General features: G+C 48.4%; 3 protein-coding genes across 10 annotated transcripts in view; all 3 read left to right on the forward strand.

The window, feature by feature from the left end:
- Nucleotides 1-2,463: 2,463 nt before the first annotated feature.
- Nucleotides 2,464-33,054, forward strand: ENTPD1 (ectonucleoside triphosphate diphosphohydrolase 1). Of its 6 annotated transcripts, XM_085229308.1 has the most exons (11): nucleotides 3,249-3,626; nucleotides 5,070-5,220; nucleotides 23,672-23,805; nucleotides 24,175-24,292; nucleotides 24,950-25,100; nucleotides 25,921-26,080; nucleotides 26,989-27,225; nucleotides 27,751-28,011; nucleotides 28,446-28,562; nucleotides 28,759-28,896; nucleotides 28,999-33,054. In XM_085229308.1, the coding sequence occupies exons 2-11, from the start codon at nucleotides 5,109-5,111 to the stop codon at nucleotides 29,203-29,205; spliced, it is 1,635 nt and encodes a 544-aa protein (XP_085085434.1). In that variant the 5' UTR covers nucleotides 3,249-3,626; nucleotides 5,070-5,108; the 3' UTR covers nucleotides 29,206-33,054. The 6 variants fall into 6 exon arrangements, with proteins under 6 accessions (XP_019473257.1, XP_003208112.1, XP_085085434.1 ...); XM_019617712.3 differs by lacking the exons at nucleotides 3,249-3,626; nucleotides 5,070-5,220 and adding an exon at nucleotides 2,464-2,906; XM_003208064.5 differs by lacking the exons at nucleotides 3,249-3,626; nucleotides 5,070-5,220 and adding an exon at nucleotides 2,921-3,194.
- Nucleotides 33,055-35,140: 2,086 nt separating this feature from the next.
- Nucleotides 35,141-41,861, forward strand: CPN1 (carboxypeptidase N subunit 1). The gene is made up of 9 exons (XM_085229751.1): nucleotides 35,141-35,767; nucleotides 37,508-37,704; nucleotides 37,843-37,998; nucleotides 38,086-38,268; nucleotides 38,811-38,922; nucleotides 39,071-39,210; nucleotides 39,432-39,531; nucleotides 40,322-40,440; nucleotides 41,594-41,861. The coding sequence occupies exons 1-9, from the start codon at nucleotides 35,545-35,547 to the stop codon at nucleotides 41,723-41,725; spliced, it is 1,362 nt and encodes a 453-aa protein (XP_085085877.1). The 5' UTR covers nucleotides 35,141-35,544; the 3' UTR covers nucleotides 41,726-41,861.
- Nucleotides 41,862-45,165: 3,304 nt separating this feature from the next.
- Nucleotides 45,166-69,166, forward strand: part of DNMBP (dynamin binding protein) — a 29,455-nt gene continuing 5,454 nt past the window's right edge. Inside the window, exons 1-8 of one of the 3 annotated variants that reach the window (XM_085229748.1) lie at nucleotides 45,166-45,308; nucleotides 52,479-52,657; nucleotides 54,972-55,094; nucleotides 55,653-57,551; nucleotides 66,698-66,885; nucleotides 67,493-67,592; nucleotides 68,294-68,441; nucleotides 68,905-68,922. In XM_085229748.1, the coding sequence (XP_085085874.1) occupies nucleotides 52,513-52,657; nucleotides 54,972-55,094; nucleotides 55,653-57,551; nucleotides 66,698-66,885; nucleotides 67,493-67,592; nucleotides 68,294-68,441; nucleotides 68,905-68,922 (2,621 nt within the window). In that variant the 5' untranslated portion in view covers nucleotides 45,166-45,308; nucleotides 52,479-52,512. Of the gene's footprint in view, nucleotides 45,309-52,478; nucleotides 52,658-54,971; nucleotides 55,095-55,652; nucleotides 57,552-59,099; nucleotides 60,673-66,697; nucleotides 66,886-67,492; nucleotides 67,593-68,293; nucleotides 68,442-68,904; nucleotides 68,923-69,166 lie in introns of those variants that run through there. The other 2 variants (XM_085229747.1, XM_085229749.1) reach the window with 2 other exon arrangements.

The following is a 69,166-nucleotide window of genomic DNA, read 5'->3' on the forward strand; positions in this document are numbered from 1 at the left end:
TCAGTATTATGAACATCACACACAAACAGTAGGCAGTTAAGTAACAGGTCTAAGCACTATGATCGCTGTACCACAAAAAGTTGAAATGGGCAAAAGCTACAGAATGTGAACAGGACTGGAGAAGGATGCAGTCAGAAAACGTGATGACAGGGCAGTGTTTGAGTAATAAGTTGGGTATTTTTATCTGTTGCACTTAAAAGAAAAATAGCTTCAGGATCACTGAGGAAATTACATTAAAATGGAAGAGGAACCAGCAATAGAGATATGGCCGGGAGAAAGAAGCAGCAAAGAAATGAAAGAGACTTGTAGAGTTGGATGATAGAGGAAGCAGTAATACTGATGCTTTTTTAAAAAATGGGAGAAAAAAATACAGTAGAAAAGGTGTTATCCTAAAGGTGATACACAGGTCCTGGGTGATGAGATCTATGAGTATAGGTGACAGCACAGTGATATCCTCTGAGAAGATGATAACAGATATTTAAACCAAGACAAGGAATTGTAGTAAAAGAAAAACATGTCATCCTTATAGATTATGTGTTTCATAAACTTAATGCTGAGGAGCTTGTAGGTGAAGGTCATGTTATCTTCTTACTTAAATTACAAAAATATTTTTTCCTTCTCCAATAACTCCATTTTTTTTTTAATAAATTTGAGTGCAGATAGTGACAGATATCACAGAGTTTGTTGCTTGCATGTCTGTCTCTTCAGAAGTCATCCAAGAGATTTGCTCTTCACAAAGGAGATGTTTGGGGTATCCAAATTAAGCATTCAGAGATCGCCTATTGCCAAGAAACCTGGAGATGTGAGGAGGACTTGATCTATGTGTGAAAACTGCGATGTCTGGGGTGATTGCAACATAGGATGTGCAGGCCAAGAAGTCTCAAGGCAGAGGGGAACAAGGAAGGACATACCTTTTGGCACATACAGTGTTCTTGGCTGTTTGCCTTTCTGTCCCTCTTCTCTGCCTTTCTTTCCAAATCGAAGCCACCTGAATCACTCAAAATGGCCTCTCTTTGTAAGGAATTCTGCTCCCTCTGGTCCCACCAGTTTAAAGCATTCCTGTATTTCTGGAGACCTTTACTACTTATCTGTCTGACTCACAGATACTGGGAGTGGAGGGCTGTGTATCTGCTGTGCTCCTTCCCAGGGCTGCTGCTTTAGCTGCTGGTGCTGAGTTGAAACAGCACACCAACACTAGAAGCCTGGGAAAGCAGAGGGATGTTCAGCCAAACTCTGTTAAGGCCAATGTTTACACAGTTTTTCTTGAAGCTGCCATTCCTCTCTTTCTAAAACATTCGGACACTGTCATCTAAATATATACCCCAGGGCTAAGCAAAAAAGCACAAGGACTTCAGTGCTGTTCTTGAGTGGTGATGGGATGGCCTGAAGTATTTTAGACGTTTTCATAACAGTTCTTTCTGCAGAAACAAGTTACTTGTCTTTCTAATGCTGGTACATCTGTTCTCAGGCCTCTGATTTTTCTTTCCTATGGTTGTGTTGTTCTCCCATCCCAAAATGGGATTCTAGTGTTACTGATGGTTCCTTCTGTTTCCTGCTGGAAACTGAGCCAAAATGTCCCAGAGCTCACTTTTACTCCTTTTGAGTCCCAAAGGCAGCATAGCTCATCTTTAATACCTCAAACTTGAGACATCTATAAAGATATTCAATGTTTTTAGATACATACACTTGTGTAAATGTAGAGATAACTGAGACTAAGATCTTACTGTGGTTGGGAAGAAGATGGATATTTAAGATGTGTTTTGTTCCTCCAGAATTGCACAGGATACTTGTGTTATGACAGAGGAACAGAAGAGTAGCACTCGTCTCTTGCTTTGCTATACTTAACCCCTGCTCAAGATGTGTGGAAATTACATCCTGATCTCTCGGTTTCCTCTTTTTTATTTCTGTTTTCAAGCTTCCTCCTCACACTGTCTGCAAACTTATCTGAGCACAAATGCCTGCCTCTAAGACTGCTTTCTTGTGTTGTTTTCTTAATGAAAATGATTGGCACAGAGCCTGCTGTTCCTTATTGCTAACTTGGGGCCTGCAGTCAGAAGGCTGCCCAAAGGCAGGAGGATTAGAGGGGCTGTGAAGGTCTGTGCCCAGCCGCAGCTCTCCAAGCCCCAGCAGCAGCCTGCAGGGCCCAGCACCTCCTGCCTCTCCTCTCAGAAGAAGCTCTCTAGAAGCTGGTGGTAGGCAGCTGGGCAGGGCAGCATGTCCACGTGTCACAGGAGCAGGAAGGAGAGTCAGTCAAAGTGACGCCCCTGAGGAGCAGGAGCCAGTACAGGCACAGTGGTAGTGGTGGACCATGCCCTGGTACCTTTACCCTCTGAGTGGTCAGCAGGGAAAAACACAAGGACAGGAAGAGCCCTGGGGAGTTGCCATTCCTTGAGGAGGAAGTGAAAAAGCGGGGGCAGATGGCAACTCCCTTTGGCATGAGAGGCTGTTAGGGCTAAGGTGGGGGTTGGGGACCCAAGGTGGGTTCTCAGGAAAGGGCCTGAACGTGAGGAGCTGAGACCCATCTGGTGCCAGCCCATGTTTTCCATTTGGGCAAGAGGTGGGCAGCACGTCGGTGGGGTCCCTCGAAGCTTCCCAGCAGGTGACTGATAACTGGCTCCTTACTGAAGCTCCCCAGGGTGTGTGCAGAGGTGCGAGTTCTTTCTAAGGTGCAGGCACAGCAGGTGACTAGGAACTATTGCAAGTCTCCTTTTGCTGCGAGCTCACACACGAAGATGGGTCTCAGCCCAGGACGCTTCTCTCCGTGCACCTCACCACTACGAAGCAAAATCTGCTCAGTGCTCCATGACCTGGAAGACTGACAAAAGGCTTTCTTTCGGCAGCCAAAATGACCTCATCCCCTCTCGGAGCCAGCGATGCGATCCTGCTTCAGAGCGCAGCCCCCGCAGGTAGGCACCACCGGGACCCTCTGACCGGCGGAGGACCCCGCGGCAGCGATAGCGGGTGGCTCCGAGGAAACCCCCGCTGAGAGGAGAGCGGGAGATCAGCCTCCGAGTCAGAGAGATTGAGCCGTGTAAACTAACCCCTCCCACTGCTATGGACCACTGTAGCGCCCATTTTCACATGAGCACCTCTCGCTAAGGCGGCTCAGAGCCGGTAGAGGCTGAGAAAGGAAGAGGGAGAGAGAGACACGGAGAGGAGGGAGCGAGCACCGGCACTGATGGACGAGCCAAAGGGTAAGGACGGAGCGTCCCGTGGGCGCTGGAAGCGGCGCTGCGGGAGGCAGGCGGCTCCGTGCCGGCATCGCGCTGGAGGAGGCTGTGCACGACGGGCTCGTGCACGTTTACCAGCCGAGAGCGGGCTGCGGCGTCCCCGCCTGCCCGCCTTCCCTCCCTCCTGCCCCGGAGGCTGCGCGGGGTCCTCCGGGCTGGCCGTGGGCGGGCGGGGGACCCCCGGAGGCGCAGCCGAGCGGCGCGTGCCTGCGCTTTGCAGAAGTTTGGCTCCGTCAGTGCGGAGGATTCCCTTCCTGGCGCTGCGGGGGAAGAGGCGGCGGGGCCGGTGGGGGCTCCCTGGTGCAGCCTGGCGCTGCTCGCAGCGAGCTCGCGGCGCGGGGAAGGGCGCTGGAAGCCAGAAAGAGCCTAAAGGTGGTGGAAGGCGCTAGCTCTGAGGTGGGGAGAATCGCTGTGCTGTGCTGGGGGCTCTCTGGGCTCGGGCTCAGAGCGAGAACCGGCTCGGGAGAGGGAGGAAGAGGAGGATTCCCCTCCGAGAAGCCTTCTCGCCTTACTGCAGCCCCGGGCAGCAGTTAGCTGAAGATGCTTATTGCATAGTTATTGATTTGAACTCTTGTCCCAGGGCTTGCCTTTTGTAATCAGCCGCTTTGTTGCGCGTAACATGAAGCATAGCAGCGCTAGTGGCACTTAACGTTTGGCAGAAACATTTTCTAGCTTAAAATCTGCTTTTGTCTATCTGGATGGCTTACACTATTTACAGCAACTTCTGCAGCACGGGCTGTCTTTCTGTACTGCTGACAGCACGGGGCTCTTTGTGTGGGGCTTTTAAAACAAAGCCGGAGCACAGACACGCAGGCAAGTAGCAAACGGGTAAGGGTCTGGGCAGAAACTTAGCCGCTGAGCTAGATGCTTAGGGGCAACAGTTTGCACTAGTTTGATAGCTTCTTGTCCAGAAGCTCTCATCAGTGTTACAGCAGGGAATCAAAAGATGATTCAGTTTTTCTGTATATAAACAAAAAGGCCAACTAGTCCTCTCCGTGTTTTGAATGTCACAGAATGCAATTAATGGTTTTTTGAGTGGAAGAAGTATTTTCTCAGTCTAATGGACTTCAAATTGTAAAACATAGGCTGGTGGAAGTGGGAGGATAGCTCATTAATTTGTGCAGTCAGGAGTGAAGGTAGACCTGTTTTCTGCCTGTTTTGTGTATAGGGGCTGTAACAGGCTTGAAACGCTACTCCTCATCTGAAGGAAACCCGTACGTTTAATACAGATACAATCAGCTCTGCATTGAAATGTGGGTCAGTATGCTAGCATGGCCAAGGAAGAAATTCTCCTCGGGGTGCTACAGAGCAACAGATTGTATCAGTGGTCAGCATGAATAACTTCTTGTGCACAAAGTGTGACAGTCAATAAATAAATAAACAAATGTTACTGTGGGGACCTTCAGTCTGGGGAAAATATGGTACTGATATCATGCAGGCAGCAGTGAAGTTCAGTCGATCTTCTAAGATTAGTAGAATCTGGCATAGAAGGTACTGAACTGAGCAAGACGTAGTAACTGTTTTAGAATTTTACGGTAATTGTTCCAAAAATAATGCCTCCTATTTATTTCCATGGAAACGACAACAAAGAGCACAATTACACTATTTGATAAAGCTGATGTTCGGCTAAAAAGCACTAATTTGCAACATAGTCACCACCATTAGCAATGCATTTTTGCCAGCTATGACCAATAGTCTGCATGCCAGGCTAGTAAACATCTGCATAGCCATCTGGAACATGGTTTGTCTTTCACCTTGCTGTCTGTTGCCACTGCTGAAACACACTTCCCACCACCTCACTGTGCTCACCTCCACTGTTTGATCTCCATAAACGTTCAGCAATGGTCAACGAATATCAATGGATGCCATTTTTTCTGCATGGAGGAATTCAGTTCTACACCTTCACTTCGGATGCATCTCCATGTCAGACAGCATTGTGTCAGACTCCCCTTCTGCTGCCATCTGTCACAGCAACAAAATGTAACAGAATGTAGGTGAGAAGTTTCAACCTCTACTGCCACGTCACCAACATCTGCCTCTTATGTGCTGGGCCAACATAACGAAATAGGAGGCATTACTTTCAGAACAGCCCTTTTATATAGATGTCTTAATTGCTGCTGTCAGGTGACTGCTCTCTATGGACCAATGATTGTTCCACCATGCAGCAGTGTGAAGTAAGAGCTGAGGGAAAGAATGTAAAGGAATGTCAATAATGGCTGCAAGTTCAAAGAATATGAACTGAATAGCACTCCAGAAACAAAAATGAGGATGACTTTGGCTAGCTCTTTGGGGGCGGTGAAAGAAGCAAACAAAAGTTGAAACAAGTGAAGAGAGGAAATGGCGGACACGTGATACTACATACTGCCTGTGAATTGTGGGAGATTAGATTTTTCCCTGACATCTTGGCACTTTCTCTAAATTAAGTTAGTAGGAACCAGCACAATTCAAAGGAGTGTTGTAGAAACAAAATAATGTGTATCTAGCAACCCCATAATCATTTTGGAAGTAGAAAGGGTAAGACTGTAAAGATGATGAAGGAAAAAAAAGCACAATGTTTATCAAAAAAACTGTTTTTAAAAAAACAGTTAAATGTTTTCCCACATTTTGAAGGGGGATGAATTTTGGTATAAAGGAACATTTCATGTAGTATTATAACTAAGTAGCTTGTTCTGTTAGATTAAGGTTTGTGGGGGAAATAAAGTTTTATAACAATTTGAGATTAAATGCACCAATTGGTTATAGAATATCTATGTTCAGTGATGCTAATTTTCAACAAACACTAGTGAAATCGCCAACAATGGGAAAGATAGAATATCCTAGGGAACTGTTATCAATTTATTTTAACATCAGTGGTAAGTTGTTGGAGAATCTCCTGTCTGATCAAGTCTTAATGGTTGGTTATGGAGTATGAAGCTTCCCAGAATAGCTTTCAGAATAATGTTATTGTAGAAATGGATAGTGCTGCCAAAAATAACAGGAACTAAAGCACCAGATAGGAAATTGCTCATCCCAGATGGAAGCAAACTTGTAGGTTCATGTGGTTCCTTCAAGCAAGGATATTAATCTGTGTCCTAGAATGGAGATAGTCCTACTTACAAGAGGGTACAGCAGGATTGTGTTCCCTTTGGTTTGAAACTCAAAGGCTGGTTAATTTGTTTACAAAGAGGAAAGCACTCCCAAGTACTCTTGCAAGTACCAAAGTACTCCAAGACCCTTGCTTTCCTGAAATCTTTTTTTCTGTACAAAGCCGAATTAGGGAATAGATATCAAGAAAGTCTGGCACGATTCTCATCTGGAAAAAACAGGCTCCGTTTTGTCTTATATATATTATTGCTATTAGCATCCTCTTCAGAATTTCTTCAATTGAGGTTGGAGGCTTTCAGAACTTTTAGGAAAAAAATATTCTTAAAAATCAAGTGAATATTAGTAAATCTAGGCTGTAAGCTAAGGGAATCCCTAAGGCCTGACTTCCCAGATGGTTGGGAACCAAGTCACGGAAGGGGAAATGGAAGAAATCTTCCTGTCCAGCATTTGATAGCCACAGGGTGGATGAGTGTAGAGCTAAGAAGGCAAGCAGTTCTTTATCTGATCTGTTTTCCAATAAATTATTTGCAATTGTTTTATTTTTCTGAGACAGCAAATGTAATTGCAAATAGTAAATAGAAATCTGCCTCCACAGCAATAGATGCGTTTCTGATTTTTTTTTTTTTTTTTTTTTTCTTTCTGATTACAAAAGTGTCCTTGTGATTCTCCAGGAAAAAATGAACTAATGGATTAAAACCTGATTAACAACAGACCTCAAAAATAGTTATCAAAGGAAATCATGATTCAACAGCTGTGCTTCCAGCGGTATTCTGCAACAGGTCTGATGGCAATAGATATTTTCAATAATGATCTAAAAAACATTTAAAAAATCATTCTGATTTACAGATGGAGCTTGTCAATGCTAGGAGGAGCAGTACAAATACCAATTAAGTCAGAGGAAAAAGTCTGAGAAAGCCAAGAGTGGTTGGAAACATAAAGAGCAAATAATAGGCTTCAAGCCAGCTTGTAAAAGCACAGCTAATGTAACTTTGGGAAGAAAGCTGGACATTCAAATACTGAATAGACTAGAAAGATTTCCAGGCAATTTTGCCTTGGAAAAAAAAAATGCAAAGGCATGTAGGTATACATACATATTTGTATGTGATAGCTCTAACTCATTAAAGTTTATTTGCTTTATCGTATGCACGGCTGCATTGCATGGTAGACAGGAAAAAGTTATTCTCTAGGCAACCTTCCTGTAGCCAAGCAAACCTATGTTTACCTCTTAAGTAGTGTTTACCAGAAACATGTAGAAAATGTTCAAGGAATTTTTGAAGAATAAATTTAAGAGGCTGGACAACTGAAAAGGGAAGGTTATAGAAGCTGTAAGTGACAGTCTTTGGTCTTTCCTTGGTTGTTTAACTGGCTTAGTATGGTGCAAAAATACCACATTTGGTCACATTCCTTCTTTTCCCAGGACATCTTTGTACCTTTAGCACCTTCTGGTTTGAGAGCAACAAGTGAACCTGACTTCACAGTTAACATTCCCTTTTTACTAACATCTTGTGCTCACTGGCTATGTACTGCTGAGCTTTCTCTGACTTGAAGTGGTTTGAGATAGGAGCCAGATTCTTTCAGCAGTATCTGCTCAAAGGGGCTGGGATGTGGCTAAGGCAGAAGGGGTTAGACTGAATTTGGGGGCGAACTAAATGATGCTGAGATGACATTGGTCAGCAAGACAATCTACAAAGGATTATCATTGCTTGAAAGCAATCAAACTACAGTTGAAAAATTCTGGATTATCTTCACAAGAGAAGCACCACAGTTGATTTTGCAAAAGATGAGTTAGATGGGACCATTTCTTCAATTATGTTTACATATCTTTTTGTGAGGTGAGTGTGAGAATTGCCTTTCTCTCTCAGCTTGGCAGAAACTTCCCTGAGTATAGCTGAAATGTTATGGCAAGCACTTCCAATATGCTTGTGTGGGGAGCATCAGAGCCCAAAGCTGTGCTTCTGCTGTCACGTTAGTTGGATGTAAGTCTATGCTTCAGTGATGAAAGAGGGGCTTGTCCTTGGCTCTTGCCTTGGTTTATTGTTTGTTGTTGTTGCTGTCATTGTTGTTTTTTGTTGTTTTTTTCCTCCTGAAATAATTTTCAGCTTATCTGGCTTGAATGCCAACACCAGCCCAAGTGAGAGAACAGGAGGAGGGGAGGAGGTAAGGGTGAAAGTCACTTGGATCAAAGCAATTGTGAGTTTCATTGTAAGGCGAGGCATGACACAAAACCAGTCTTGTGCTCTGAAACAGTACTGCATTAGCAGTACAAATTAAGAAGTGAATTAAGGAAAAAAGTGTGAGAGACCAGATGGAAAGAAACAAAGTCGGCTAAGTGCACGCTGTGCAAATTCATCCACTCACGTCCTCTTGTGCACTTACCACCCTGCTCCAAATTTGGCTGGAAAAATAATCTTCCTAGCCTCCTCTGTGGGCCCCGTCTCCTCTCCTGCTTGATGTCCCTCTGGCCCTTGCTGTGCCGGCTGTAAGCTGCTGCTCTCCCTGCCCGAGGACAATGTAGGCAAGTTACTGGTCACTGTGTGCAGTGCTCTGCCAGCCCCAGCAGTGCTGCAGATTGCATCTGCCACCTGCTCTAACTCTTGCATGAATCCTTTAGGGCTCTTGCTAGTCCCCTCCAGCTTGGGAAGAGCTTTCCGGGAGCACCTGCATCTCTGTTTCACCGTCTACCTTCAGATTCCTTTTGTAATATAAATGTATTGTGTAGGCAGTGATTAAGTCTCTGGTAGGAGATGTATGCCCATCAGCCTGCCCTGCACTGTCCTGTGCTCCATGTTGCTTTTGTTTAGCTGTATGCTACCTGGCTACTGCCCATTGAAATAATCCTCATAGTGGCTGAACGGTGTACTGGCTGACACCTGAACCTTTCCTAAAGCGTTTTTAATTTGCACAAATAACAAGCAAAGAGACGTTAACTTCTATGTGTTCTCCCTCTGCTTCTGATCCTCCTCAGAACTTTCCCCCTAACCTTGCAGGGTGGGGAGTGCTGGATTGTTCTTGAGGAAAAGAAAGGAGGAAAAATTGACCTCTTTTTACAAAGCAATGAAAGTCATCTTTTTTTCTCACTATCTGCCTGCAATCTGTCAGCCAGAGCTCAAATAAGAATTGGCCTCTGAGCTTTACTTGCTGCCTGGAAAAGGTGACTCAGCAGCTGAGGATGTATGAACCACTTCTGTTCCTCAGTTCACAGTGTTTTCACAGTCTGCTCAGAGAACTGTTGTGGTTTCTATATATTAACTAGATGACTGCAGCTGAGGGCAGGGGTGTCTGTAGCCTCTGCCTGCTCCTCTCTGGGCTGTGGTAAGAAGGGGGAAGACTTCTCCAAAACTGAGGGACAGAGAGAATTTGGAGTCTCTTCAACTTGGCTGATGAGATGGAGATGTCCATGATGCTTGGCAAAGCCCAGGGAACAGTCACAAGGTGGGAGGGAGGAAGGAGCTCCTGAGTGGAGCGCAGTTTGGAAGTTGGGAGCAGGTTAACAGTGAGATTTGTTTCCCAGCTGAAAACTGTCCCTCCCTCCTACCTGCTTTTTGCCCAAGTATCAGCTCTTCAGGGAGGATATTTGCTCTTGGTCAAGTTCAACCTTTAGCTGCTGGTTCCAGCAGCTGTGTGAGGAGTGCTTTTTGGAGAATTTGCCTTGGGTTAAATATGCCAATAGTAGATCTGCAGCTTCTATTTAGCGTTGCCTTCCTGAAACAGTGTAGGAAACTTACAGTTTGTTAGCTTTGTCTGAGATCAGAAAACACAAAGCCAGCTGAAGCTGAAAGGAACTTTAAAGCAAATGATTATGTTTTGTTTATAAGACTTGGAAATACTGTTGTGACAGAAAGGCATAGAAATCACAAGGCAAAAACAAAAAAAAAAAAGTTCCAGCAGTGTTGTTTAGGAGTTCTTCTTGCATTAGCCAGGGAGAAGTCAGGTCTTATTTTGAAAAGGATCAGGAGTTTGAAGAGGAGTAAATCACACAGTTTAACACATGGAATTGAGTTAAGCTATTTACCCAGCCACTGAGCAGGGCAGTCAGAACACTGCTCCTTTCCCACGCTGCTCTTGCCACTTGGTTAGTACACATGTGGCTACAACAGCCTGACCTGAGAACAGGGCCTATCTGAAGAGCAGCTTGGTGGAATATTTTAAAAAGTCTGCACTTGTACAAGTGCAGGATGTAACACCGACAGAAGACAGACTGAGGCAGAATAGTCTCCTTTTTTTTGTGGCAGAGCTTGCAGATGAGTTAAGCCAACTGTGAAACGAAGCCTTTGTACTTTATCTTAAAAATAGTCAGTTTGCAACAGAACCTGGCCCCATGCTGTGAACTTCTTGTTAAGCACAGTAATTTTACTGTTGCTTTTTAGGTTACAAAGTGTGTCTCAGCTTTAGAAGCCAGTAATTTCTCCACCAATTAGAGGGCTTTTTTGTGTTGCTGTAAGATTACAAACTGGATCCCGTCAGCCTTGCTAGGAATAGATTCCTTCTGTAAATAGGGACCTTGGAGAGGCTTTTCTACTCATTTACTTCTCAAGAGACTGCAACCATAAATGTACATTGTCATACGTTGCAAACCACATCTCTGGAACCTTTGTTGTGGTGCAACAGTAAGTCTTAGCTTTGCTAGCATTTCACAGAGATTACATAAAATGCAGCAGCACTGCTGTAAGGTTGTCCATAACGCCAGTGTAAAGTAGTAAATGACTCTTTTACTCTGGCTTCTGCCTCCATCCCTGAATCTGGACTGTGGGGAACAAATCCAGGAGTAATTCTTTCCTGCAGTGGGGATCTGCTGCCTCTCTTTTTCTTCATGTTTCTTCTAGCCTCAATGACATTTCTTGTTTTTCTCACACTTTTAAAGTAACAGCAGAACTACACAGATCTTATAGTATGAGTCATGTGTGTGTACTTTACTAGGCCAATAATGCCATAGTTGCTGTTAGTCTGACAGAAAACAAGAGAGAACACACCAAAGCAATGGAAGATGAATTTTAGAGTAGGTGTAGCTGAAGTGTGTGCTGCTGCCTTATACCCTGGGATCTCTGCCTCAGTGGGAGCAAGCGTGCTGGAGCCTTGGTTTGTTGTTAGGGGAAGGCTGAGCCTCAGCAGACAGAGAAATGATGGTTGGCTCCAGTGTTATCTGTCGATCTGCTGAGAGAAGGCTGTGACATGAGCATGGGAAAAAGTCTTTGCACAAAGGCCTCCTTGTGAGTCCTGTGATCCAGCTACAGGATAGCTGCAACTTTCCTCTGTCGCCAGGAGCTTAATGGAGGAGGCTGATGTTCGTGCCATGTGTGCTGTGTCAGCATGGTGACAGAACACTGCCAGGCCTGAGCTACAGAAGTGACATGGTCTCACCCAGAACCATCACAGGGAGCTGCTTGCTGTGTGAAGCTCCAGCATTACCAATGAGATGTAACACCCAAGGGATAGGGTGCGTTGTTTCTGCCACGCTGGGTGCTCCAGGCAGGAGGCAAACCATGTCCGAATGCAGAGCTGTATGCTGAGCTCTGCCCTGTCTGGCTGCTTTGGATATCTACCTCTTTCTGTTGTGCTTTTATTGAGATCCCCAAGACCTAACCAAACCAAACGGACCTTTTCACAGCTGCAGGGATGGTCTGCGGTAAAGCACTGGTTCTGGCACAACATGCAGAAGGCAAGCGTGCAAATGAAGAAGCAGAAAGACAAATTGTTCCGATCAAAGCATAACGTGTGTGTATTACAGGGCTGAATGAAGCAACAGCAAGGGCTAAAAGCATGGTGTATACTGATAACCCTGACTGTGACCAAGTGCAGTAAAGCTGAGTAAATATTGGCAAAGCTGATCTCTGCGACAAGCCCCGTGGTCTGCACCCCGATAAGGCCCCACCGCAAGTTCGTCAGCTGGAGGCCTGTGTGCTGATAAGGGCCCCACACGGATGGCTCCTTGGGACAAAACCTGTCTCCAATAACAAGATGGCAGTGAGGTTGCAGCATATCCCGTATGCACCTCTTCTTTCTCTTCCATCAGGACAGCAGACTGTAGGCATTAAAGATAATCAAAATTAGCAGAGGCTGGGCAACCAGCTGTCCTAGAGCTCTTGGGGTTGAAGTTAGCAAGATCCTGAGGCAAAGAGATTTCACTGCATTGAGTGTTAGCAAAAGACCTGCCCAAAAGGATGTTGGTGCCAAAAGGAAGAATCTAAGGGATGCAGTGAGGACACGTGGCATCTATGAACCCTGGTCCACTGTTGTGTGGAATTTTGCCAGACCTTGAAGCGCAAATATGAGGGAACCAAGTGTGGAGGAGGGAATGAGCAAGAGCGAAAAGATTTTGTAGAACACGCATCCTCTTTCTGTTCTGTGAGAACTTGTGCTTTTGCAACATTAATCTCCTGTACCATTGCTCTGTTAAAAACTGCCTGCTCCATACTTAAATTAGAAAAAGATGTGAAACTTTAGTTTGTTTATAACTTGTTTATGATGTCACTTTGAGTAAAGTCAGGAGAGTTTAATAAGTTTGTCTCAACATAATCTGTGGTTCAAAAATGTGTTCACTCCCATATTGGGCTGAGAGAAACTGATGGAAATTATTTGGCAGAAATATTGGATGGAATAGGAGGACAAGGGAAGATGCTAGAGATTTTCAATAATGGAAAGAGCAAAACTGAAACATCTCAAAAGATGTTTGCCTTCACCATTCCTACATGAACCAAGTTGGTTTCTGGTGTGTTTGTATAAAGGGTGAGCAGGTGGTGGCCCACTGTTGGGAACTGTCTGAATGGGTGTTGTAGAGATGTCTTAATGCTGTTTTTTTTAGGATATTCTGTCATCTTCATATATTGCTTTCTGCTTTTGCATGGCTTTCAGTCCACATGGTAGAAATCCTATCCCAGCCAATTTTAATTAAAAAAAAAAATAATAATAATGGTACATTACGTATCTGTTCTGGGGAATTTGTACTGATAATAGCTGGAAACTTCAGCTCAGCTTTTCTCTGCTATGGGTAACTCCTAAACATAACAGTGTTTTGCTATTCTTCTTTCCACTTGAAAAATGTTATCAAAGGAGAAAGTCTGGTAAAGTGTTCAGGACAATCTGAAAGATCAACAAGTACTGATTAGTATTGTTTGAGACGGCTCTTGCATGAGTTTTCTCTCTCCATCCTACTTCTACCTTGTCCCAAAGGAAAGCAAATATCCCAGATTGCAGGATGTAGATGTGAGTCACTGCTTGGTTTTTAGTGGTGAGAAAGTTGACCGCTATCAGTTTTCCCAAATGGGAGTGGAAGCCAAGAAAAATCTTGTCACAGTATAAGTTAGAACTTACTTCTTTTGAGCTCTTCTGTCCTTATCTGGCTATTTACTGCACCAGTAGATCTGATACGCTGATTCAGCATCCTAAGGAGAAGCCAAGGCAGCTCCAAGCTACACTTAAGGAATTACAAATGGGACTGTTAGAGTCACGAGTTTGCTCCTTAGCTGATTTATAAATGGTCTTGTTTTCTTTCTTGCTCTTTTGTCCCAGAGCTGTTAATAAATAGTCTTTTATAACTCCCATGTTCCTGCAGGAGATGTGAGGAAATAAGCCACTGCCCTGGGGCAGGCTCTGCCAGCATCACCCAGCAAAGATCCTGGTTTAATGCCTCCAGTGCAGCCCCAACAGGCAGCATGCAGACAGGGGCACTTGTCCTGGGGGTGCGTTCTTACAGCATCACCCCCTCGTTATCACTGCTGTGTGTCCACACTGCCTTATCCAAAGCATTTTGTGTCTGTATTTTGAACTGCTTGAGACAATAAAAAGGAATGAAATAAGGAAGACGTGCAAATTGAAACCCGGACTATGGCTTGATTATAAATGGATTTCCTTTCCTGAGCCAGACTCTCCTCAAGATTCACTGTATATCCTGGTAATAAATAATCTGAACTTTGGAAACTTCTAATCTCCTGTCACAGACCATTTATCTGGTAAAACTCCTTTGCTGTTTTGTTCCATGAGGCTCCAAGCATTGCAAAGTGCAAGGCTTCTAACCATGAAAATTTGGGTCCATATTTAACTCTTAATGTTTCCCAAATCTGCTTTTGCAACCCTGAGGCTTATATATATATATATATATATATATATATATATATATATATATTTACATTCAGACATTTTACTAAGGTCTCTGCCCTACAACAGGCTTTGGTCCTCTGTTTTCTTCCTGTTGGTTATCCCTAAAAATACCACAGGGTAATTTGTTTCCTGCTATTTGAAATGGAAATAGTAGCAGCATAAGGAACAGAGCATGATATTCATGCCAAATATCATGAGCTGAATCCTCCCAATGGTTTGTGGGAATCTTAGTTATTAAAGCTGACCTCTGAGAAATCAGTATATTTTTCCACTAAGGCTAAGCAGTGAAGGCATTCCTCAGCAGGAAACAAAAACTATCCCCAGCTGTTCCCAGTGTTGTGCTCTGCCATGAAGAAAGGAGATAGCAGTGCTGACAGCTGGAGGTAAGTGGGAAAAGCTGAAAGCGATTAACTAGCAAGCAATCTCTTTTATGCATGCAACCTTAACCTTTGTTTATTGAAAGAATACATGAGGGCTGCTGCCCTGCCTTGGTAGCAAAGCACCTCTCACTTCATCTGCTAGAAGTAGTTGCGAAGGGAAAGTCACTACCAATTTCTCTGCTTGAGTGAGTGATAAGCATGTTAGGGTAGGAAAAGGTCACTGGGTATCTTGTAGGTCTGAGACATGCTCCTGTAGAAGAAGAAACACCTGTGTAGGAAATCATACTTGCAAGGAGTGGCGAGATCCAGGTACAGGCAAAATCCCATGTACAGGTGAGCTGCATCCATCCTTCTGCCTATGCACCATCATCATACAGTGCCTTTGCCAGCAGCTCTGCTCACACTGTATCAGTCTGGAGTCCTCTTTGTGCTTCTGCAGCCAGTCTCCAACAGCCTTTGGTCCTGAGTGGGAAGTGAAACTTTAGGAGAAAATCTGCTTGTTTTGCTGTGCAGAAATGCTCAAGAAGCTCTGCTTTTCTCTGGCAGCCACTCTGTGTGCATGTGGCACTCCTGGAGCCACGTTACTGTTTTGGAAGCTGGGGAAGTAAGCCCCTGAAAAGCGGTAGTAGTGCTTGATGTGCAAAGCAATCCCAGGAATCTGTGATTCAGAGAAAAACGTCCCTGAGATGCAGCCTCAGCCCTGTGAGGCGGGAGTGGTTGTTGGTGGAGAAGGCAAATGGGGAAACTGGTGGCTACTGGGAGGGTGTATTTTTACACTTGGTATGGTGTAGAGCACACTGTGGGTGCTGAAAGGTTTGGACATATTTTCTCTGTGGTTGTTTCTGTGCCATAATCTGGTGGGGTTTAGCAGTATTTGCAGTGCTTGAGACTTTGTTCTCTAGGAAGTTGCTGAACTTTCTCACCCAAGTGTGGGTTTTGGGGTGGGAAATGATTCTCCTTAAGGTGCTTCCTTTCTTTTGTCATGGCAACTTCTGCATCATGCTGATGCAGGGAGGCTGATGGAGCATGAGGAGGGGAGCTGTGCTGGGTGGCTTATGTGCCTCCAATCACCAATCTGCTTATTAAAGTAGTGGTCCCACTACTTCACCACCAACTGTTAAACACTTGTAAGCAGTGGTGGTGTAGGGCTGAGCTGGGAACTATCAACCAAAGAGAAAAATACGCCCTAATTCTGATAGAGGAAACATTGCTCTGATGGTTGAGTATTATTAAGCAAGTAATTCGTATTTGTTCTGTATTAACAAATAATATCTAGTATTTAAAATGGTTTCGCAAAGTCAAAATACTTGAGCTGAATCAACTGAGTATTTAAAATAATCAAAAGGAATGCAAATCAGAAACAGCCTAATAACTTATTCTATTCACCAGAAGCCTTAATCTAACAGTTGAAAGTTATGCTATTTTAAGAAAATAGCGTCAGTGAGAAAGATATGTATTTAGAGGTGAGAGGGGGAAATGAAACTGTTTGCAATTAATGCAAATTCAAACTCAGAAAGTGTAGGAGGTGGTCAAAAGCAGCATAAGAAAATACGGCCAGACACTTAAGAACAGCAGAGAATTGAAGGGCACTGAGCACAAAAGGATGCATAGCAGCAATACTGGCCCACTGCAAGTCAGTATACTGGAACTGTCAGTGGAAACAGAACTGAAGGATGTTAGTGCTTGAGCCTGCTTTGTTTCCTGTAAGAAAAATAGATGCTTTTACATAATGAGATAGCTAAGTGTATTTAAGTAATAACTTGGGTGATAAGCTTGAATTCACAAGATATTTTCTGATGCAACTTCAAACTTTGTGGGTAATGACAATAGATCTTCTCCAGTTAAATTATAGCCTTAATGGGCTGGTAACACAAATTAATGCCAGAAGTCATCTGGTAACATCTGATGTAACTGCTAACAGTTGTTTCTTCTGATTTGAAAACCTCTTTGATGTGTGAATCCTAAAGAAAAGATCATAAAGAGGGTCCAGACTTGGAAGCCTAATAAAACATCACATAAATGTGGAAATTAACTGTCTAAAGGTCATTGTGTCAGCAGTATCTTGCCACTTGTTGGTTGTATTGGAGAATATTGAGTATCTCTGTCTAGCTACTGGGATGCAAGCCAGCAGAATGCTTTCCCACAGAGAGATGACTTAATGAAAAGAGTTGTGGAAGTTTTGGTGGGGCTGGGGTATAATGGCAGGGAGCAGGGCTGGGAAGCTGCATGCAGGCTGTGCTGTGCGTGTGCTGCAGTGGGAAGGTCTCTGCCGAGGATGTGCTTTGTGTGCAGGGCAAAAGGGTGTTTGTTGGCAGGGTCTGCTGCCTTTAACTCTCTGACATAGCTTCTCTAGCACAAGCGATGTGGGACTGACCTGCACAAAGCCCCTCGGGGCCACTTCTAGCTGCGCAGGTGGCTGTGGGCAGGGAGAGAAGGACCCTGTGTGATGCCTGCTCCTTTGTTTCTGTCTCTTGCTGCCACTGCTCAGCTCTCACAGCACTCCAGGAATGTGGTATGCTTTTTTTTTTTCCCCCCCCTCATATTTTTTTCCCCTGAAACACAGCGTTCCTCCAAAGCATCCCATGCAGTTTCCCCAGGGTCATGGTCCAGCTGTGACTTGTGAAGCAGCAAAAAGATAAGGTGCCCCCATCCTAAGCAATGCTTGTACACGTGGGATCCTACTTTGTCACCTTCCCTATGGCTTACCCATTCTCACTGCCAGAACTGGCTTCCTGACATCTATCTCAAACTTTGCTGAAATTCTTTTCCTTTTACTTCTCATTTGTCTGAAGATGATGAATGTCTTCCTTGCTCATCTCTTTCTAAACTAAACAATCCAGTGCCTTCAATCTTTCCTCACGGGTCAAGTTTATAGATCTCAGATCTATCTATCTTGCTCTATTCTGGAGCTTCTCCAAGTAGTGTACATCTTTCTTGAAAGGCAGTGTCCAAACTTGGGCATAGAACTTCATATAAGGCTCTACCCATGTTAGATGGAGCGAAGGATTACTTCAAACTGTTACAGCTGCAAGAATGTTTTCTCTGTGTGTGGTGCTTAACTACTTGTTCACTATACTGACTTTGTGTGATGCCTGTTTTCTAAACAAAAGGAAATATTTGCTCTTGTCCTTATGAAGTGAACTGGTGGTTTTCCCTGGGGATTCCCTATTTTCCAGATTTATTTATATTCCAGTCCTATTTATCATCGTGCTTTTAACTCCCAACTTGGTGCTATCACAAGTAGTCACATTCTTAATTCCATCTCCCAGCTCACTAACACATCTGTAGGTTCAAGACAAGGTTAAAGTTTTCTGCCTGGTTGCATAGCCTATATCTATATGTCTGCCAGCTCTTGAGATTGGTAGGGCTGTGCAATTTCATAGCAAGTATCTCTGAAAAACAGCATCCAAGAAAAAAGGCATACTATATTGTTTGGATTATCAGTTTCACTGGAATTTCAGTGTTTATATGTCAGCATTTATGGGCACTTCATCTGGAAAACTATAATCCACTAAATGTGTATTTATAACTGTATAGAGCTATCACGCTAGTGCTTAAGACGCAAAGAATAATTAAAACTTGGAGTAGAGCTCCCTGTACAGTTCCACATAATAGCTACAAAAAGTGATGTAAATCCTAGTCTGAAGCTTGAATTCTAACTTCAAAGTGTTCAGTGTCTTGTCCTGATATTTTGAAGGAGAATCTCTCAAACCTAAGGAGTTCATATACTGTATATGGTCTTGTGTCAATAAGGCAAACCTGTGCCTCTTACCAGCCCAATAAAAGGCTTTCCTGACACATGTGGTTTACATCATTTTGCAGCAAAATATTCCTCATCAACCTCACCATGTGTGCCTTTCAGCATGACAAATTTCATGACTAGCAAAAGCTCATTTTCTCCCAGCAGGAGGATAATGTATGTACCCTGTATGTGCCTTGGCAGAACAGCAGCACTGATTGCTCCCATCCTCTCTCCCCACCATCACGAGCTCTCTGATTTGCTTGAGTTAGGGAATTCCGTAGGCTATATATGCCCTTTAGCTGGGCTGTACGACTGCACCAGCATCCCTGGAAACTGTGCTCAGGGAATCCATTGCTGAGAGGCTCCTAGCAGACTATGCAGCAACGTGGGTGATCAGTGGAAGAGCAACAGATGGGCACGGTTCAGTGTGATGCTGTCTTAGTCTGTGACATCATTCTGAGCCTCAAGGATGGCAGGTAGTGCCTTGGAACTCCCTTTCCTTAGAGCATGAAGTATGGCAAATTTAATTAAATGCAGTTAAATGTGGGTTTGTTGGGGTGGCATAGGAGTGATGTCAGGATGTCTCATCACTGGCTGTGATTGGTGTGCCTGAGGTAGCATTGGTGTGAAGTCCCCACTTTGCTTCATTTAGGCTGGGAATGCAGCGTCTCCTAGTGTAAGTGGCACATAATTGTGCAAGGCTCGTCTCTGCAGAACTGGTCAGGAGTGCTTGAGAAAAGAACAGATAGTTCTGAACTTGGAGAAGAGCTGCTGAACTGCACAGGTAGACAGAGAAGGCTAGAAAGGCAAAATCTGGAAGAGATCATTGTTTGTTATAAATGTTATAAATTGGTTTAAGTTAATAAATTCCAGGCCATTTGAAAGCTGCAGAAGTTTTGAGTCAGAGGTGGTCCAAAGACAAAGGGAATGTACTGGCAATGAATTGAGGCTGAAAATGAGAATGTTTCTGACTGTACAAATGTATACTGAGAGCAGAAAGGTGATGAGTGGGGAGCTGTCACTTGTCAGTGTGGCACTTGTGCAGTGGAAATGTTACTGCAGCACAGCCCTTCTGTAACAGGCTGAGTGTGAGCATCCAAAGCTAAGAGAAAATGTCACCTTCAGCTGTTGTGCTAACCCAGACCTTGGAACTGTATTCTAGTTAGTGGAGATGCTGGGTCACAGTGAGGTTATCTGAACTGAGTGTGACTGTGGACCATGCACAGCATCTCTCCCTAAATCAGTGTTACTTCTGTTTATTGCATCTCTTCAAGCAGCTGGCTGCCTCATTTCTTTTAACATTACTTGTGAAGTGAGAAGGAGCGGGGGGTGGCAGCCTTGGTCATGAGTGACATCTCCTGGCTCATGAGGCCACTGGGGACAGTGTGGTTTTGGCTGGAGGAAATTTCCTATTTGTCTCGACTCTGGAAGATGCTGGGGTCAATCCTGCTCGCTTGCTGTCGCACAAAGCTGCCTCCCACAGCATACAGCCTTCCTGGGTTCCTCATCAGGAGCAGCAGGATTTTGTAGCAGAGCGACTGCCAGCTGAAGTGCCTGCCAACATCACTCTCAGTTGATAGCTAACTCAGAGACAGAAATGATAGTAGATCTGTTTATGTTCTGGGCCCCGCACCAATCACTCGGAGCCAGCAGCAGCCCCTACAAAACAACAAAGAGACCAAAATTAGAAACAGACAGAGATACATGAGCAGCTGGGCTGTGCTCCAACATCTGGAGAGCACTCCATGCTTGCGCAGCTGGGCAGGGTGCAGCACCAGGCCCCCAGCTTCGGGGTGGGGAGAAAAGCAGCATAACTGCTATGCCTGCTTATGGCCTTACGTGATATTTTTTTTAACACCACTTACATAACAGGAGAAAGAGCAGAGATGTCTCTGGGCTCTGGCTGGAAACAGAGCTGAGAGGTTGTGCTCAGTATTTAGTTGTGGAAAACTGCTGGTGAAGAAGTGCTGGGGCCTGGCAATCACGGAGCTGCTGGGGGTGAAGGACTGGCTTGCATGTTGGGGGCTGAAGAGTGTCAGCACAGCATGCAGAAACATGGACATGAAGTACAGAGGAGCTGGAGGAGTCTAGGGAAAGCGTAGGTTCTGTAGGCATTACAGGAGCTGCAGTTATGTCTAGAGCTGGTGGAAATAATCAAGTGTATAGGAAAAGGAGCTTGTTCAAACACCTCAACTTCCTGAGCAAATTGCAGGTCAAATTTTAATCGCATTGAATTCTTTATCTGGATTTTGCAATGTTTAAAGGAAATTGTGTTCAATCTATACATTTCTACAGTGCCATTTAGCAGATTTTTGGTTTTGCTAGCTTACTCACTGAGTTATGCTTGTCATTTGTACTTTGTATTTGGTTTCAACAAAACAGTCTTTGGTGGCATAAGAGTTCATGCAAATAGATGCTCTGGTATGGGATACAGCAATGAAATCACTGTCTCAGAGTCCTTATCACAGTCCTGACAAGGGCCCGTGACACTGAGTTACAATTCAGGAGGTGAGGGTTGTGTTCAGGACTAAGAAAATAATATGCCTTGGAAAATAAATGACTCATCTGAGGCTGCAAGTGGGATGCAGAAAATTATTATGTCTCTGCCTACAGGCAAGGGATCTCTAGGCCCATTTCATTAGGAAAATTGTTCCTAATCTGTTGCTGCTGAAAACATGCAGTTGCCAAAGAATACCCATCATGACAGGAAATCTGAAAATCTTAGAACTGATGCAAAGGCATGCATCTTTCAGCCCTGTGTCAGTAAGCACCCAACAAGGCTGTTAGTAGCTCTTCTATACAAGAGTAAAGATGGCAACAGTTACGTGGGTTTTCTGTGCAGCTGTCAGCAGCAGTTCCAGTTTTCAACCATGCTTCATTGGAGCTGTTGGAGAGGGTCCAGAGGAGGGCCACAAAGATGATCAGAGGTCTGGAGCACCTCCCCTACTGAGACAGGCTGAGGGATCTGGGCTTGTTCAGCCTGGAGAAGAGAAGGCTGCGAGGAGACTTCATTGCATCCTTCCAGTATTTAAAAGGGGAATATAAACAGGAGGGGAATCAACTTTTTACAAGGATAGACAGCAATAGGACAAGGGGGAATGGTTTTAAGCTCAAAGAGGGAAGGTTCGGATGTCAGGGGGAAATTCTTCACAGAGAGAGTGGTGAGATGCTGGAACAGGTTGCCCGGAGAGGTTGTGGGTGCTCAATCCCTGGAAGTGTTCAAGAGCGGGTTGGATGGGGCTCTGGGCAACCTGGTCTAGAACCAGATCTGGAGGTTGGTGGCCTTGCCTGTGCAGGGGGGTTGGAATTCGATGATCATTGGGATCCCTTTGAACCCAAGCCATTCTAAGCTTCATTTGTATCTATACTGTGCAGCTAGTTATATCACCTGCTTGTATTCATTTTTCTAGTGTTAAAGTAATTTTTGTTCAATGGACATGTTCAGTACATTCGTAATCTGAGCCAACTATCTCCATCAGGAGGAAAAGTCTCCCAGCTGTCACACTCTGCTGTTTTTAATCATTTCAAGCCTTGAGTTCTGGGGCCCTTTTGAAGAAAGCAATATAAAATGCATTCTGCCCTCCTACTGTCTGGTATGTGTACTAGACTGTTTTTTCTAAGCTACATTCTTGGAGATATTGGCAAGCATGCTGTGCCTCTAACAGACAGTCACAAAATATGAGCATAACAAGCTTCCAAATTTTGCTGTTAGCCTCAGCAGATGTAAGCACAATGAGAGAGCACAAAGCTCCAGGTCAGCATTAGGCTCCTCCAGGACCTCCTTGTGGGGAGATTTTCAGAACAAGTTTTCTCAGAACTTCTAGATTCCATTCTCCTTAGATGGATGGGAAGCAACTATTTGTCTACAGATGCAGAGCTTTCAAGAACTTCCCCCCATCTTTTTCAGAAGTTAGCCCAAATGAAGTCACTCCAGGATGTTGGGTCGTTTGTAGAGCTGGACAGCACTTGGTGTAGTTCTGGCATCTGGGACAAACTTCAATGTGAAACAGAGTTGTTAGAAGATGGTTCTCTTCTGAGCATGAATGCTTCTTATATTTGCATTTGTGATGTGGGATGCCTGGATGGATTTGGAGAACTACTCCACTACTGCCTAAAGGACTGGAGAATCAATAACTTCTGGAACTGAAGTTCTGCTGTACAGATGCAGAGCAAACATGGTTACTTTATATTTTTGGACAGTGAATTGGAGAGTTGATATCTCTGCCTGCACGGAGGTATTGTCACCCTGAATGACCCATAACGGATTTCTAAACATCTCAAAGAGAATTTGTGTACCAGGAAAACAGAAATTAGCACCCATGTGAGCAGTAAGGCAAACTGTACTTTTGACTATGGAATTTCAGTGTGGGTAGAAATAGATTTCATGTAGTAGAAAGAACAGGTACTAGAGTGCCAAAGCTCTCTGTTAGTTGAAACTATTCAATTTACAGCTAGATTATATGTCTACAAAATATTTTTGCAGATACCTTGTCTAGAGCCTTGTGTTATGGATTGTATTTTATTAAACAATACTAAAGTGACTGAGCCTAAGTTGTGAACTGAAATTTCCACCATGGGAGATGGAAGGAGAAGCCAAAGCAGAAAAATACAATAGGCAACATTGTGCTGGCCATTAGTATGTTCTGAAAACTCAAAAGCTATATTGGTTCTGAATTATTTCTGCCGACCATAAGTAGCTTTTTTAGACAATTCTACTGCTGACAATGTATTTTAAACTACAAAAATATTAATTTACTTTTTTTTTTTTTTAATATAGCATTGCTAATTCAGGACAGCACTGCTTAAACAGTACAGAAATGTTAGTGTTAGACTTTGTAAATGCATTATCAGTGACAAGAATGTTGTAAATTCTTTTTAACATTGTAAAAACCTGAAGCACAAAGTATACAGTGATAGAGTGTGGCAGGGGTTAAAGCTCTTGGCTCTGCTGAGCTTTGTTGTTTTTAAATTAGCAGTCTCTTCTTTCAGCTTCTCAGTGGTTATTGAAACAAAGACAGAGCTATGGAAAAAGCTGGTGCTTGTCCCATGCAAACAGTATTTGGAACACAGGAACATGCCTGAAGACTTTTGAGGTGGGGTAAATTGGGTTACAGGATGCTAACATCCTTTTTCTGCTCTAGTCACAGGTACCAAACCAAAGATGTCCACAACAAGGAAAATTCTACTCATACTCGGATTCCTCTCCACTTTGGCTGCAATTGCTTTAATTACTGTAGCAGTGACCCAAAACCAGCCACTTCCGAAGAATGTCAAGGTATTGCAAGCTGAAGCTCTTACAGGAAAACAAGCCAAGCAGAGGTTTAGGCATGCATGGTGCTCAAGGACATGTTGCTGTCCCTGTTGGGTCTGGCTGATCTCCATTTCTGGCTCCATGCATCTTAAGCAACCTGATCAAAACAGATATGCCTTCACAGGAGACCATCTCCTAAGTAATCATTTACAATCTTGCTACTGCTCTCATTCCCTTTAATGAAAACCTAGAACAAAACATTACATGCGGAGAGTAATGACATGGCATGTCCCCACAGTTGCCAGATTTGCTGTTCATTTCTGCTCATGCTCATGCATTTGCTTTTTCAACTCAGTGGCTCAGGTGTGATGACAGGATCTATTTTGTCCACAGTATGGGATTGTGCTCGATGCGGGGTCATCCCACACAAACCTGTATGTGTATGAGTGGCCAGCAGAGAAGGAGAATGACACTGGAGTGGTGCAGCAGGTGGAGGTGTGTAAAGTTGAAGGTAAGAGGAAAGAAGGAAGCAGTGAAAGGGGATGAATTGGAAAGAGAATGTGGCGAAAGGGTGGTGGAGATGAAATTTGGGGAACTGACCAAAAGTGACAGCAGCATTAAATCTGTGAACTAACGTATATTCCACTGCTTCCTGCTAAGAACTTGTTGCTTCCCAAGACTTTCCAAGAGAAAAGTTGGGTCCATTTTTCCTTTCATTTGGGGATGCACAGAGTTAAATGCTTTTTGGAAAGAACTACACTAAGGGTTGTACTTGACAACAACAAAATGCAATTTCTGTGTGTACCTTTGCTGAAGCACTGATAAACATCAGTGAAAAAGGACACTCTGATCTCATTTTAAAGGAAAAAAGTTGGTCTTATGTGATAAGGTTACTAAACTTAAGCATGTTGTGGTTTATTTTTTTTTTTAATAATATTTAATTGCTATGTAGATATGTAATGGTTTTGGAAGGCATAAAGTATGCTGTCAGTCACAGCTTTTGTCAGAGGAATGACTGATGCTTTAGGGTTTCTAAAACCAAGAAATGGGGTGGTTGAATCAACTGTTGCTGCTTGTGCTAGTGATATTCTTTAGTGCACAAGGCTCATGACAGCCCTCGCAGGTTATGCTTGGAGATGGTGCAATGAAGTCTTCCAATTTCTTGCAGGCCCAGGGATCTCAGGTTACTCCCAGACTACAGAGAAGGCAGGTCCCTCTCTGGTGCAGTGCCTCCAACAAGCTGAAGAGGTGATACCCTTAAAGCAGCATCGAGAGACACCCGTCTACCTCGGAGCAACTGCTGGCATGCGGCTCCTCAGGTACCACAGTGCTCATGTCCTTCCCTTGCACCTTAGACCACCATAGATACCAAGTGGTGTCTCTGCAGTGAAGTCACTGGAAATGCTACAAGCTGGTGCTGTGTCCAGATTTCCATCCCTCTGGACCCCTAGTCTCCCCAGACTCTTCCCCACTTGCCTGGCAGATCTGTTTCCACCTGCTCCCCCGTTCCATCTTCTCCAGCACCCGTGTGCAACACAGACACCATGAAGGATAGCCATTCCCAAACTGCTACTTGGAGAAATTGTTCAAACATCTCTCACACTCTAGTAATAGATTTGACCCACAGTTTTTGTGTGCTGTCATGTTTTAACTTCCTACATACTTCGACTTAGCCTGAAATCACCAAAGCTAAGGTAACTTTATATAGTTCAAATTTATGATTTTTCTTGGGGTGACTCAGACCTGTTACCTGGCTGGACTGGGGAGCTAATTTCATGTGTTTTGTCTAGGGAAACTCCCTGGGGATATCAGAAGACATGGTCTCTTATGAAATGGTGAAAAGTGAGAAGGATCTCCCCAGGGTGATCCTTACCAAGGAATGTGCTCTAGGAGAGCAAGGGAGCTATGCTTCAGTTCCTGCTGTCAGCTGCAGTGCCTGTGTCCGGGCTGGTAGCAGCTGTGCTGTCAAGGTGTGACCGAGAGACACGGCCAGTTACAGCTGGATGTACCCATGTGAAGGACTGTCATGTTATAACTGACGGTTGGTGGGGGGTTGCAGCCTATCTGCTCAGAGTGAAGCCCATAAGCTGCTGAGGGCTGTCAGCTGCAGTCATTCCATCCTTTCTTCCATTCATTCAGGTTGGAAAATAAAGATGCAGCTGACAAAGTCTTGTCCTCAGTAGAGAAGACACTACGCTCAGCTCCCTTCAATTTCCAGGGTGCCAGAATCATCAGTGGTCAGGAAGAAGGAGCCTATGGATGGATCACCATTAACTACTTGCTTGGTAATTTCAAGCAGGTATTGTATCACTGACAAGTCCAGATTTGAACCACTGGCTGGCAGTGCTGTCATGCCTTTCATGAGGGTGTTTCAGGAGGCTCCCTGTGAGACATTTATCAGAGATCAGGATGCTGTGCTTCTTGCGTCAGCAGTTACTGTCGATAGTCTTAGAGCAGTGAAATAAAACAACAGTTTCAATAACTTCTCACAGGTACAGCATCCTCCTCACTTGCTGATCTAAAATACTTCTGTGCTTGGTTAAATATCTGCAAAGTATCACTAGTACTGGAAGGGAGCATATAAACAGGAAGAGGAACAGCTGTTTACAAGGACAGATAGTGATAGGACAAGGGGGAATGGTCCTAAACTGAGATAGGGGAGGTTTAGGTTAGATATTAGGAGGAAGTTTTTGACACAGAGTGGTGACACACTGGAACAGGTTGCCCAAGGAGGTTGTGGATGGCCCATCCCTGGAGGCACTGAAGGCAATGCTGGATGTGGCTCTGGGCAGCCTGGTCTGGTGGCTGGCGACCATGGCAGGGGGGTTGAAACTAGATGATTATTGTGGTCTTTTTCAACCCAGGCTAAAAGGAAAAAAAAAAAACAAAAAACTTTTCATTATTTGATGATGATTCTTTACTATCAGATTTATAAATCATCTGGGCACTGAAAAGAAAACTGATTTTCCACATAGCAGTTGTGTTCATTACATGTTCTTCAACTTCTTGCAAACACTTGGACGTGATCCATCTTATGTTCTTCTGAGCCTGTACCTTGTTCTGGTTCTCACCTCGTGCCCCCCTCGAAGCCGTACTCCCTTTCCTGCATTCTGTCCTTCTGCTACTATTCTACGAAGACTTTCTGTTTTTGTTCCCGAGTACATTTTCTCCATGCCTAATGTATCTGTACTTTTAATTTTTTTCAAGTCTGGCTGGAAAAAATTTCTACATTCACTGAAATCCACAAGTGAGACATCAGGAGCATTAGACCTTGGAGGAGCCTCAACACAGATTACATTTGTACCAGCTGAAATCTCTTCTGAGTCCCCACAGAACTTGCTGTATTTCCGCCTCTATGGCAAGGATTACCAAGTGTATACACACAGCTTCCTTTGCTATGGAAAGGACCAGGCTCTGCAACAGAAACTGGCCAGGGACCTGCAGGCAAGTATATCTAGGGTGGTAGGTAGAGGTTCACACTGGACTCTCACAGCTTTGACATACTGGTGCTGCTGTGTCCTGGCTAAAAGTCGCATCACTTAGCCTGGATTTGGAAAGTGTTGTTATCCTCCATAAAGTTTGGTTAGATGACAGATGACAGCCAACATTCTCAATTGGAGATGTCTTGACTGATTGGCATGAGATAGCAGCAATACTGTGCTTGACTGAAAAAGATAGTGGAGATGGTGCTTCACCATCTGAGAGAATCCCAAAGCAACAGCAGCTTCAGAAAATATGGCTGGAACTTGCCCAAGGTCTGATAGGGAGAATGCAAGAGAGCAAAAAGCAGTAGCCACATGTCCCAAATTATGGCTAAAGCCTTAAGTTTATCCTCACCTTTGACCCAGTGTTTGTGTGTCTTGGCACGATGTACCATGACAAGTGCCTTGTGGTCACCCTTCCTTGTGTTTTTTCCCAGTGTGTTATTCTAGAGTGAAATATAACAGCTTGTGTGAATCTTATTTTCAGAGCACAGAGAACGGCAGCCTCTTTGATCCATGCTTTCACCAAGGATATCAGAGAACTATAAGTATCAGTAATTTCTTCAAAAACCCTTGTACGTCAGTCGAGAAAAAACAATTCCCTTTCAGCCAGCTGTATATTGAAGGAGAGGGGAATTATGAAAAATGCCGAAGAAATATCCAGAATCTCTTTAACAAAAGCGACTGTCCTTACTCCAGCTGCTCCTTCAATGGGATATATCTACCTTCATTACAGGGGGACTTTGGGGTAGGTTTGCATTCTTCAACTCCCTATAATTCAGATCATCAGAAGAAGAGAAACTCAGAACAATGCTGGAGTGTATTATCCATGAGTGGGGCAGAAGTTCATTTCCAAGATAACTTTTTAGACGTGAAACTACAAAAATAGTCTTTGTTGTCTGGCTGTGAAGACAACAAATATAAGAGCTACCATAGTAGTACCGGCCTACCAGGCAGTGGTACTTCATTTACATTCATTTTTAAAGCTGTCCCTCCCAATGGCCAGCATCAGGGACAGGAGAGCTTGTCACAGGCCATGTGTCATAGAGTTGATTCATGTACAAAACTGTGTGAGCATTACTGAAGCCAGCCAGCTCACCTGACTGTTTCTTGTGTTTCTCTAAATAAAGCTGTCTTGTGGGATTACTGTTGTCCTGCTCAAGTTAAAATATTCTCTTTCAGGCCTTTTCTGCTTTCTACTTTGTGATGAACTTTTTGAACCTGACAAATGATGTCCCCTTCACCCTGGGCGAAGTGACCAGTGCTATTGAGAAATTCTGCGCCCGGCCTTGGCATGAGGTGAGCAGTGCTGCTTCTCTGCAGTGGGGCAGAGTGACCAAGTCCCAAGCGTTGCTGATGCTTCCCAATAGGGTGTGTGGCTGGGGGTAATTTCCAAGGCAGGCATCCCTCAGCACCTGCAGTGAATGTTCAAGTGCAAGCTGGAGCTGCAGGAAAATGGGTTTAGCAGCCTGGTGACTTCTCCCTCTTTTCCTAGGTGAAGCTACAGTATCATCAAATAAAAGAAAAGTACCTGAGCGAATATTGCTTCTCTGGAGCCTATATCCTCTCCCTACTGGAAAATGGCTATGGATTCACTATAGAGAACTGGCAAACGATCCACTTCCTTGGAAAGGTATGTTGATTGCCACCTCTGCTATACAGCTTTACCCATCTTCCACAGGGATGATACTGCCCTGGCACCTTCCATCTCTGATTCTGCTCTTCTCCATTTCAGATTGGCAGCAGCGATGCAGGCTGGACGCTGGGCTACATGCTGAACCTGACCAACATGATCCCTGCGGAGGAGCCTCCTGCACCTCCTCTTTCCTACAGCAGCTATGTGGGGCTGATGGTTCTGTGCTCCCTTGTGCTGGTATCAGTGATCCTGCTTGCCTGGCTTCTCTTCCACAAGCCCAAGTGCCTGCAGAAAGGGATCGTCTAGGACGAGCTATGGAGGGAGAGGGGCCCCAGCTGCTCAGGGCTAGGAGCCCACTGAAGACCAGGCTGTAGTGCAGAATCCCTCTCTCTGAAGCTACTGACTGTGTACAACAAGGGCATTTGTCTCTTTTAAGCCTCACTTGCACTGACAGATGTTGGGACACCAGTCTCGCCACCTCTATACCACGGACAGACAAGCGAGCGTTCCCTTCTTGAATGGGTCGTATTTTCATTCACTGAAACTCTGCTGCTTGTTATTTTTATTGCCTTGTGCATAGCATTATGAAGAAAAAAGCAGCACCAATCTTTGGGAGCCAGTGCTCCTGCAAGAGTAATCTCAGGGTCCCACACGCCGCTCTTGGGAGTGATCACACAGGGTGATCCAGCTTCTCCTCTGCTGAAGCTGTTCCCGAGAGCCATTCCAGCAGGGAAATTGCACCAGCACATCTCTGCTTGCCAGGCGTGGTCACGTGTAGCCAGCTAGCCCTCAAAGGCTGGTCATGCTCCCAAATGTCGCTCTGGGACAAGAAGGGATGGGAATGAAGAAACTGAGCGTGCTGGTGATTATTGGTCCTTAGCTGGGCTCTGGCAGCGGTCTGCTCCTTGCACAGGTGGCAAGAAGCCTCTTTCCCACATCTTCCTGATGTTTTTGCTGGACCAAAGCTGGCTCACTGTTACACTGAGCCATTCCCATGTCCCTAGGTTGACTGTGCATCAAAACATGAGTACCCAGCCAGACATTGCTGATTATTGTAGGAAAAGCTCATCCTAGCCAAGGATTCTTGACAAGTAGTGAGCACATATATCTACAGGAACTCTGATCTGATCAGCGTGCCTCCAAGTATACATCCATTAAAACAATCCACTGTCATTGTGCTGATCATACAGAAGTCTCTGATCTAGGGAAAATGTTTTTTGGGCCATTTCCCTTTACAAAAAGACAGCTGGTAAGAGCCAGCAGGAGCGCACACAGCCACACTTTCCATCAGCAAAAGCATGGAAAATTTGCCTTTCTTTCCCTCATGGCTTAGGCTACTCCCCAAACAGTAACACCTAGGTGCTATAAGTGCACTTACCACAGCCCATCTTCTAGTGCACAACTAGATGGTGCCACTGATCAGGTTTATGAATCGGTTTCTTCTGTTACCTATTCCATGGCCCAAAACAGGGAGGTAAGTCAGCAATCAATTTTTATGGCAATTGGAAACCACTGGTACCTATTTTCTTGGGCAGTAATCTAAGAAATCTCTTAGATTAATGAAACACATGTGCTGGAGGCCAAAAGAAAGCAGATATTGTGGAGAGAAAGGCATAGCAGGGTCACCTTTGCCTGTTTCCCTGAGCAAAGCTGCAGGAAAAGCAGGAGATGCAACCTGGATGAAGCTTTCTCCCTTGGGCAAACACAGATGTATAGCTCAGGGCTTTTGTGCTTTCCCAGCTTGTCCTTCCGCACAGTGCAGGCTGGAAAATGTCCCCTACTTGTTTCTAGTTCATGCCTGGAAGTAGGAGCCATGACATATTGAAGGTAAAGGGGAAAATATACCCTGTCCTATAGTAAGATGTTAGGGCATTTTTTCAAAAACGCTCTTTTTTTTGCTCTGAATTAGCTGGCTTTAGCTTCTGATGGATCTTGATCCGCCAGTTTCAAAAAGACTACTCTTTGCTATCAAAATCCCTTCTATTCTTGTTGGTGCTTGGAAGTCAGCATTGTATCATATTAAATATTGACCTTCATTCTGTAAAGTGCTTTGTCTTGACACACGTGTAGCTCTTGAGTCACCTTCCATGCAATTTTGTACACCTGAAGTTTGGACACCAAAGGTTTCAGCAACAAGTGGTAGTAGATGCCCTAACACCATATATAAAAGTAACAGCCCTTGTTCTCTTGATCTATACTCTTTTTCCTACTCATATATCTCAGGGTCAGATCTGTTCACTTAAGGTTTTGTAAGGAGCTGTTTTGTTCAGTTTAGCTCTTGCAAGTTGGCCTTATTTTACTGCCATGGCACTCCAGAATGGCTGCTATCTCGTGGTGTACATCAGTCTTTTGTCATGAGATGTTTTGCCTTCTGCCTGCTCTGCTGGAACACATACTGTTCTAAGAACATTTCTCTAAGTGATCGAGGTCAACCCACAAATGACATTTCCCCACGCTGTTTGTTCTTTTTCCAATTTGTTTTACACAGAGATGTGGGAATTCATCTAGACGTGGAGCCTTCTTTCTGTCATTTTCACCCAGGACATGTATATAGATGAGACTTAACAATAATCTTTGGTCAGGGTAGGAAGGTAGGAGATCTCATCACGGAGCCGGCAGCTGCCAGTGCTGCTTAGCTTTGTCTGGCAGATCCATCAGGAAGTTTCTGAAACAGATGCAGAAAATCCATGTGGAAATTGGCATGGAGAGAGCCTGTGCCAGTCTGCTGTTCTGGTCCCTGCTAAAGGTTTATGCCAGAGGAAAGGAGTTGAAGTACAGAACCTGGGAGAAAAGCTTCAGCAGTGCTTTGTAACTTTACTTGCAGGTACTACAGTATTACCATTGTAAGCCTTTGTTTCTGGAGTCAGGTGATTGTCTGGTATCATGGCTTTCTCTTGTCTTCCTTCTGTTCTGTTCACAAAACAGCAACAAATCAAAAGGTAAAAGGCCCCAGAGGAGATAAATATATTAATTATGTTATTTTTAAAACTTAATGACTTTTAGAACACATTTATGAGACAATCCTTGGAACTAGTATTTCTAAGGGGATACCAGCTGTGCCATTGAAATCACCAAGCAAGCTGAGGCTCCAGGAATAGGTTGGCTAAGGGCATCCTACTGTGGCGAGACCCGCATCACTCACTGGCTGTGCTTGAACCTTCCCAGCAAAAGGTATGGTTGTTCTTCTCAACAACCTCCTCTGCCATTGCAGGATTCGGTCTGTGGAAGCTGCCTAAAACCCTGGCTCAGATATGAGATTTAATGAATGTTAATTTTCTTGCTTCTGTGCTGTGTCTGACCCAGCAGTGTATGGCTCAAGTGTACGTTCCAGAGTCACTCAAGGACTTCACCCACCATGAATACTATGAAAGATAGTGGGGGGAATTTCCAAATATGTCCAGTGTTAGTAATGTCATATCATTTCTTTTGTTAATACAGTTGATCTGCCTCTCTGATAAATATCTGTGCCTTATTTCTAATTTGCTAGAGTCTGGCTTTAATTTCCAGCTCCTAGCTCCTCTTCAGTTTTGCTCTTCTGCTTTAAAACATATTTTAACACCGCACGTTCTTGTCTTGAATATATTTATATGCTACTCAGCTTCACTGGGCTGTCCAGACCCCAGCCCCTGGTCTCTCCTGTCCCTGTGTTTTGTCACCAGGAGGAGGAGCCATGAGAGGTGCTGCAGGGTGAGTTGCATGGCATGGAGGCTAGGATGTTGAGCAGTACTGTTTGTGAAGGTTCCTTGCAGGCTAATTGCTCACTTGGCTGAGCACAGGAGCAGTCTGAGCCCTCTGGGGCTGATGACTTCCACACCCACAAGCTCTCTCCCATTCACCTCAGAGTTGGATCAGAGGCAAAACTGTCAGTAACAGTCGGGGAGAGAGAAGAGAAAGCTGCTGGGTGGATGAAGCTTTCCCACCCCTCTTGCAGAGAGCAACCCACTCCGCAGCAGACCTTAAGAAGTACCCTTCATTCCTCACCCAGCACAGCCAGCTCTCCCCTCTGCATGGGCTGAGGAAAGCAGTCCCTGTGCCCTGTCACTCGGCTGTGCAATTCATGTGGCTTCACCCTGGTGAAATGGGTCTCAGTTTATTCTGATACACACACCGATTCTCTGTATCCTTATCACAATAAAGGCTTCTTTACCCATGCCAGCAATGCTCTCAGACTGCTTTTCAGAAGATGGGAATGACCCAGGGGTAGGATGAAGCTTTTGGCATAGAAGATGGAAAAGTCTTGAGGTGAGGTTTTCTCTGCTACCAGCTGCCCACTGCTTTTCTGTGTCAGATCTGGAGCTCCTGGTGGCTGGAGGGGCAGCATCTCCTCCGGCATAGCAATGCACCACGTCCCTTCCTACCTCAAGGCACATCCTGGAAGGCACCTAGTGCCAAAATCTCATATTTTCTTGGCTTCATTTTATCCTGACCTCCCCAAAGCAGTTTGTCCCCCCCCCACAACACTGCAGCCCTGCATTCCTCTGTCCTTGCCATCCTTCTCTCTCACTCCAGCACCACCGGCTCTGTGCCTTCATGATCATCCCTGCAAAACAGGTGAAGGATGCAAGGCTTCCTCTTGCTTCAGGGCCGCAGCTCTGTCTGCACACAACTGCAGCCCAGCCAAGGCAAATATGCTTGTCACCACTCATTTTGCTTTCAGTGTGCACTCTCCCCAGTTTGCTCATACAGCTCTTATCTTGAATTTCCCTCACATTTTCCAGCCTTTCTCTGGTAAAAAGATGGCCAGAATGAAATCTCAGGCACCACAAGGGATCTGTCCAAGGCCAGGATCCTGTCACCTGCGCAAGCAGAGGAGCAGTGGGGTTAAGGGCTGGAATGTAGGAATTGCATTCATCTCCACTTCTCTGCTGTGGCACAGCACATTCCTGCTCGTGCTCCCCGTTCTGCTTCAAAGTTGCTCCGTCTTTGAACATCTGGGGAGAGGGGATAATTTGTCCCAGATGTATTTGCTGCATTTTCCAAATGATGTCTTTGTTTACTTCCTGTGCTGTTTCTATGTTCTATGTTGTTTGTTTCTGCTTCCATCAGTGCTTTAACATGTTAGATGTGTGATCAAATGCCTGCATCTGGCCTTGTGTAGTTATCCAGGCTGCAGATGCCCTGTGGATGTTCCCTGTGATTTCATCCCATTCCCTTTTGCTCTCATTAAACTCTCAGCTTTGATGCAGTAATTTCATTGTGCATTGTGTGCAGAGCTATTTCCTTTTGTTTGATTCAAACCTGCTGCCTGCTGGTGGGCTGCCTCCATGCCTGTGTTATGGATAACGCTGACTAATTCTCCAGACATATCATGCGTGAGATGTGTTCTCTGCCCACCCCAAATCTTGCTCACAGCTCTTTTTTAGGATCCAGCATTCTGCCATTTCTTTTTCTTGTTTCCCACGTCAGTGTCATCCATCTCCATAGGAAAGTGTGCACTTTTCCATGTGTCCCCTGGAAGCACCATTTATCTCAGCCTGCCACTGCCCCACCATATCCTGCTTACAATGGCCCTGCAGTCTCTGCTTTTTCTCCTTGGCTTCCTATCAGTACAGGGAAGAGCTGGCAATCCCAGGGCCGTTTTGCATTAAATAACAAAAGACGCTGTGATGCTGATCCTATGCTTAGATGTGCGTTGCTCTGACGCTGAATGGCAAACAGGGAAGTGGTGGAATGGAGCTAAGCTGGAAGAAGGCATTAGTATGATAACTACTATCTTTCCAGCCTGCACGGCTTGCATTGAAGCTATGAGCAGGAATGCCTTGTTATTATCACGGACAGAGCAGCAAAGCTGCTGTTTTGAGTGTTTTAGCATCACTGAGTCCATCCATGGGCAGAGCAGCATAGATGACTGCACACCCCTTGGGCAAGAACGTCTGCAGCAGAGAGGTGAAGCGGAATTGGCTTCCTCTAAATCCAGAATCGCTCTGCAACTGTTGATAGCCAGACCTTTTCAGTTGACTTTAAGCTTTGGGGCTCTCTTCTGCCCGGTGCTTGTCGGAGGGCATCATCGTGCCCCCTCCTCGCATGGCAGAGCTCTGTACTGCAGCATCGCACCTCGCGCTGCTCTCTGACTGCTGCTCGGGCAGAAAGGCGCGAGAGTGCGACCTTGCTCCTGTCCTTGTACCTATCCCCGGCCCCAGCCGTGCCGCGGGCGTGCGGGGCTAGCCGGGGCCGTGCCGTCGCGGTGCCACCGCCGCTTCCCCAGGAGATGGGGCAGGAGAGCAGCGCTGATCGGAGCGGGGCCGGGGGGAACCGCCCGCGCCGTGAAGCCCCCGCCTCGCTCGGCTCTGCCCCCGAGCAGGGGCTTGGTTCACGGCGCGTCCCTCCCGTGGGGGCCCCGCTCCCTGCCGGCGAAGCGGCCCCGCGGAGCCCCCGCTCCTCTCCGCCCGCTTCCAGCGCTGCGCTGCCGCCTCCCGGGGCGCGGGGTCCTGTTTGCCGTCCGGTTAATGAGTGAGCCGCACTCCGGACGCTTCCCCGACGGCGGAGAGCGGGCAGACAGCGGGCGGCCGGGAGAAGCATCCCTGCCCCCGCTCCCACCGCCCCCCGCCCGCAGGTGCAGGGGGCTGGCACTTGGCGGGGGAACTGGAAAGAGCTGGTTCCAGTTTGCACTTTAGCTCCGGGCGGGGAGGAGGGAGCCGGGGGCCGATGGCGGGGTGGCTGCGGCCGCTGGCCGGGACCCTGCTCCTGCTCGAGGTAGCGGCTGCCGTCAGCTTCCTGCACCACCGCTACGAGGAGATGGTGCGGGCTCTGTTTCGCGTGCAGAGCGAATGTCCGTACGTCACCCGCATATACAGCATCGGACGCAGCGTCGAGGGCCGCCACCTCTACGTGCTGGAGTTCAGCGACTACCCTGGCATCCACGAACCCTGTAAGTACGGAGACGCGGCGACCGGGACGGGGCGGCCCCGACAGCGCTAGCGCTGCCACGCGGCACCACGGGGCACGGCCAGGAGCCGCCTCTCTGCCCGCGTGGGACTCCCGGTGCCGGAGCTCTGCCTTTGGCCACGCGGCCCCGGCGCGTACTTTGGCCGCAGCTCTGTTTATAAGTGCGGGATGACGCAGGAGAGCTCATCCCAGCACCCACCTGCCCCGCCGCCCTGTTCTGCCCCAAAACCGGGCAGAGGTGGGAGAGAGGAGTGCACTCCTTCCTTGTCCAGGCTGCACGGGGTGGTGCTGGGACCTCGCACATCTCCACACACACACCTGGTGCCGAGTGGCCCCACTGCACCTTGGCAGCAGCTCACGGAGATCTGGGCAAGATTTTGCCTGCCTCCTGCATTATCTTTTGTCTTCTCAAGCCTTTGCTTGCTCATCAGTGCGGGGGCTCACACATCCAGGCAGCGTGGTCCCTTTGCCAGAGTTCTGATAATGCTCTGCCAGGGTTTGCTTTGGCAGAGCCACAGGATTGCAGCTGGGAGGGCTGCGGAAGGGCATTGGGCAGAGGCTCAGCTCAACCTGCGCCTAGTTCTCTAAGCAGCATGGACTTGTGGCCCTGCTTCTGGGTACTTCCACATGTATGGTGTCTTTCAGACTCTTCAGGCCCCTTTGAAGCCCATGGAAAGTAACTGTGAAAAGGGAGACTTTTAAGTCAGTTGGCTTATATGCAGTAATTCAGGCTTCTGTGTCTGTGTGGATAATGTTTAGGGGTCTATGTATCAAGAAAGGCTGACAAGTCCTGCTTCACACTACGGCAGATGAGGAGTCCCTGCTGAGACCTGTTTTTAAATGAAGGCAGCACATAACCCCAAGATGTTTTTATAGATTTAATAACAGGATTACCTAATTAAGTCAGTTCTCAAGTCTCCTGAAACCTAACCAGATCAACATATTGCCCACCCGCAATGTCCTTCGCTGAGGCATGGCAATCCAAAGGTCACTGGCAACAAATATGGAAAAGCAACATCTTGTGCCAAAACTAGGATTGTTTTAGCATCTGTCTTCAGCACGTCTGGATGCACTGAGATTTCTGAAAGTACTGTTGGGTTCTGGAAGCATAGTTGGGTTCTGAAGGCATTGTAGGGGTCTGGAGGCATCGTTGGGCTCTGGAGCACAGTTGGGTTCTGGCAGTGTGGTTGGGTTCTGAAGGCACTGTTAGGTTTTGGCAGTGTGGTTGTGTTGGGAAGATGTAGAGTTCTCCAAGCATGGCTGGGTTCTGGAAGCATCGTTGGGGTCTGGAAGCAGGAGGCACCCAGTGAGCAAGTGACTTTTTTCCTCACATTGTCACAGACCCCAGAAATCACTGCTGGTGGCTGAAACCACAGTGCAACAAGATCCCTGAGCTCTGCCTGCCAATGCCCTGTTTTGTCTGTACCTTTCAAGTGAAAGATGGGCCTCTTTTTTAAGTGAATTCTCCCAGTATCTCTCACTCTGCCAGCAATGGTTGCATGCCCACTGCAGAGGCAAGCAGCAGCCCAGTGGTGAACCTGGGCTATGGCAAAACAGAGAGCAGCCCACATGAGGACCATTCAGCCATCCCTCACTAAATTCTGCATTTTCCAAGTGAAGAGACCATCTTATGCCATTCACTTGGGGACCCCTGGGCTTCCTGCAGTGTGAAGGGGCTCTCCAGCCCCAGCTGATGGTGCTACTGCTGTGTTGCTCTTTCCAGTGGAGCCGGAATTCAAGTACGTGGGGAACATGCACGGGAATGAGGTGCTGGGCCGTGAACTGCTGCTGCAGCTCTCAGAGTTCCTATGTGAGGAGTACCGGCGGGGCAGTGAGCGGGTCACCCGACTGCTGCACGACACGCGCATCCACATCATGCCTTCCATGAACCCTGATGGGTACGAAGTGGCTGCCAACCAGGTACCAGGCAAGCGAGCGCTGCTTCCAGATGGTAGGGGCAGAAAAACTCTATGAAATTGGGGGCTTCTGCAGGTCTGCTTTGCTGTGGCGGTGCTGCCCCACTCTATTCTCACCCCTGCAATGCCCTTTGCCCCACAGGGCCCAGATGGCATTGGGTACTTGACGGGGAGAAACAATGCCAATGGAGTGGACTTGAACCGCAACTTCCCTGACCTCAACACGTTCATGTACTACAGTGGGGAAATCAGCGGGCCCAACCACCACATCCCACTGCCCGACAACTGGAAGAGCCAGGTATTGGCCTGCAATGCTGCAAGTGCTGCAGCATCCTCCTACAGTACTGACATGCTCATCACAGCTCTTCTCTTCTGCTCTTCCCAGGTGGAGCCCGAGACATTGGCCGTGATCCAGTGGATTGGCAGCTACAACTTTGTGCTGTCGGCCAACCTGCACGGCGGTGCAGTCGTGGCCAACTATCCCTATGATAAGTCTCAAGACCAGCGGTTCCGGAGCCACCGGCGCACGGCCAACACACCCACCCCTGACGATAAGTTGTTCCAGAAGGTGAGTACAGGATGCTGGTCCCAACAGCACTGGTTGTGCCTGTGGTTTTTCTCCATTGTTTGAATGTTCCAGAAAACTGTGCCTTCAGTCTTCCATTAGGAAACACAGAAAGCCAGGACAAGAATAGGCGTTAGAACAGCTAATGAGAAAAATAAGTGTGAGCTGGAGCTCAGCCCTCCTGGGAAGCACAGGGCTCACCAGGACATGCTGAGAGCAGGCTGCAGCCTGGGCAGGAGGTGAGCAATCCACACACAGCCTCTGAAGTCAGAAATGCAATGAAATAACAGAGCTGCTGGCAGAATGAGGTTGTGCCAGCATCTGAACCATATCCCCACATATAGAGTGTGCATTAGGAGACTCAAACAGCAGTTGCTCTTCAAATTGTCTTATGCAAAGGAGGGCTTTGGATTTACTGTCCGAATTTGAACCCCGCCTTCATATCTAAAAATAAACAGCAATCTTTGAGAAAGGCATAAAGGATGCCAGAAACATAAGTTGCCCAAATTTTCCTAATACACATTCTCCTGGCCACGCTCTTTCAGCTAGCCAAGACATACTCGTATGCCCATGGCTGGATGCACCGCGGCTGGAACTGTGGGGACTACTTCGTCGATGGCATCACCAACGGGGCATCCTGGTACTCGCTCAGCAAAGGTAGGGCAGGGCAGCACCTGACCCAGCGGGGTGCAGGGCTGGGCAAAACATCCTGGGGCTGTAAAGGAGAGAGGGGCAATTCTGGTAGAAGGGCTGGGACATGGGGATGAACATTGCATTCCACTGGCTACTGGCTCTCCTCTTCCAGGCATGCAAGACTTCAATTACCTCTACACCAATTGCTTTGAGATCACTCTGGAGCTGAGCTGCAATAAATTCCCCCCCAAGGAGGACCTGGAGCGGCAGTGGATGGCCAACCGGGAGGCACTTGTTGCCTTCATTGAAGAGGTGAGGAGATGATCTGGGACCTGCACCCCTCTCCTGCAGTTCAGTGGCAGGGGAGCAGCAGGCACTGAGAGTGCTGGAGTGGGGAAAGCCAGCACGTCCCCAGCACGTCCAGGGAAGGGGAAAAGTGGAGCCATTCCCAGAGCTCTGCCCTCCTCCAGCACCCAGAAGTGCCCTCCTGAGCATCAGAGGGGCATTGACCAGCACTGTCTCCCTCCCTACAGATTCACCAGGGCATCAAAGGGATGGTTACAGACGAGAACAACAATGGCATTGCAGGAGCAGTGATTTCTGTCCAGGGAATCAGTCATGACGTCACCTCTGGTGGGTCTCCAGTCCTCATGTGGTGCTTCTGTGCTCTTCAGTATGCCCCGCAGCTCCCAAGCTGCCCTCTGTGAATCTGCCCACTATATCAGAACTTTGGCTCTGTCATCCTTGCAGCTTTACTGAAGGTCCCCCTCCACCTCCTCCCCACCAGGCTGAGCCCAACTCAGCTGAAATGACACAGGCTGCTTGTAGTCGTGACTCAGATTTGCAGTGCCCATGCAGGTCCCTAGATGGGTATATACTCAGATTCTCTCAGTAATCCATAACATGCTGCTCCCCGGTGTTGTCAGCCCCCATCCCTAAGCACCACAAAGTGCACTCGGGGGTTCCTTACATGGGAAGAATCAAGCAGGGGAGCAGCCAATCTGATGGGAGATTAAAGCTGCTGGTAACCCAAATGCAGCCAAATTATATGTGATGGGAATTAAGGGTTGTGTTCTGCACAAGGAGTCAGACTGGAGCCGTGGATGCCCCTAGGCCTGCTCCTGTCTGACCGGCAATACTGAGATCTGCATTTCCCTGCTGAGAGCAGTGCAGCCAATGCTGCCATGCACTGTTATTTGGTGTTTATTGTGGGTTGACCTCTGCTGTGTGGCTCTAGGGAGACATCACCTGCAGGCTGCCAGCACAAATCTGGCCTCACGTTGCCAGCAGATTGAGAAAGAAGGCTAAAAAATTCTGGGAGTTTGGAGGACACGCATCCTCAAGGATGGACACTGAGTGAGTGCTGCTGGAATATCAATTTCTCCACATTCTGAGAGCTTTCTCTTCTCATCTTGTGTTCCAGGAGAGATGGGGGATTATTTCCGACTGCTGCTGCCCGGCACTTACACCATCACAGCCTCAGCAGAGGGCTACCAGCCTCAAACGGTGACAGCTACTGTGGGCCCAGCTGCACCTTCACTGGTGAGTCAGACACAGGACTCCAGCAGCTCCCATGGTGAAGGCAATGTCATGTGCCCCCGATTCCGCACCAAGCAGCCTCAGCTGCAGCGGGCTGTGGTACTGGCTCCCATGTCATCTGCCCAGCTGGGGCTGCTGCTCCAACAAGGCCATCCTGAGAGCAGGCTGTGCAACCCAAAATAAGTTATAAAAACAGTGGATGGTGAGCCCTTGCCTTGGGAACAGAATGTGGCCTCAGGCAGAGGCTCTGCTGAGGATGGGTGAAAGCCCCCCAGCTACAGCATCCCAGAATGTCTGGTGCTCTGTGCATGCACTGGTAAGGCTCTGCCTTAATTACACTGCAGTGGTCTCCCCTTTCTCTGTCTCTTCATCCCACCCTGTCCAGCCTCTGAGGTCCTTCCAGTGCTGCTCTTTTCTCAGCATTAGAAACCTTCTAATTTTCAGCCTAAATTTATTTATGGTCAGTTTATCCCTATTTGTTCTCATGCCAACAGTGTGCTTTAAATAGCTCCTCTTCTTCCCGGGTATTTATTTCTCTATGTATTTATAGAGAGCTGTCAAGCCCAGTCCTGGCCTTTGTTTTGCTGGGTTAAGCACCCTGCTCTTTGGTTCTCCTTTGTAACAGATTTTCCTTTCCCCACATTACCTTTGTTCCCTGGTGTCTGACTTCGCAGCCCACCTGTCCCCATTTACCTCCACCCCTTCCCTACCATGAAGGGATTTGTTTACCTTGTTCCAGCCCTACCCCACAGCCATTTGTTTGATTCTTTTTTGATTGGATGGAAGTTTCTCTCTTGGATTTTCTTTTTGCCTGGAGCTACCAGAAACAGTCATTACTGAAAGATTGATTAAGCAGGATTCAGCTAATAAGATGCAGTTGAAAAGGTCTGTTTTGTCCTAAGCTTTTCTGTGTACTAAACACTCACAGAGATGCAAAGCAGTGCATTTTCTCTGCTCTCTGGTTAGAAAAGATGAAGAATGAGCCTCACTCAACCACCTGCCTTTCACAGCACCAATTTCCCATTGTATCCCAAGGCTGATTGAGCTCCCAGTTGAGCAGTGCTTGTCTTGGCCAAGAGCTAGATTGGAAGACATCAGCAGATGCAGGTCCTGCAGGGTCAGCACTGCTACATGGGTGGTGTTATCCTTTCTACAGGTGCATTTCCAGCTCAAACAAGATGTGGTGAAGAAGGCCTCAGAGCGGAAAGCCTCAGGCACACACACGAACAACAAAACCCTTCAAAAGAAGGTAGTGCCCAGAGCTGTGCGCCGGGGGACCCAGAGATGAGGATGACACATTTGTCCAAGAGCAGAGGGAGGGAAGCCCTTGTACAGGGCCTGGCTGTAGACTCCAGCCAGTGAACTTTCCACCAATCCATTAAAATAGCCCAAGTTATTAGGTTATTAAATAAGGAAATATTTAATCCCTGAGCAAGCTGTGAAGTAATTCTCAACATAATGCATCTGGGGAGTGTGTCTGGTTCTGCTCTCCTGCCCTCAGGCCATCCAGGGGAGCTCCTGACTCAGTCACTGCACTGTTCAGACACTGGTGCATGGCAGGGGGAATGAGTCCAGGCAGCAAGTTCTGCCCTTGCCATCCAGGCATGTGGATCCTGGCTTGTCCATGCTGTGAGCTTTACCCTCAGGTAAGGACAGTTGTCTGTAGTTAGGAGAAGGATAGTTTTAAAGCAGTTATTTGTCTAGCTTTAAACACAGCTGGACAAATACTCATTCTGGTTGGCAGCACCACAAGGAGGAATGCAGCACCGCTAGGACGTGGTGATCCAAGGTTCATCTGGTGAGTGATGTCACATCTATTTCGCCGTGCAGATGGGACTTCCTAGTGGCTCATTGGGATTATTTATAGTCAGACAGGATGAAACGGTACACACCGACAAAGGCAATGGATTATCCTGACTCCTTATGGCTTCAGATCCCAACCAGATGGCTCTCTGAAGGGTTTGCTTCAGCCAACACAAGCTATTAGTCTGAGCAAGGAGCAGCTAGGTGAGAGCTGGTGAGCAGTGGAAGGTGTGCAGGACAGGTGGTTTTTCGTTCCTTTGAGACAAACTGAATTTTGGGTCCATCAACGGAGGGAAATGTGGATGCACACCAACTAGCAGTGCATTGTGCAGGTACAGTGCATGTGGACTGCAGCTCAGTTAGAGAAGACGTGGTCCAACTCCTCACTGTCACGTCCTCTCCTGTCTCTGCTGCTGGTGGCATTTTCAGCCCTAGCAGTACACACACTCTTGTACCTCTGCCTGCTAACAGAGGCTGTCTCTCAGTCTTTCTTGGAAAGGCACGGCGAACCATCCCTCAGAGGGTATCTGTTCAAGCTATTACAGAGAAGTGCCAGAATCAGTAGCACACGTTGCCATGGCTGTGAGTGGTTTCAGTCTGTGCAGGTCACTGTGGGCCAGGGATGGTGGCCAATTCCACATTCATAAAATCTAAAGAATTCAAATTCTATGAATTTTTCACACCATCAGCAACCCAGCACAGTCACAGAAGTTGCTGGCTGCAGGGTGCTCCCATGTTGCCCTCTGGTGGTCCTAGAAAATGTAAGACCAACCCAGTTCCCCTTGCTTTCTGGTGTATGGGTGAAGGAGGGCAATTTCTTCTCTGGGCCAGTACAGGAGGCTGCAGCATTCACCTCACAGGCTGCTGTGGGGCTGTTAGCACAGTGGCGAAGCCAGAAGCGCTGTGGAAACCTTTTTGTCCTATGAAACAGTTCCTACAAGACTTAACCTTGTTGTGAAAGAGCCTCTTCAGCCTGGGATTTGTCCAGCACATTCTCCTCCCAGCTCTGAATACTTCAGTGTTGAACATTTTGGTAAAGCTCCACTTGGCCCTGGCCAAGCTCTCCACGTGAAAACATGATTACAAAATGTTTCCGAGACAGCTCTGTCCAGCCCGTATCTCCAAGGCTTGCCATGAACTTCATCCCGAGTGTTGCAAGAAGCTAAAAACACTGGACAAACTAAAAACTTTGGACACAACATCTGCAGTGCAATGGTTTCACGTCCTTTCAGGCTGCAGCCAAGGTGATGGCAGGTGGCAGATCTGTATTACAGAGCTGGTCCCTCCCCATCCTCTCTGGGACACACACACTGGGAGTTCACAGACTTTCTCCTCTCACTTCACGTCCTACCTCCAGGCTGCAGTGCCCCAGCCTGACCGTTTTGGGGCAGTTTTCTGCAAGCAAGACTGCGAGGATCCTAGCTTGAGCAGCAGCCCCAGTGGGGTGGCCGGTGGGATCTGAGTGTGTGTGATGTGGCTGGCACAAAGTAGGCAGAAAAAGGGAAAATACAAAAAGCTGAACTCCAGGAAGAGCGAGGCACCTTTGCTGGGAATGTCAGCAGAGGTGGGCTGGTGGTTGCACTGACCTAGGAAGCTGCAGGAGCATGGGGAGGATGAATCCTCCAGCAATACTGAGGTTAAATGAGAGAGCTAGAAATGGTGATTGTATGAAGAACAGTTTGTGAAGTGGAAGCATGCAGGGAGACACATCTCACAGATAAAAATATACAAGCCTTTTTTAAGTGCGTAGCTTTTCTTGGAACGCTGGAACAAAACCAGACTCAAAGCCAAGGATAAGGTTGGCTTGAAGTGAGGATAGCAATGAAAAGCTCAGAGCCACCATATAAGAGCACAGGCAAAGGGAGAAGAGGGACATGGCCCTGCCCAATTGCATACAGCCCAATGCAGAAGTTAGTGGGAAAAGCTGGGGGTTCTCAGGCTTCAGGGTCTGTTGTGGGGCTGGGTTTGGGCTTAGTTTCCAGAAAAAGACTTGCTTGGATGGCGTTATTTCTTTCTTGGCATCTATTAGTTCAGACTAATTCTGCTGCTGCCTGCAAAGGGCTGTGCAAAGGGATGCTGCTGTACTTGCCACCTGTCATTAGCCCCATTCTGCGCTTCTCCCATGGCCCTGTGAATACAGACACCTGCGGGGTTATTTTATTGTACTCTGGAGAACACTGCAGAGCTGCATCGAGCTCCTCACTGACAGTATGCCGTTCAGATCTCCTCCGTGTCTCACACTGGTCCCACTGAGTGCTCCCAAGGAACACTGCACAGTGGCCAGCTCCTGTTCTCACTCTGCATGTGCAATGTCCTTGTGTGCAACCCCCTGGCAGGGGCTGGTGTCCATTCTTTAGCTGTAGCAAAGCACACATAGGGGCCATACCTGCGGGAAGAGCACTCAGCCCTCGTGCAGCAGGACCCTGTAGCAGTTCAGCGCTGTGCAGCCACAAAGCAGGCGGGCAGCCAGCTCCGAGCTCGGACATGCCCGACACAACTTTCACAGCCCTGCTCCTTGCTGCTGGCCAGCCAAGCTGCCATGGTTGCCATGGAGAAGTGTAGCTAAACGCTCAAACCGGGGCCAGACTGCCCTAGTGCGTGAGGCCATGCAGCGTGGTGCCGTACCCACGGGACACGAAGGCTTTTTCTGGCCTACCAGGAATAGCAGCCAGGGCCCCGCGGTGCCGGACCTCCGCGGCGCACAAACACCCCCTGCTAGAACGGGCTGCGGGGCTGCGGGTTGTTTTTCCCCATCTCGGTGCTCTGGCGGCACAACGGAGACCGCACGCCGCGCGGACCCGCTGCTCCGCCGCCGCCCGTGAGGGGGCACGGCTCCGGCCACAGCCTCCCCGCACACCCACGGCGGGCCGCGCCGCGCCGCGCGGAGGCAGGAGGGCGGGCCGCGGGGCCGGGCGGGGCCCTGCGAGACCGGGCGGGCGCTGGGGGACGGGCCGGCTCGGGGACGGGCGGGGCGCTCGGCCGCGGGGCCGACAGGAGGTGGGGGCGGAGGAGGGAGCGGGACCCGCAGGGTCGGAGCGGCCGCGGCGGCCGGAGCGGGCCGGGAGCAGGTAGGGACCCGCCGCGGGGAGCCGGGCCCGGCCCGGCCGCCGCCCCCGGAGAGCCGCCCGCTCGGCCGCCCCAGCCCCGCGCGCCCCTCGGCCCGCGCCTCCGCCGGGCCCCCGCGCGGCCTCTCGGCGCCGCGCTGCGCCTCCGCGCCCGCTCCCCCGGCCCTCGGCCTCTGCCGTGCTGCCCCGCCGGCCGCGGTGCTGCTGCCGGAGCGGGACTGTCCTCCCGGCCGGGGCATGGAGGGGCGCTCGGGACACCCGGGTTGAGTGGGCACGGCGGGGCCACACGGGTCGTTCCCACCGCGCCTTCTGGCGGAGCGGCCTCGCGGCTCGGAAGGCTGCAGCTGTGCCCGTGCACAGTGGGCCCTGCGGGAACGGCGTGGGGCTGTCTCTTTCCAACACCCGGAGCGGTGATGGCACGGTGAGGGGCGGCCTGGTGATCCCACACGGAGAGGGGGAAGCCCTGAGCTGTGCCTCCCTGCTGTCCCTCTGTGAGCATCTTCTGGGAGAAGTTTCTTCTCGCTCCAGTTAGCGCCTGTCCCTCAGCACTGCTCGTACTGGAGCAGAGGTGAACTGCTGCTGCTCTCACCGGCGGATGGACGTTTGCTGCGTTCTCAGCAGCTTCCAAAGGTGCAGCTTTGGCGCTGACACTCTGGCAGTGCCTCAGCTAATCCTATCCTCAGTGCTGTTCAGCCTTTGAGCCCTGCTGCCTTTCTGCTGTTGGAAGTACTGCCCCCAGAGTGCTTGTTAAACATCTCATTCTCCTTGCAGAGTGCCCAGAAAGCCTTAAGTTGTGTAATACATTGCAAGTAACGTCTGTTTTCAGGCTTTTCATGTTTCCATGACTTTCAGTTTTGTCCAAAGTAGCTTATTTGCCCCTGGCCTCTGCCATTTTCTCCTCTCCTTCCATCTGTGGTTACCTTCACAAAAGGCCTGGAAGAGTTTGTAGGTGCAGAATTCGTAGGTTTTTTTTTTTAGAAGCTTTGCCAAATTCTGTACTGTGCTGAGAGACGTCACCATCATCCCCCTCATCTTGACTCACTCCTCTGGTTGTGAGTCGTGCTTGGCCTCATGTTCAAATGCGTCCTGCATGTTTTCAGAACCCTCTATAGCACAGTTAAAGCTCACATCTCTGAGCTGCCTTATTTTGCTGTTTGTTTCCTGACATCCACTGCTCTAACTAAGACAACAGTTTCAGTTCTCTCTCCAGCTTCTCTCAGTGCCCCTTTCCCCTAATGCCTGGTGCCCACTCTGTTGCTGTTGCACTTAGGGTTAGCAGTGACATCAAAAACATGTAGAAAAACTTTCAGTGTACAGCGTGGCAGGAGGAACTGAGCAGTACAGGACAGGAAGGTGTGATCCCCACAGAGCACCAGGTGCAGTAGCTGCCCACAGAATCTCAGTTCAACATGTAGCAGTGGTATTAGTGCAGTGGGTGGCTGTTCTGATGGACTTTGTGGAGGTGGTGATCCATGCTGACGTGGGGCACCTGGAATTTTGCATAGCACTTCACTCTATTAACTGATAATTTCCTAAAAGTATTTTCCTAATCACCTTTCCTAATGATTGCTCAACCCTAGCTCTGCGTGACACATCTTTTACTTTTCCTTCTCAGGAGTACCAAGAGGCTCTGCAGGGCATAGGTCCTCATGATATCAAGTATCAACAGAGTCTCTCCTAGGGGATTTAATTTCTCTGGTGATAACAAGCAGCACAGAACAGGAGTGAAGGGAGGACAAAGAGCAAAGCTTCCAATTCAAGCTGGAGTTCTATATTTCTGGACTGCCTATCCAACAAACGAAGCACTGTAGGGAGCTTCTACCCAAAATCAAAGAAGCACAGAATGGCTAGGTTGTAAGTGACTTTATAGATCATCCTGTTCTGTAGTGGGTTGGTTGCCCCCCACCAGATCAGGGGCCAGGGCACCATCCAGCCTATCCTTGGGCACCTTCAGGGATGGGGCACCCACTGCTTTCTGGAAAGCAGTGCCAGGACCTCACCTGCATCTGAGTAAAGAATTTCCTCCAAATATCGAACCTAAATCTCCCCTCTTGTAGTTTAAAGCTGTTTCCTCCTGCCTTATCAATATCAGACTATGTAGTAAGTCAGTCCCCCTCCTGCCTGTAAGCTCCCTGGAAGTACTGGAAGGCCACAATGAATTCTCCAGGCTGAACAAGCCCAGCGGCATTGAAAAATATTGGTCAGTGTACAGAGTGCTCAAGTGTTGAGGAAAGTCCTTGTATGTAACAGTTCAACTTGTTTGGGATATACACTCAATATGCAGTGACTAATTTTGTGATTGTGCATTACCTACTTGCAGGAGCCCAGCCACAGGTATTGCCCAGCACAAGTGCTGCTGTTGGGATTTTGTATGGTTCTGATTTTAAGCTGTATCATCGTTGTCTGTTTGCCACAATGGCAAGAGAGACAAATATGTGCTTTGGGGTGGGAGAAGACAGCTCAGTAATGGTGCGTGCAGCCGCTCAGTACAGCCTGGCTGGGATTTGGAAGCTCTTATCTCCTAAGTTCTGACCTTCTGTGTGCATGCTTAGGTCCATGAGGCTATGCATGAAGTATCCATCACTGTCCTTACTCACGTGTTTTGGCAAGGTGTTCTGTTTTGCATTAACAATTGATGATGTGCTCCAATTTCCAGATGATTTTCATTTGCTTGCCATCTGGCCCAACACGAGCTCCTCTTCCTTCTTCCCCAGCCCATGCCTGCCCCATGAATCCTGCCAGCCCTCACTGAGCTGTGTCCTGCTGAAGGGCAGGTGACAGTGCTGTGACAGCTAGTGTCCAGCTGAAGGGAGAAAACGTGGTCTGAATGGCTTGTGTGGTATGTGCAGAGCTCCTGTGGCAAATGGTGCCACGTGTGGGATGTCAGTGGTTGCTTAAGTAGCTTTTTTTCCCAGCAGTCCTGGTTCTGGAGGGCTTGATGATAAGTGATGATTTATTGTCATGATTTTTGGATGTCAAGTCACAAAGGAAATGAAGCCTTTTTTAAAAGAGAAGATTCCTCTTCCTCTTGGGATCCAGATGGTGTTTGGAGATGGGAGTAAGTAAGAGGAGATCTCTTGTTTCCCACTGTGGGCAGCTTAGCGGGGGTTCCTTACGATCTGCAGAATGATCAGCATGTCCTAACTAGGGGCTGCAGCAGTCAGCCTGCGTCTGGTGGCAGAAGGCTCTTCTCTGCAACACCAAGCCTGGCTTTGCCCTGCTTGTCTCTTCTGTCGGGGTTGGTGGGGCTGGCTCAGCAGTTTGCCTCAGTCCCTGCATTGGCACCATCTCCAGGGCCTCGCTCAATGCGGTATTGTTCCTCCCACCCAGGAATGTGCAGGCAAGCAAGGACCTCCGGCAACTCGCAGTGCAGTGTGTTCTGCACAGTGCTGGGGGAGTGGCTGTGGCCGATGGGGACCTGCGTGTGCAGTCTGGGTGTGCTCGTGTGAGCAAAGTCCTGTCAGAGGGGCACACTGCAGATCTCTTGGAAAAGCCAGACTGGCAGCTGGGGAGTGTACAGAGCAGGCAGAGGGGCATCTCTGTTTCTGGGGGTAGATTCTATCTTCCATGGACAGGCATTAGGTTCCCATGAGCAGGAAGAGGTGTGAAATAGCATAGGCAAAATGCATGGCAGTTTTCAACTATATATATAAAAAAAAAAAAGATGGTATTTGTTAATATTCTTTAATTACTCTGACAAAGTTGGCTTTTATGTATTTTTCAGAATGATAATCCTTCTTGGTTTACTGCTAGGCAAGCTCTCAGTTTTTAAAAGATTGAGACATCTGCTGCACAAGAACATTCTTGTCCCTTGTGCAAACCACCTGTGCATGTGGAAGCCTGCACTGCATTTCTTTTGTTTGCTGATACATTCATTTCTTGGTTCAGCACTGGTGAGTTGTGCTGTAGCACTGCCCATACCCAGCCCTGACAGCACGGTGTCTGAGAAATTGAGAAGTATTATGTAGAGGAGAACAGGTGGTCATAGTGCTTGAGAAGTTGGGTTCTCTTGCTTTTTTATTGCTTTTATCTCATCACCTGATCACCACTTCGGGAATATTGCTGGATTAGCTGTCTCCGAGCTGATGCTGTCTCTTGCTGTAATACTATTGGTAATCAACCTACAGTGGTCTATCATGTTTCTGACTTAGCTTCTAAGAGCCCGAAATCCTTCCTTCAGCATCTGTCAGCAAAAACAGGGAAGGAAGAACTCCTGCTTCTAAGGTACAGAAACTCATAAAAAATCGGTATACTCATCCTTGCCATTAAAGAGTCAAAAAGTGCATCTGTATCACCATCTTCAGTAGAGTTGCTTCCCTCTATATGCTGGCACGTTGAGCAAGTGCCCAGCAGTAATCACTGTTTTCTTGGTGAGCTCTTTATTTGAGGAGTCCTGCCCTGTCCAACCACAAAGAGGGAGAGGAGAGGTTGTCTGAGTCAGTGTGTAAATGCCTCCTCTTGGCTGCGTGGCATGATCCCGTCTGCTCTGAAGGTCTCCAGCAATCCTGTAACTGAGCTAATGGCTCTCATTTCATTCTAGTCTGTCCTTTGTCCTTTCATCAGCCCACTCTGGACCAGACATACTCCAGAGCTAATGGCAAGAAGGGCTGGGCTGTCTTCCATGAAGGTGATGTGTACTGAGGCTGCATGCGGCAGGCTGGGAGCAGTGATTAATGCCCTGGGAATTCGCCTTGCCTTGTTACACAGCGCTGTAGTGTCAGGGCGCCAAGAACACACTACCTACGGTGCTCAGGATCAGGCAGCGAGACAGAGACAGTGTGTTCTCAGTGGGGTGAGCTTGCTGCTGCGCTGCAGCTTCATACTTGCACGGTGAGGCTGTCTTTGGATGTGGGTCTGCTGCTAGGCGGAGGCGGCAATCCTGTCCTGCTGCAGCTCTGCTGCAGTCTGCACGCCTGACCTCAGCCAGGATGCAGCCCTAGCATTTGCTTGGTTTGGAGGGCAATCCCTCTCTGTGGCAGGGGGATTGCCCATCTGGAGGTGAGAGGGGATGGCTCCCAGCCAGCAATCAGACTGTGACTCACTGGGATCGCAGGCGGAGCCCGGCTCTCCTTGCACTCTTGCTCTTCCTGTGGGAGCCTCTGCACAAACTGCTGCTAGATGTTTGTTCTCACCAGGCCACTCTGGACTGGAGCTGGAAGAAGCTCATGTCCACCATTAAAGCTGAGGAGCTGGGCAGTGCAGGTTACCAGTCTGGAAGATTCTGGGAGGCTTCCTTCTCTTGGTGAGGATTTGGAGAAAATGTCAGCACTCTGTGGAGTAAGACAGTGCAAACACCATGGAAAACATAATATTTTGTGTTCTAATTGTGTTATGAAGTGAGCTAATCCCCAAGACTGATCTCAAACACATCTGGAGTCAAACAGAAAAGAGCAAACAGCCTTGTTTTCTGAGATATTTCACAGACCTTTGCTAGAAGAGGACCGTTTCCAGGTGCCAGCTCTGGACTTTCAGTGAGCTGCAGCATGTTCCTCAGTAGCTCCAGCTGTAGGGGTTTATGCTCCCTGCCATGTGGCTGGTGAGACACTGATCTGGTGCTGTACCCGGCGCAATTCTAGAGACAAATGTGCAAAAAAGTATCTGCTATTTTTGGCATGAGGGCGGAAGTGGCCACTGCCATCAGTGATCTGCATGGGCTTGTCAGAAATCCTCTGCAGTCTCATAGGAGAGTTTGTACACTCCTGGATCCGGCCCTTAGCAAGCATCCTATCCCCTCCCTTCTTTCCAAAGTCAGTGCTGCAATGTGAAAGTGGATTAGTGTCAGTCCTTAAATTGGTCTCCGTTGTAACTGCAATTAATGGGTGCATGGAAGAACCCATTGGTGTCTGCCCCTCTCAGTCCTCTCTCATTTGAAACAGTCCCCAGAGCTCATGGCAGATATTTCTAGGACCCTGAGTTCAGCCTTGTGCCATAGCCACAACGAATCATTGCAAAGGTTGCTTTCTTGTCTTTAGCATTTCCAAACTCATTGGTGGCCCTTCCATCTTTTTCCCTACTCCACATGGTCATGTTTGTAATACTGTTGCTCTTTCTGCCTCAGTAGGTTCCTGCTATCCTGAACTGCAGCTCTTTGTGCTCTTGATTCACTCCAGTCCATTCATCTCTTTTTGGTAGCATAGCACTGTCCGGGCTGGATATTAGGCTCTTTGTTTGTTCAGCCAGCACAGTGCTGGCAATGGCAGTGCAGCCCGTGCCCCAAGGAGCTCACGTGCTCAGAGTAGAGCAGCATAGGGGTGCCGGGCTGGGAGCGGAGGTGCAGCGGTGGCAGAATGTGGGCATGGCTGGTGTGGGAGGGATGTGGTTCTGCTGAGCACAGACCCTCTTTGTTCCCAGGAGGTGAGTTGGACTGGATAAACACGGCAGTTTTGTCAGCAGAAAGCATTTCCCTGGCTGGATCCCCTGCTGGCACTTGTGGTGGAAGTTTGCAGTGCCTCCATAGTAGGGCTGTGTTCCTGCCCTGTGTTTGCAAGTGTTCCTGACTCACCAAGGTTCAGGTGGACCATACAGGGCTGTACAGCCCTGTTCACAGTGTGCCTTGCTGTGTTGTCACCCTGGTGTGGGAGGACAGCAGCCAGGTCTTGGCTCAGCAGCTGCTTTAAAGGAAAGGGCAGACTTTCTGGGTGCAGGATATGGCCTTCAAGTCCTCTCCGAAGAGGGAATTTCAGCTTGTTCCCAGGGCTTCAGAGAGGGCATTGCATTCTTCACTGGCTGTGGCTCCAGGGACAGGAGCTCAGGCTAGCAATATACATGGGGAGGGGTTGCATTTGCCCAGCCTGCCAGAAGGGACTGGATAAGCAGTGATGTCTGCTGCCTGCCCACAGAAGCCCTAGCAGGCTCTGGGTCTGCCCTGGCGCCAGGGAAGCATGCAGCTTCCTCCTCTCCTCTTGCTTCCTTCCTGACGAGAATTCAGTCCCAGATTTTCTTGCAGTTTCTCTCCCTGGTACAGCACAAACAAGTCCCAGCAGAGGTAGCTGCAGAGGCTGCACAAGGCACGTTGGACTGCTGGAGAACCCTACTCCTGCGGCAGCAAGGTCTGAAGCACAAGGACGGGTTTCATGAACTCAGGACAGGACAGTTGAGAAGGGCTTCCCTTTCTGAAATGTGGTAATTTCAGGTGTTTCTGCTGCTAATGCTAATTGCTGCACTGTGTCTCAGCTGTAGGTCCCAATCTGCCTGCAGACCCCACACGATGGAGGCTGGCTCTGTGGTACGAGCAGTCTTTGATTTCTGTCCCAGCGTTTCTGAGGAGCTGCCCCTCTTTGTGGGAGATGTCATCGAGGTGCTGGAGGTGGTGGATGAGTTCTGGCTGCTTGGCAAAAAGGAAGGTGTCACAGGTAAGAGCTGGAAGTGCCCACATCTAGGTCTGTAGACCACATCTTCTGTTCTGGCCATCTTCCCTTGCCTTCTCTCTGCCAGCGGAGCATGCATTTTATTAAATCTTTCACTGGACTTTACTTGAGACTGAGGATGCAGGTTCCCTGCTACCAATCTCCTGTCAGCTGCACCTCTAAAGTTCAGACAGCTCAGTTGTTTTTTGAGAGATCAGTGTTGTGTCCTGCTCAACACAGGAGCTTCATAACACTAGGTGCTAGCTGCATCCTCTGTAGTGGGACAGCCCATTTCCTGGCTAGTTTATGTGCTGACCTGCTGTGGCACTGGAATGGGAGAGGAAACAGATGCACTGAGAATGGAAATGCCAAATGACCTTGTCAGGTCAAGTCAGTTGGAGATTCCATGTCCCCCCTGGAGCCCTCTGACTCAGTCCTGCTTCCTCCTTTCTACTTTAAAACACTTTCCCAAACAAGCTGCCATCAATACCAGGGCGCCTTAAGTAGTGTGCAAGTCTGTTAAACTTTTGCATAAGTGTGAGAAACTTCTGAAGCAGCAGAATGCTCTTAGTGAAACACTGAAAGTCTTGTCCTGTTTTAAGCAGCCGTTTCTCATCTTTATACTGATGTTGAGAAGACACGTGAGCTTTCAGCGAGATGAAAACCAGGCCACTTCAAAGCATAAACCCCACTCCTTCGTCAGCATGCTGTGCTTCCAGGCCTGGCCATGGAGATGGGACTGCCTTGCAGCAGCAGTCTGAGCTCTGCTGCCAGCTGTGGGCTGTCAGGTGCCTGTCTCTGGGTAAAACAAAGATGGACAGGAGCAAAGGTGGAGAGGAAGGATTTTCTCCTGTGCTCCACTTAGCTGATAAATGGCATTGAATGAGTGCATGCCTAATCCTGCTGCTGCTGAAGTTACTGGGTACAAATTACTTCTGCAGAAATCACCAATAGCTACTTCACCACTGTTATTTCTCCCAGTGTAACTGATGCACTCATTCTTAAGAAGGTGAAGCTATGAAGGAACAACAAACAGATGTATATCATAGCTCAAAGATAAAGAAACACACTGAAGTCAAACTGCATGTTTTTAGTGACCTTTAACTCAAACCCTGCTTGCATTCCTGCTTTTCCTTGGAACAGCTGTTACAGTTTTCTGCCCAGTTTTCTAAGCTAAAGTTTCAGGGGATTGAAAAAGCACTTCTTAGTAGAAGCTGTGGAAGTGCTGCAGTCTACCAATAATAATACTTAATGCTCTGTGGGGAATAATTAATGTAGCTCCATTATTTCCTTCCTAACACTCTTAGGTTGTTTTCATGTACAGAGCAGGAAACTGTGGCATGGAAAAAAGAGGAGGAGTTGGTTAAAACTGTAAAGGAAACCACTGAAACTGGAAGCCTGTGGGCTATTGTTTCCACCTCAGGTTAATGACAGCAGGTGGGAAACTGCCTAATCCCAGTTGAAAGTGCTGAGTGCCTTCAGTATGATGTCGTCAAGTTTTAAAAGAGAATGCAACCATCATATTGAGTAGACATCATGAGTGAATGCTGGAAGTGCTGCTGGCCCATATTCCATCATTTCTCCCAACAATCCAGAATTGTAAAAGGTTGCAATGACATTTGTAGTGGGCTTTGCGGTGGGCTCTGCTATGTCCAGTGATCCTGGGACTGAAATCAGTAGCTGGGTAAAGTCTTCAAATGGCCAACAAGTGTTCATGGCCCTGCCTGGCTGTGGCCTGCTCAGCATAGCTGGGCATCCAGCAGTGAGTGCCATGGTGAAATAGCTGCATGAGGTGTTAAAATGGGGAAGGTCCCTGCAGCCTTAGCAGTGCTGGAGCTGTTTCAGAGCCTCTGCATCACAAGTTTGGCCTTCCCAAGTTTGATGTCCTGACTTCAGTGCTGAGGCTGTGCTGGGGCCAAACCTTACAGAATGAGAAGCACAAGGTGGGTGTGCCCTGTCATAAGACACTGGTGTTGTAGTCTAGCACTACTGTATCCCAGTCCTTGTTATGGCCATGAGTGGGAAACTGTGAAGTGAAAGAGGAGTAAACCTGGTATGTCTGTTCCCAGAAACTCAGTGCTGATAGTACTGGTTGCCTGGAGTGAGCCAAAGACATAAGGATTTTTGTTCTCTGTTAGCATTTAAAGCCTCAGAAATTTCTGCCTCCCAGACCTATTCCTCTTCCTCCATGCTGCTGATGTCTCTGGGTAGCTGTGGGTGCAGTATTTTCCTTTAGCAAGAAAAGTAGATCCCAGGGTCTGGAAGGAGGGTGGAGGGAGTTGTGGAAGGACTCACTGCTGACAACTGCTTCTAATTTCAGGGCAGTTTCCTAGCAGCTTTGTGGAATTGGTGGATATTCCCCTTCTGAAGCAGGGAGAGAAGCTGTTTGTTTGTACCAGTGACTTCACATCTCAAGAGCCAGGGAGCTTGCCATTGCAGAGAGGTAATCCCCATTCTCTTCCTTTGCTTTGCATCTCATAGCCTCCTCTCCTTCTTCCAGAAGCATAGGGTGATCCTAGTTGCAGCATCCTGCCTAGAGTGGCAGGGAGAGTTTCCTGATACCCCATGGCATGTGGACCTTTGTGTTCCTGCCACCCTTCAATACCAATTTCTTATGATCTGTTGTTACCCTTGAAACTCCAAATACCAGAATTGTGTGATTATGGTAGGCCTACAGCTACCATTTAATTGCCCTCCCACCCCCAAATCCTAGACGTGTTTGAGATGGGGTGGGAGGGAATCAATCTGTAAAGCAACTTGACTATTTAGCAACTAGAAAGTCAGGGAGCTAAAACTGTGAATCTTAGTTATGTGCATGTATGAGACTGCTGATGCTTCATGCCTCGCCTCCAGTCTGTGCTCTTGTACACCCCCAGAACACTGCACTTTGTGTGGAGTGCCAGACCCTATCCATAACCAGTAAGGCCACAGGAAGGCAGGAACAAGAGGTGAAAAGCAATCAGGAGGGCAGTTTTGAACTGTTGTGTCTCATTCCCCGCAGGAGACCTGGTGATCCTGGGTGGTTCTCTGGCCTCCAGCTGGCTCCAGGGCCGAAGCAGCTGGGGTTCCAAGGGCTTTTTCCCTTCATCATGTGTGCGGGAGTTGTGCCTTTCAGTTCGGAGCCGTCAGTTGTCCCACAGCTCTCTCCTGGAGGTGCCTGCCTACTCACTGGGCCAAGCCCGGGCCTTGATGGGCCTTTCTGCTCAGCTGGAGGAGGAGCTGGACTTCAGAGAAGGGGATGTGATCAACATAATTGGCATACCAGAGCCTGGTTGGTTTGAGGGGGAGCTCCGGGGCCACAGAGGCATTTTCCCAGAAGGTTTTGTGGAGTTGCTTACTCCTCTGAGAGCAGCAGGAACCTCAGAGGATCAAGAGCCTGCAGGGACTTGTGACACCAATGGGACAGTGCCCACCAAGCAGGAGGAAGATGGCAGAGAGGACGAAAGGCAGGAGCCAGGGAGCACCTATGGTGTTGCCCTGTACCAGTTCCAAGCCTTGGAGTCTGAGGAACTGGATTTTGAAGTGGGTGACAGGATTCGGATTGTGGGCATTCTGGAGGATGGCTGGCTAGAGGGGGAACTGAGGGGGAAACGTGGTATCTTCCCGCACAGATTTGTGAGACTAGAGGCCTCTGACCCTTGCAGGGAAAAGGTGGGTGCTGGTGATTCCCAGGCTGGAGGCAGCTGTGAAGTGACTGTCCATCAAGACTTGGAGAGCACCTGCTCCAGAGTTCTCCCTTTGCCAGAGAAAGACAGCTGGAACAAGGAGGATGGCTTGGTTGCACACCCTGAGCCTGATGCTGTTGTGTCTCACATAGCAGGGAGATCTGAGGCTCCTTTGGGCACTGATTTAAGGCAGCATCAGGCCTTTCCCGACACAGGACTCCAGGAACTACATCCCAAAACCACAGCAGATTCCCTCCCCTTTGAATGCACAAAGACAGTCAATGGCCTTCTCCCTTCTACTCAGCTGCCTCCACAGCAGAGCAGCGAGCTTGGTCAAGCAGGTGTACTGGAGCCTCCAGCCCTGCCTGAGCATGATGGAAGCGGACCCACCGTGCCCCCACAGCCTCCCTGCTTCCCACCAGACATTTGCGGAAGCCAAGCCATTTCTCCTCCTAACAGCTGGGCAGCATCAGAGCCCCAGGAGAACCGGAGCAGCATTCAGGACCTGGATGGTTGGGTGGACAACCAGCAAAAGTCCAAACCTTGTTCTTCCAGCTGGGGAGGTGTCCACACAGGTCCGGACACATGGGCTGGGAGCTGGGGGGAATGCTCTTCACTGGCAGCACAGGGGCACAGTGGCACAGACCTTGACTCCAAACTGACAGAGCAACTGGTGCAGTTTGAGAAGAGTCTTTCAAGTACCAGTGCTGAGCAGGACAAGGTCTCCCGCCACTTCTCTATCTTGGACTATAGCTCTGAGAAGGACATTGTTCGTGGGTCTCCCGAGTGTGTCCCCCATGCCAAGCTGCCAGAAAGGAGAAAGGCCCTGAGACCACCTCCTCCTCGGCCCAGCACCCTTGCAACAACTCCTGTGCCCAAAGGCCGGTCTCTGTCATTCTCAGTGAAGCCCTCCCGGCCCGCTCCCCGGCCTCCATCAAGCTCTCAGAGGAGGAGCATGGTTCCCCCACAGCTGCAGCCCAATGTAGCAGAGCAGCATATGGAGGAAAGCCGTGAGGATGCAACACGGACAGGATCAACTTCCCCCTGCTCCATCCTGCTGATGAGGATTGGAGAGGTGGAGCGAGACTTGGAGGCTTACAGGAAGACCCGCACTGAGCTCAGCTTGCTGCTGGAGGAGCAGCAGGATGAGCCGGTGAGAACCGAGACCCTGGAGAACCTTGATTTCTGTGACTCCAACATTGAGAGCCTCAGCGTGGAGCTGCAGGAGCTGAGAGGTAAGTACAGCAGCATGGAATAGAGGATCTTTGGGACAGCTGTCTCCTCCAGATACAGGCACCACTTGAACCAGTCTTCTCTTTTTAATTCTTGATTTGGGGCAGTTTTGTAAACACTCTGGTGCTGCAAATCATCATGGTTTGGCTTTATTCTGGGAGGAGAGAATTGTCTGGTTTATATGGGCACGTTTGGGCTTTGAAAAGCCATGTAATATTGAAATCAGTGCTGTTAACTACGTTATATTTGGTAATACAATAGACAAAGTGGGAGCAGGACCACATACATCTCCCACAGTCCCTTTTCCCCAAGAAGCCCTTTTCCTTCAAGGAGCTCTTACAGTGCACTTCTGTTCCTAAAACCCACGATGTGCAGGAAATGTGGGCACTGCATGCGGGAGGTGGAGTGAAAATGCCAGCTCCTGCCTTGGAATTACTCACTCTGACTTCATTGCCTCCAGCCTCCCACCACTTAATCAGCACTGTGGAGTCCAGGCACTCTAATTCAGGATCATGTCTGATGCAGAGCACGTGGGAATGAAGGATGATATCAATGCACAGGATGACCCGCAGCCTCCACATCAGTGGAGTGCAAGAGGGATGCTTGGAAGATACGAGATTTGAAGCCTAGGAAAAGGCAAATATAGGATGTATCTCAGGAAATTTTCTGGTGGGACAGATCTTTCTGGGAAATGTCTCCTCTGTTCTATTGCTTCCTGACAGAGGGAAGTCCTGCTGAACCCATGCTCTGTTGATTATTTGAACTGAAAGTTTTAGGCAGGAACTAACATGCTAGCAGGGACATCCTGCCCATTGAGTTAGCTCCATGGTTGTCCCAGAGGATTTTTCACCCCTTCAAGAGATCTGAGGGTTTGAAAGTAGCTTCTCTGCTCCTATAGTAAATAAGTGCCCCACCTAAGGGCACAAAGTAGGGCTGGAGTAACCTTAGGAGAAACCCAACTCCTCTGTGCATCAAAGGAAAAGCAGAAAGTATGTGTTTTTCTAAAACATGTTTAAAACCTGCAGGTTCCTTCTTAGGCATATTTTGCATGTACACTGGAGGTTGTGCTAAAGACCAGACAAGCACAGGATTAGTGCTCATCCTTCAGCACTTGGAGCAAGAGGGTCTGTTGGGTTTATTTTTTGCCTTCTTCCAACCGGGAGTACGGAACATGAGTTGTGCAAAACTAACAAAGCTGCAGGAAGCTGGCATGTGGGTGACATCCATGGACTCTCCTCTCTGTCCAAGGCACGTTGTGGTCACCTCTTGCTTTTTCAGTTCTATGTTTGGGATATGGAAAACTGGGGATATGCTGAATCCTGTAGTATGAGGAGTTACTGAAGGGCAGGTTTCTTTGGCCTCCTGGAAGCTCCTGTTGTGTGTTGGAGATAATCCAGACTATCCCTGCGGGCCTGTTATTTGGCTCTGCCCCAGTGCTGCTTGCCTCCTGCTCTTCCCAGGGGCTGTGAGTGAGGACTGGAAGAAGGATGGCTCTGCACCAGCTTAGAAACGAAGCCTGAGGGCTTCAGTTTCTCTCAAGAGGCATGGAGCAGAGCCCAGCTTCAGCCGGGCTACGGTGTTCAGGCTGCATGCTGCCTGCTAGAACTGGCAGGAATGTGAAGGCAAGGGAAGGAGATCCGGTACCCGCTATCTGCTCTGTGGCTCCCCACGGTCTCACACACACCTTTCCCTTCCCTGGGGATGTTGGTCTTAGGGCACAGCCTCCTCATGCCCCATTGCTCTCCTTTTTCCCTGCCTCTGAGTGGCCCATGGGGAGGCTGCGGGCTCTGCCAAAGCAGTGGAGCCGGTTTGGGCGGTGGGAGCCCGCTCCTAACTGGTTACTGATTAGCTTGGGCAGCAGGTGGAGGAGGCTGGGGCTGGCGGCGATTGGGCACGAGCCTCTTCCTACCTTTGCTGGCTGGTTTCAGGAAGCGCTGCCTGCATTGCGTTGCACCTGGGAAGAAAGCGCCAGAGCAGAGAGAGAAGAGGCGTCAGCCCCAGTGTGGGCTCGGGAGCAGGAGCAAAGGGAGCTGCATCCCAACAGGACGATGTGCTCTTATCCTGGGACAGAAAACCCAAGGCGGGAGTCCCGGCTCCTCAGCTGGGAGTATGAAGATTGTGCTGTGAGGAGAGGGGACGTCGCGGGCCTGCACAGTGAGAGTCACTGGAATGAGAGACCCAGGGCGCAGAGGGGAACAGACAGAGGCTGGAACAGTGACAGGAGAGGGGAGGGCATCTCTGTGGATGGATGGAGCATGAACGGAGACTGTGAAGGCTTTTGGAAGGCAGATAACCAGTACATGGACTACAGGAAAGCAGACAGCGTTTGGAAAGGCAAAAGCCCATTTACAGAGGACAGAAACTGTGGGGTGAATGAGAGAGAGGCTGTTCAATACAGAGGCTGCAATCCTGAGGTGGGAGAAGAGCAGTACAGAGGGGACAGAGGACCTGAGGAGGGCAGGGAGGGGGGAAGGCGGTGCAGAGAGGGCAGAGGCCCTGGAGAGTACGGGGAAGGCAGAAGGTGGCATAAGGACAGAGGTCCTAGAGACTATAATGGGGATGGAAGATACTGTGGGGAAAGGGAAGGGCAATGTAGGCAGGACAGGCGATATGGGGAAGGGGGAAAGCAGTATAGAGAAGAGGGAGATTATCAAATACGTAGGGAAAGGAAAAAGTGGCATAGAGAGGTTGGAGGCTCTCAGGAATTTAGAGAGCGGGAAAGGCAGTATGTGAACATCAGGGATCTGGAGGATCATGGAGATTTTGAGCAGCACAAGCAGCTGAAAGGTCGTGACATGGACTACAGTGTTCCGTCTGGAGGCCATGGAGCTCACTTGTTGACATCCTGGTCCTCAGGAGACAGCAGCACCAACCTGGGGTCAGACCCCTACTGCAGACAGTCAGGGATACAGGACGTGGGCTGCAATGGCCGTGGGGAACCAGAAGGAGCAGAGCACTCGAGGGTCCGCGCAGGCCGGCCAGACTGGAGCCACATCTGGGAGCAGGAGACCAAGGAAGAAAACAGGACAGGCTCTTCACTGCAGAGAAACAGTTTGTACAGGAGGACAGCTCCCAGCACCCTGCGGCGCTCAGAATTTGTACAGACCAGGAAGGAGAAGCAAGGTATGCAGAGAAATGCTTGGGAGGTGTCGGTGCGGTGGCCTTGGGCGTTCCTTAACCCTGCATGTGCTGCCCGTGGAGGAGGTTGGAGTGCAGAGTACACCATGGCAGTGCAGCAGCCACCCAGGCAGCAGGGCTGCAGGCTGTGCCTGGCTATCAGCTTACAGTGAAATTTGTTCTCTTGAGGTATTTGATTCAGCAGGCTCCAGAGGCTGCACTGTGTTGGTAGGTGGGACTTTGCTCAGTCTCGTCCCCAGGGCAAGGGAGTGGTTTTGTGGTGCCAGGATGTTCAAAGGGCAGCGGGGAAGCTAGGAGAGGCTGGGAGCAGAGCGCGGGGAGGCTCAGAATGGGGCAGAGCTACCCTCAGGGGCTGCATCTGGAAACAACCAGATAACTCCCAGCTGGGCCTGGGGAACTCTGCAGTGCAGCACAGTGAGAGAGCTCTTTGGTTAAAGCATCTCTGAGATAAGATTTGGATGCATCTGCCCACTGCTCCAAGGAGAGACTCCTCCTGTCGTGGTGGTGCTACATACTCATCCTCACTCTAGAATGTTTTGCATGCTGATGTGTTGCCTTTCAGCTTTCAATGCCCAAGCTTTATGTGCTAAATAGGAGCTTTTTAGTTGATGGTATTTTTTTCTGCGTTAAACTTGTTGGTTTGAGTAATTCTATCTTGTCCAAAATACCTTGGCTTTGTTAGTGATTAACGTGCAGCATCCTTATTCATCATCATACAAAATCGATGTTCGGTTCTCTACAGAACAGCAGTGGTTTTTCCATTTACTTTGAAAATATTATGTGGGACCAACTCTAAATACAGTCCCTGGAGAATCTCATTGGAAGTGCCCTCTTTTCTAGATGTTGTTCACAGGCAAGTTTCAGGTGCTAATTTGCAGGGTCTTACTTCTGCTTTTCAAGTGGGAAGAGAAAGAATATTTACCATATAATTCTGCCTTTTTCATCAAACTTACCAAGAATTCTACTCTCTCCCCTTACTAGTGGGATTAGATCATTGAAAGGCTTTCTCTTGTCTGGAATGGAAATAAAACTGGATTACAAAGTCACATTTTTTCCCCTATTTGAAACTAAAATTTGAATTCTTATTTCTGCCATGAATCTTTTTGATATCTTCCCTCTCATTTTTCATTTTTTAACAGTTCCTGGGGTTTATTGTCTATTGTCTGTTTTTGTATATTCATTCATGTATCTGTTTACATTTGCTGCTTTTGCTGAAGCACAGACTCATCATTATTGTTCTCTTCCTTGATTGTGTAACAGTGTTTGGATTATCTGCTTAAAATATCCTTTTAAAGCCTTCCACTTTCTCTTTTTTTTTTTTTAATTGGTATTTTTGCTCATAATCATTTTTATTGATGCTCTGTTCAGCGTTGGAGTGAATGGTAGAGGAGAGGAGTACAGACAGGAGGCATCCCATCTGCCTTAAGGACAGCTGAGGGGGCTCTCCCAGAAACGCCACGGAAATTCCTCCCAGGGCTCCTCACCTGTCTGCCAGTGAGCATCTCGTGAGCCCTGTTCTCCGCCAAGGCTCAGGCATGTGCTTTGCTGCAGTTCCACCTTCACTAGAAGGCCTCAGAGGGAACCAGGGGGTTCCAGGTGAGGCAGCTTTGAGATGAGTCCTGGTAGCCCTGGAGAAATGTCCCAGTCTGTTCCTCTTCAGCTCATCCTTAGGGTTTGGATTTCTGTCACTGCTCCCAGGGAGAAGTGAAATACTCAATATATTTAGTCTCTTGCTTTCAGAGCAGTGGATATATTCTGTTATGGGCTTACTATCTAAATTCAGAGTGAATTTTCACCCCAGCCAGATCCTGCTCCTGGCAGGGAGTTTAGCCTTTCCCTCAGATTAATTATTCCCCGCCCTAGTTTCATCCCTTCTCCTCTTGCTAGGCAGTAACCCCTCCCCTCCCAACATCCACATACTTCAAATATTTGCAGCTGGTTTGTTTTGTCCTTAGTCACTGCTTGGCTGTGCTGAGCTGCGAGCCTAAGGCTGGGCCTTTCTTGCAGGCACAAAATCAGAGGCTCATGCTGAGTGAGGCTGCACAGGGCTTGTCCTCAGTATTCGGGCTCCTTGAGCTTGGCCTGGGAGCTGGCCCTTCTTTGTTGTTTTCTGAGTCATTTTCCTTCTGAAGGAGTCAGGGGCAGAGCCAGCTCCAGTTGCAGCAGCTGATGGACAGCACGGCCCTCCCTGGACTGGGTTAGCAGTGGGAGCACGGTGTGACAAGGGATGCTGGCAGGTGAGCCCCGATGAGAAGTGTGTGATAGATGTGAATCCTGTTGGGTCTGGTGCACATGGATCAACTCCCAGAATGAAGCAGGGTAAAAAACTCTAGCCGTATGTGCGCTCACAGCTTGGGTTGCAAGTACTGGCTGTTTTTGTTGATTGGAAGATTGTTGGTTGAGCTTCTGAGCTGAGCAGTGTGAGCAGTGTGATTGCAGTATTAAAATCATGGTCTCCATGGGCAGGGTGAGGTGGGAGCTTGCTCCATCTCAGCACCTCGTGGCCTGTTCTCCAGCATTGGTGTTGGGCCTCCCATGTGTCAGCAACAGCAGCTCTGGTGGGAGACCAGCACAGCACGTCAAAGCAGTGCAGAATTAATGTGTCACAAAAGCATCAAGGGGAATAGAAAAAAAGTTGTTAGAGATTTATATGTAGGAATACAGATCGCAGGGCTCCTGCAGGAGCTTCAAATGAGCGGGACTTGTGTCTCTAAGAATTGTGGTTGAGAACAGTGTTTGGGAGAGTATTTCTGAATGCTCTTTCAGCATCTGTGTCATGGGTAAACATGAATTGGTCACTGGTTTGGAATTTGGTGGCTTCATTAGAAATACCAGTTGCATTCCTGCAGACTAACAGGGACCAGTCCAGCTGTGGTGTGTGAGGGCCTCCAGCACTGGTGGCTTGGGCAGGGAGGTAATGTCCAAACCAAGCATCTGTGGGGTGAAATGGGGATCTGTTTAAAAACCATTTATTAGGTGACCAAAAACCGCAGTTGTGAAAGAATGTGAGTTTAGTTAAATGCTGAATGAGATTCATTTCTGGAGTGCTGCAATTAGGCATACAGAAATGTGGAACAAGCAGAAAAAAAAAAAGAACTGGGTGGCAGTCAACAGAAATGGTCTGAAATACGAAAGGGAGAGTTTTTAAATGTCAGGAACAGGTTGTAAGAAGTATAGATGAGGTGGAAGTGTAAAGTATTAAAAACAAATTCTGTGTTGAGTCTTCAAGCTTTGAGTGTTTAAATAAGTGGGATAGCGTTCTGACTTTGTGGTCGGAGAAGGTTGCAGTGATCAACAGCAAGGGTTATCGGAGAGCTGGCTGTAGCATCACTGTGTTTTTCAATGTCTTGAAATATTCAGAGCAAGAAAGCCAGAGGGGAATTAATTTGAGTGTTCAGAATTCACAGGCAAAATAATGGAAACACTGACAGTGTAAGTGGGTGGATCTGGCACATAGCTTTGCCAGATCAGGCAGGCCGCTTTGATGGCCATTATGTGCTAAAAACTTGGGCAGGGAAGGTTTTCCCTTCCCTCTCCCAGAGGGGGATTTGAGACTTGCATAGGAAAGGTGTCAGAGCTGGAAGTCTGGAGCATCAGGCACTTGCCCCAGGGTGCTCTTGGACTTGCCCAGGGTTTGCTGGACAGAGCATGTGGGGCTGCTGCAGGGCCAGGGATCTCCAGCCCCTCTCTCTGAGCTGGAACCAGAGCAGAGCATGAGTGCAAAGGGGGATTTCCCTGGTTGGGGAAGGGCTGAGTGATGTGCCTGGTGCCCAGTCTCGGAGCCAGAGCTGAGCTGGGCAGCAGTGAGCTGCTGGGAATGCCAACAGTGAGGATCCAGGGACCTGCTTGGCGTAAGTAGGGGCTTCCCTGCAGTCACCAGATGGCTGTGGCTGAGTGCACAGCAGGATTGTTTGGCAATCAAGGAAGTCTGGGACGTCTTGCATGAAGTTTCATCTGGGTCGTTGTCATTTTGCATGTGGATAAATGCACAGTTTAGATATTTGGCTGTGGTAAATTTAATCTTTCCCATTTAATCCTGAATCAAATTCAGTGTTTCCCAGGAGCAGGATTTGATCTTTGTGGCTCCCTTCACTCTGCAGCTCACTGATTTGTTTGCCTGCTGCACAGGCTGTTGTTGAATACAGTCCTTTTCACAACTTCCTGGGCAACCCTTTGTGCTTTGTCAGCTCCGTCAGGGCAGTATCAGCTCACACCCCACCTGCTCTTGGTTTCACTCACCTGTTTTACATCCAAATTACCACCTTCCTGCTTTTTCCATGTTGCTCTTCCACTTGATTGTGCTTTCCTGCCAAACAAATGCCACTTCTTGAACGAACAAACATCTAACATAACTTACTTGCCATTTCTGTTTCATTGCTCTTTGGGAGCTGCTAGCTGCAGATGCCATTATTTGAGCATTTCTTTGTCCCTTCTGTTCCTTTTTTTCCATCTTCTGTCCTATTCTGCCTGCAGGCACCATGTCTGAGGCAGCACATCCCTTTTGTGTTTGTAGAGGACCCTGCAGACAGGACCTGGTCTATAACTGAGGCTTTGCAAATGCTGTGCAAATGCAAGCAGTAAATGTGAAATCCTGCAAAAATATTTGTACAAGTATCAGAGCTGGGGGGGTCTGCCCACGACTGATGGAATCCCTGTGACACAGAGCAGCTGGGGATGTGTGGGAGTTGATGGGCATTTGTCACATCGGCCACTGGCCTAAAATCACAGGATGGGTGTGCTGCAAGCAGGTACCAGCTGTGCAAAACAGCAGTGCAATGCAGGGGAGCTGAGTTCATGGGCTAGAGCCTGGCTGGGACAGCTGTGTGGCTGAACATAGGGGCTGTGTGGCTGAACATGGGGAACTGGTGCTGTGTTTCGGGCCAGAGGGCACATGCTTTCAGCAGCAGGCAGGTGGAGCAAAAAGTTGCTGGGGCCCAGGAATCCGCTGGGATAAAATGTCTCTGAACCTGAATGAAAACAAGAGGGGGCTGGGCTGGCCGAGGAGCTGCAGGTGGGACAGAAAACCAGGAGGAAAGCCAGCAGCCCGGCTCTGGGACAGAGGATGAGGGTGTAGAGCCGCGAGTGTGCCTCAAGCCTCAAGTGGCAGGGCTCCCTGCACTGCGCTGCCCACAGCGGTTTGCCAGAGGCTGTTGCAAGGGCACGCTGGCCCCAGCGTGGGGCTGTCCCTCAGCCGTGCTGGGGAAGCAGGGTTCTCCCAGGCCCGGTAACACTGTTGTCAGTGGGGGATGCATGCAGCCACCCCATGCCTCTGCCTCTGTCTGTGCCCGCACTGCCTGCCCGCTGCCCACGGCCTCGCCAGGGCTCAAGGCCGGTGCCAGATACTGGTCCTGCTCGCTTCCACCCCACTTTTGAGCCTCGTGGCTGCCAGGGATGGCTTCGCAAGCCCCACGCAACCCTTTCTGGTCACACTCCAGCTCCAGGCTTTGCTGCCTGCAGCCCCATTGTGGGTGCCTGGAGGCCTTTTCAGCTATTCAGATGGAAATGCCCCGGAGCTAGAGAATGGAGACCCTGTTCCCAGCCCCAAGGGAGGGAACAGCAGCCATAACCAGGCCCCAGCCAGGGTGCAGGTAGGGAGCTCCTCTGCTAGGGGTGGGAGGGCAGCAGGTTAGGGGATGGGTAGGAGCGGTGAGTATCAGGGTGTTGGGACCTGGGTGAACTCAGAATCTGCAGCAGGTTTTTGTGGCTAGGGTGTATTTGGATTACCACAATGAGCAGGAGACAGCTCTGGCTCCTGGTATTCTGTGGCTTGGGGGGGGGCTGAGAGGACCTGACTGCAAGCTGTCCTTGTCCTGCAGCACTCAGTACTGTGAGGCCCCAGTGCAGTGTACCGGTATGATAATTAAGGCAGGCTGTGGGAACAGTCCTGCTGGCTCTGCTCTGACCATCATGTTTGGTCATCTCAGAGGTGCTACATGCCGCCTGTCCTTGCCATGCAAGAGTTGGGCCAGATGTTACTGGAGAATGCTGATCTTGCTTGTCTGTCTTGCAGAGATGACCCTCCTATCCTCTCAGACACCATCCCTGGAGACATCTTCGTCCGTCACTGAGAGCCCAGAGCACAGGATGCTGGAAAAGAGGTCCAAGGTTATTGAGGAACTGCTCCAGACAGAGAGGGACTACATCCGAGACCTGGAGATGTGTGTAGAAAGGATCATGGTGCCCCTTCAGCAGGCACAGGTAGGAGTGTGGGGGGAGGCTACAAGGTGATGCAGGTGGGGTGAAGTAAAGACACAGTCTACTTTGTTCTTGAAGCCCACAAGGGACATTCAACTACTCTAGGAGCAGCAGGGTGTTTTTTTGTTCGTTGCAGTCATAGAAATAGCTCATCAATTTTGGGATTCTGCTGAGTTCTCACTGTTGGTGAAAGCAAGAAACCTAATAGCAAGTGTCACAGATTCATTTCCTAGGGTGGGAACTACTGTTCCTATTTGTTTGGTTTGTGGATTAATTTCATTGTCTGGAAAAAGAAGATACAGGATCTTGGCGTGGTGTTGGATTTGATGGGAAGAAAGGGAGTGTCAGATCATCTGACACTCCCTTTGGATGAAATTGCTGGGAAAGTAGAGGACGCTGCATTTGTTAGATGCATAAGGAGTAAGAGTTTCAGTGTGCAGCAGAATGAGGGAGAGTATGCAAAAGTCACTGTACTGGCAGTATTTTGTGGTGAGTGGCTGCTGGGGAGCTAAGGGCTGATTGAAGGTTGCAGGAGGACAAGGGAGAGATGCTATTGTGTCTGGCTGGGACATGCTCTCCCATCTGAGACTTCTCTCTTCTTTTTCTTCAGGTTCTGAATGTAGACTTTGAGGGTCTTTTTGGAAACATCCAAGTGGTAATTAGCTTCTCTAAGCAGCTGCTGTTGACCTTGGAGGCTTCAGATTCCATCGGTATGAACTCTTCTGTTGCCTTTTCTCAGAGATTGGGATGAGATTTGTCAGTGGGGTGGCAGAACAGGGCAATTTAAATGATAGATGAGAGAATTTCCTCCCCCTTGGTCCCTGTCAGTGCTCATCAGCCCAGCAGCAAAGCTGTGTCACTGTGCTTGAGAAACACATGTTGTTTATAAACTTCCCTGGCTCCTTCCTTAAAGCGAACCCCCCCTCCTCACACCTGCACTACCAGCTTTCCCTGCTCAGCTCCAGGGCAGCTTGTGCCTTTGCTGTCCTGGTGGCTTTCACTGCCAGTGACCAGTCATCTCCTGGAAAACTGGAACAGTTGAGGTGTCTCTGCTGGTCACTTCTGGAGCTCCTATGGGGCTCTTCAACTGTCCCCTCGAAGTTTGAGCAAACATGTCTGCTGAGGCTGAAGCCTATTACGATAACTCACCAGCACCTTTCATGCACCGTTCCCATTTCTGTCCCCTCCTGCCCCCACTACTCACCCTGCAGTGACAGGGAAGCATGAAGGGTGTGTGGACAAGAAGAGTGTGGCAGGGAGGCACCCACCCTGAGTGCTCTGTTAGCACTGTCCTCTCAAGCTCTGGGTGTGGTAGGGAGTAGTGGGGCATCTTGCCATGAATGCGCCATGACTGTTGGAAGCAACAGGAGTACTGGAAACACTGAAGTCCTACTTTTGCTGCTGTATGCAGGGCCGGTGTTCCTGGCACAGCGTGCAGAGCTGGAGAGCATTTACAGGGTGTATTGCCAGAACCACGATGAGGCCATTGCACTGCTGGAAACATATGAGAAGGATGAGAAGATCCAGAAGCTACTCGTGGACCTGCTGGATAACCTCAGGTTGGAACCTCTGACTATGGTGGCCACCAAGCTGGGTTAGAGGGTTCACTCTCCAGCATCCCTGCTGTTCTGCAGACAGTTCAGTTGGTGACAGAACTGGGACTAGCTATGTCACTGTAGGTGACAAGGCTCCAGGTTCAAATGAAAAGGGCTTTTGTTTCAATGATGGCCTGCTGCCCCACAGGACACGTGCCTTGCCTACACCTGTAGGGCCACTGAAGTATGGAGAAGGTGGCATGTCCTGGATTGAGAGTTCCTGTTTCCCAAGTCCTTTGTCACCATGACCAGCAAAGGAACAAGCCACTTTGCCTGGCTCAGCAATTGCCATGGCTGTAGGCATGGCAAGGCTGCCATGGCAGTTTCACTGCAGGAGGGGACAAGAGTGCTGGCTGTGGGAATGCACGCCTACCACCCTATTAACCTGTTGCTTTTCTTTGCTTTTTGGCACTCTGTGGGCCGTCAGGAGCCTGTACAGTGAATGGTAAGTTCTTTGTTCTTGTTAGTCCATGCTTATCTGTCTTGGCCTGGTTGCTCCCTTTGTGACTCACCTCCTACCACCAGCTTGGTGCATGTCTGAGTGCCCCACCAGTGCTGCTTGGGCTATACAGGCAGATGGTGAGGGGGAGATCTTGGGCTGAAAACTGGTTTGGGAGCCATCGGCTCCAGGGAGGCAGGAAAGCCCTGTGCTGGCTACAGAGCTGAGCATGGTCAGTCTGCCCTACACT

The sequence above is a fragment of the Meleagris gallopavo genome, chromosome 8, assembly GCF_905368555.1.
Source record: "Meleagris gallopavo chromosome 8, MGAL_WU_HG_1.1, whole genome shotgun sequence".
NCBI classification, from domain to species: domain Eukaryota; kingdom Metazoa; phylum Chordata; class Aves; order Galliformes; family Phasianidae; genus Meleagris; species Meleagris gallopavo.

Bases quoted from the DNA above. Each gene is read 5' to 3' on its own strand.
- ENTPD1 (XM_085229308.1), top strand. From the start codon at position 5,109: ATGGAGGAATTCAGTTCTACACCTTCACTTCGGATGCATCTCCATGTC. The intron at 28,012-28,445 runs GTAGGTTTGCAT...ATTCTCTTTCAG, and splicing joins CATTACAGGGGGACTTTGGG to GCCTTTTCTGCTTTCTACTT. The intron at 28,897-28,998 runs GTATGTTGATTG...TCTCCATTTCAG, and splicing joins CGATCCACTTCCTTGGAAAG to ATTGGCAGCAGCGATGCAGG.
- CPN1 (XM_085229751.1), top strand. From the start codon at position 35,545: ATGGCGGGGTGGCTGCGGCCGCTGGCCGGGACCCTGCTCCTGCTCGAG. The intron at 39,532-40,321 runs GTGGGTCTCCAG...CTTGTGTTCCAG, and splicing joins CAGTCATGACGTCACCTCTG to GAGAGATGGGGGATTATTTC. The intron at 40,441-41,593 runs GTGAGTCAGACA...TCCTTTCTACAG, and splicing joins GCCCAGCTGCACCTTCACTG to GTGCATTTCCAGCTCAAACA.